The 72,089-nt window shown below is 31.8% G+C and overlaps 2 protein-coding genes and 2 long non-coding RNA genes across 9 annotated transcripts; 2 read left to right on the top strand and 2 right to left on the bottom strand.

Annotated features, from left to right (window-relative positions):
- Positions 1-8,188: 8,188 nt before the first annotated feature.
- On the bottom strand, positions 8,189-14,093 carry LOC105628916 (putative splicing factor 3A subunit 1). 4 transcript variants are annotated; one of them, XR_016321654.1, is made up of 6 exons: positions 13,789-14,093; positions 9,749-11,984; positions 9,332-9,628; positions 8,898-9,131; positions 8,701-8,768; positions 8,189-8,599 (listed from the first exon to the last, which is right to left on the bottom strand). XR_016321654.1 is itself a non-coding variant. In XM_089723749.1 (4 exons), the coding sequence occupies exons 2-3, from the start codon at positions 11,903-11,905 to the stop codon at positions 9,359-9,361; spliced, it is 2,427 nt and encodes an 808-aa protein (XP_089579875.1). In that variant the 5' UTR covers positions 11,906-11,984; positions 12,330-12,457; the 3' UTR covers positions 8,876-9,131; positions 9,332-9,358. The 4 variants fall into 4 exon arrangements, 1 of the variants encoding a protein (XP_089579875.1); XR_016321652.1 differs by lacking the exon at positions 13,789-14,093 and adding an exon at positions 12,330-12,457; XR_016321653.1 differs by lacking the exons at positions 8,898-9,131; positions 13,789-14,093 and adding an exon at positions 12,330-12,457.
- Positions 14,094-24,347: 10,254 nt separating this feature from the next.
- Positions 24,348-25,298, top strand: LOC119370909 (uncharacterized). Its single transcript, XR_005178460.2, has 3 exons — positions 24,348-24,529; positions 24,739-24,997; positions 25,092-25,298. It is a non-coding gene; the product is annotated as an uncharacterized LOC119370909 (long non-coding RNA).
- An 827-nt stretch (positions 25,299-26,125) lies between these two features.
- Positions 26,126-29,282, top strand: LOC105628917 (uncharacterized). Its single transcript, XR_001046580.4, has 3 exons — positions 26,126-27,001; positions 28,219-28,288; positions 29,031-29,282. It is a non-coding gene; the product is annotated as an uncharacterized LOC105628917 (long non-coding RNA).
- A 9,812-nt stretch (positions 29,283-39,094) lies between these two features.
- On the bottom strand, positions 39,095-46,167 carry LOC105628918 (DHHC-type zinc finger family protein). Of its 3 annotated transcripts, none has more exons than XM_012210404.4 (4): positions 46,008-46,167; positions 42,992-43,220; positions 41,685-41,983; positions 39,095-40,153 (listed from the first exon to the last, which is right to left on the bottom strand). In XM_012210404.4, exons 1-4 carry the CDS (start codon positions 46,023-46,025, stop codon positions 39,674-39,676), a joined length of 1,026 nt encoding a protein of 341 aa, XP_012065794.1. In that variant the 5' UTR covers positions 46,026-46,167; the 3' UTR covers positions 39,095-39,673. The 3 variants fall into 3 exon arrangements, with proteins under 3 accessions (XP_012065794.1, XP_012065795.1, XP_020532935.1); XM_012210405.4 differs by having other exon boundaries at positions 42,992-43,217; positions 46,008-46,160; XM_020677276.3 differs by lacking the exon at positions 46,008-46,167 and having other exon boundaries at positions 42,992-45,847.
- Between the last annotated feature and the right edge of the window lie 25,922 nt (positions 46,168-72,089).

Raw genomic sequence — 72,089 nt, 5'->3', positions numbered from 1 at the left:
TCGTCAAATCTTTAGCAATTATTCTTCAACAGAACTCAACTCAAAATTATGCTCCTTAGACCGTAAATGTTGCTAAAAATATCATATTTGAAGGACCTCATTATTAAATTGTCGGACTTGGAAATGAAATTATTTATATATACTAGTTTTTTCTCCGCATGTTATTTGTATCCGTAAATTTTTATTGGTTGCAAGTAGTCATGGCCATGGTTCCGGAACCGGCGGTTCCGGTTCCGGTTCCGATTCCGATCCGGTTACAAAACCGACGGTTCCGATCGATTTTCCGGCGAATCGCATAATTTTAAATTTTAAATTTTGAAGACCGGTTTAAAAAATATATATTTGAACATAAAAAATTAAAAAATACACCTAAAAAATTAAAAAATGCTTCAATTAAATTTATTTTTTTAAAGACTTGAACATAATTATTTTAAAAAAAAAAAATTCAACTGAATTTATTTTTTGTTTAAAAAAGTTTGAACATAATTTTAAAAAAAAAAAAGGGCTTGAACATTTTTTTTTTTTTTGTTTAAAAAAAATTTAAGTTGCCTATGTATCCTCTTGGGGTTTAGAGGAATCAAAGCCTACGTAGTTCTTACTTACCTTATACCAATTTCACCCATTTTACCTTAATCGCTATTTGCACCACCGGTTGATGTTCCCGTTGAGGACCCATCGTATAAATCTTCATTTTCTTTTGGATTTTCTTGGGCTCTTAGTTCGGCCTTGCTCCAATCATCCACGCATGATTGTGCTTCTAATGAATCGAGTGTCATACAAGATCGTGTTTCATCAAGTATGTTTCCTCCTTGACTAAAAGCTTGTTCAACCGCAACAGTGGAGACCGGAGCTGCTAAAATTTGTTTTGCAAGTAAAGAAAGAATTGGAAAAGTATTTGCGTGAAGACTCCACCGATCTAAAATTGGAAAATCAATATCTGTATAATCATCACCAAACTCAAAAGAAGTGGTTAGATAATTATCAAATTCAGAAAAAGAACTAGATTCCCTTGTTCTTTTTTGTCTTTGTAGTAAAACTTGTTGAGCAACACCAACACTACTTACCCTTTGTGTTGGAAATTGTTGAATATTAGATTGAGAAGAAATAGAAGTAGAAGTAGATGAACTAGAAACTTGAACAAATTCATTATATAATTGCATAATATTTTGTTTAACTTCATGCATTACTACATTTATATTAATATTATCTTCTACATCAAGATTTAATACTTCATAATAAATAGTCAAATAATCACATAAAACATCTATTTTACATCTAGGATCAAATACAATAGCAACAAGATAAAGGGGTGGTATATTTTTAAAATAAGATAACCATTTTTTTTATTGAAAAAATACAATCTTTTAATAAATCATCATTTTGAAATTCTTGGAGTGCAGTAACAATATTAATACACATAGGTAAAAATAAATGAGATGTGGGATAATAAATCCCACTAAATTTATGGGTAGCATCATTAAAAATTTTTAAAATATCTAAAATTTTTGCACAAATCTCCCAATTTTGTTTATATAAATTAATATCCTCAATATTATTAGTAACAAAAAAGCATAATAATTCTTTATAAGAAAAGACTCGTTTAGTAATTCATATGTTGAATTCCAACGAGTTGGGACATCCCTTGGAAAACGTTTTGGTCTTTTATTATTTTCTTTACAAAATTTAGCCCAACTTTTCATCACTTGGAGATGTCCCTATAAATATGAAATAGCTTTTTTAATTGAAGAAATAAAAGATTCAAGAATTTTTAAACCATCTTGTACACATAAATTTAAAACATGGCATGCACATCTTATATGAAAAAATTTTCCACCAATATTTGGTTCACAAATTTTTTTTAGGTTCAATAATTGATTTAGTATTTGCAGAAGCATTATCAAATGAAATTGAAAAAAAATTTTTTGTCAACTTATATTCATCTAAAATTAAAACAATTACTCTATAAATATTATTTGCAGTATGTTTATCATCAAAAACACGAAAAGCAATAATTCTTTTTTGAATTTTCCAATCATCACCAATCCAATGACATGTAATACCCATATAAGAATGCATTTGCCAATGATCACTCCAAATATCACAACAAATTGAAACACGAATTTTCATTTGAGAAAATAAAAGTTCTAACTCTTTTTTTCCGTTATTATATAAAGAAATAATAGTTCGTTTTACAGTATTTCTTGACACTCCTTTAGCAGAAGGATTTAAAGCTTTTTGACAATAATTATTAAAACCTACTTTTTCACCAAAACTAAAAGATAAATGTTCCATAGAAATCATTTTTGCTAATTCTTCTTTTTGTATTTTTTCAGAATATTTAAATAAAGAAAGGTTAGAAGCGTATCCGGAAATTTGTGTTTGAGACTGATCAACTCCTATTTTTGTTGGATGTTTTGTCTCCAAATACTTCCAAAATGATCCATAGCCGCCTGCTTGTTTAAATTTATAAGATTTTCCACAATAATTGCAAATTACATCGTACATTTTCTCACCTTTGAATTTTTTCGTGAAATGAATGGCGAATATGTCGGAACTTTGTCTTGCTCTTGTAACAATTTGTGCTCGTTGCTCTTGCTCTTGCTCTTCATCTTCTTGTAATTGCTCATTAAATTCAAATTCTTAAGTTGGAATTTCCAAATTTTCATTTGGATAACCCTCAAAATTAAATTGGTTGGGAATGATATCATAGACGTCGTTTGTAGGGATAGATGAATATTGTGTTTCTCCAATCTTTCCCTTGCCCTTACCCGAATTTGAGTTTCCTCCACTTGCCATTATATGATAATAAGATATAATTTGGAAAATTGAATAAAAAAAATTAGAGAGAATAATAACTTAATAAGAGAGATTGTAGAGTAGAGAAGAATAAATGAATAATATAGAGTAGAGTGTAGTATATTGTAAAGAGAGTAAGTAGAGAGTGTAGTATATTATAGAGAGAGTAAGTAGAGAGAGTTGAGATTTTTTTGTAATGAATTTGTAAATAAAATGAGGTATTTATAATAAATCCAAAAATTCATTTTTCCAAAAATACCCTTGAAACTAGCTGTTATATAGCCGTTTATGGCTATTGAGAGGGGTAATTAAGAGATTTCACAATAAAATTTTTTTAAAAAAAAAAAATAGGTCTGACCGTTTACAACGGGTAGAACCGCCGGTTCGAACCGCCGGTTCTAACCGGCCGGGGAACCGACGGTTCCAATCCGGTTCCGACCGGTTCTCTGGAACCGCCGGTTCCGATTCCAGAAAATTTGGAGCCGAAATTCTCCGGTTTCAGTTTCGGTTCGGCCCGGTTCCGATTCTCACCGGTTCCGGTTACGATTTCAGACCGGTTCGAACCGAAGGTTCCGGTTTCCAGAACCGTAATATGGCCATGTCTAGTTGCAAGTAAATATAATTTAAATTATATATGATTTTTTATTATTTTTTTATAAATTATAATGTTATGAACAATTTGTAGTACTAAAAATCCAGAGCATTACAAAGAAGAAAAAAATATTTTATGAAATAATAAAATAAAAAAAATAACAAACTTTCTCAAAGTAAAGATTACTTTGACTTAATTTATTACCTTTTAAATTTATATCATAGATATTATATATAACAGATAGATAGTAATCATAATAATTAATATATTAGTCATTGTTTTTTTAGCATAGTTTATAACTTTGATATTTTTCTATTTTTTTTTTAAGTCTGTAAGGGTATAATTAATTTTATGGTTATGTTTTTTGAGAAAAAATTCTTTCAACATGGTATATGATTTGTTAATATAGCATGTTATATTATAATTTATTTTACATATATTTATAAAGAGAGTTTTATTTTTTATTTTATATCAAACAATAAGTACATATATTTGGTAATTAATTGCACCTTATAACCGAAACCCATTAGAGAAAAAAATATAAAATTACATTAGTTACCCCATAAACGGAAATGAAATACTCGTAAATTCGATAATTCCTAATTAAGTCAAACACTTGAACATATCATAATTTAACTTGAATTTACAATGCTAAAAACAATGCAATTCAGCATTATATGTGTCAATTTAATATATGATAAACAAATCAATTTATGTAATGGAATTATACTTATCGAAAGAAAAAGACATGATTGAAAATTTAAATTTGATATAATAATTCTTAATAGTCAAAATTAATTAAAACTATGCAGGACAACTTCCTAATTTAAATGGAACAAAAGACAATTTTTTTACTTAGAATTACATTAAATTTTCTAATAAAATTTAGATTCAAAGAGGAAATTAATAATAATTAATAAATATATTAATTAATAAAAATTAAAGTAGATATATTAATATGGGAGATTAATTGTTCATAATAATGATTGCTTATATTCAAAAATAATATGGTAGATAACAAAGTAATTATATAATTATTATAAAGTGTAGAATCTATGTCGAGGACAATTAATTGTAAAATCATACATTACATCAAATCTTTTGTTGTAATATAATATCTTAATTGTTATTCTATATATTATTTATTTCAATATTATATGCATATATATTGTGGTAATTTCCTATTTAAAATTAGATTAAAAATTTTTAATAGAATTTAAATTAAAATAGGAGATAAATATAATTTAATCAAAAATTAAGAAAATAAGATTAACAATTAAAAGAAATAAGGCTGAGAACTTTGAATTTGAGTTAGTATGATTATCTATAATAAACATACACTTATAATATATATTAGACTTTAATATATATTATATTAAAGTATAATATTAGTTTTTCAGTATAAATTTATTATTATATTAATTAATATAAGCATATTATGTCAAAGAGAAAATTAATATAATCAATTAAAATTAAACAACTTCCTAATAGAATTTAGATTCAAATAGGAACTTAACCAATCAAAATTAAACTATCTTTATTTTTCAACAATTAAAAATAAAATCATCAATAATATTTGTATCAATTCATAAACTTAGTAGGAGCGTTTTAGAAATCCAACGTTCTCCACCCATTCATACTAATTGCAAACAAGGAGGCTAAAGAGATTACTAAATTATAAGTAATACAAATAAAAACTATTCTATTAATTTATAAATAGAGAGAGTTAAGATTATACTTACAGCAAGAAGAAGAAATGATTGGAAACTCAATAATTCTAAATTAACAAAAGCTTAATATAATGATTCTTAGTAGTCAAAAGCGACAAATTCTTGATAGTCAAAAGCAATAACTTCTTGATAGTAAAAAACAACAAAATCTTGATAGTCAAAAGTAATTAAAAATAAAAATCTTAATAGTCAAAAGCAATTAAAAATAAACATATATATAGTGGTATGATAGGACGAAATCATAATTAGAATAGGATTAAATTTATAATATTAATATAATAAAAATAATAAATTGATATCATAATTAGAATAGGATTAAAATCTTAATTATATTAATTTTTATTATATTAAACTAACAATTAAAATTTGGGAAAAATGTAAACAGGTCCCTGAATTATGGCTCAATTAACACATGAAGTGACTCATCCATTCCTAAATTATTAGTCCATTTATAAAATGGTCCTCCGTCCAATTTTGAGGACTTTGACCTTTAATTCATAAGTAACAGACAAAATTGACCTTTAAAATAATCCTCTCGAACTTCATGTCTCCTTCTACGCCCATCTTGCTCTCTCCATCTCTCAATCCCTTCTCATTTTCTCGATTGTAGTGAGTACCTATCTCGTGAATTTGATCGAAAGTACACTTGTGACTGTAAGGCATAGATTTCTATCAATGAAATTCCAATAAAGAGCGCCATGGCTAGACATCGAAACGACGATGGCGAATCCATTGTCGATCGAAAAGACCTTTTTATAGTGAAGGTAGGTGAAAATGGAATACTCACTTTTCTGCCAGTGAACGATGGTTTTGTTTGCAAAGGAAAAAACAAACACTTACTTGTCTCTCTCTTGAATACATTAGATCTGAGAAACATGAGTCTGAATTTCTCCTTAAAATTAATTGATTTTCATTAGAGATTGTAGAATGTTTGTATGGGGGTGGTGGCGACCTGCCGTGGTTGAACTGATGGATCACTGAATTTCTTTATTTCTGGGACAACACATCCAAGACAACACTATGGCTTCAAATCGATCCAGAAATCTCAATTGGCTCACTCTTTTTGCAATTAATTTTTTATTTGAGTTTAGCTTGTTTAAATCTAATTTATACTATTTTATTTCTTCTTTTGACTTTTATTTCTTTTGTTTTTGAATTTACTTCGTTTCCTTTTTTAATGCTTTTGTTGTGCTATTCTGTTGTTTTCGGATTTATTTTATTTTATTTTTAATACTTTGTTGTTCTATTTGCTTCTGTTCCATAAGAACGTTTATAGTAAAAGTCAGTAAAGAATATTCAATGTCTTTTTAATTTTTTCTCTCCAAAGACTATGTATCTTGAGATTGACTAACAGCAAAACTACATAAATTTGAATGAAAAGATGTCTTTATGAGACGGATTGATAACTTAGGGATGGACGAGTCACTTAATAACAATAGAGGGATTTATGTTTTAATTAGCCTATAATCCAGGGATATATTTATATTTTTCCCTTAATATTTCTTATACCAACATAACTAATTAAACGTGTACCTAAAGTATCTCATTCGTGTCCCATTGTTTTTATTATATTAAACCAAACAATTAAAATTTTAAATAACATTTTCCCATTTAAAGTTAGATTAATTTATATGCAAATAAGAAATTAAAATAATCAATCAAAATTAAACCAATCAAAATAAAATTTTCAACCAATAAAATTAAATTCATCAATTATATTTTTATCAATTCATAAATTTAAAAGGAGTATTTTAGAAACTCAATATTTTTCATTCGTACTTTTATATATATTATAGATATATATAGTGTTAAACTAGGCTCCAATCTGAAGTGTTAAGATTTTATTAAAATCATATGTTATTAACTAATATTTACTGCTAATAAATTAAGTCGAATATGGGGAAAGATACTGCTTGGCATAATTGTAGTCTGTTTTAATAAAATAATTTCATAAAATTTATTTACAAATCCAATATTTCTTGTTTAATATAAATGTAAATTTATTTGAAATTTTATACTTTGAGTTCTATTAAATTAATTATTCTTTTACCAAAATTAGTAAAACTTAGTAAAATTTGCAAATGAACTATAAATTTAAAAAGAATATCAAAACTGATAAATTCTAACTATAAACTAATAAAATATGAAAATTCATTTTCAAACCATTTTTTTAATTAAATTTATTTGCTAATAAAATAAACTGATAGAACTTTTGCTGAACAGTTAAACAAATACTAAACTTTGAACTTGTTAACAGTTTGGGCCAATTCCTTTAATTTCTTAATCAAAACCACTAACTTATAGATGATGAGCTAGTGGAATTGAAATTCTTATTCAGATGATAAGTTGTCTTGAAGGACAAAATTGTTAAAAAATTAATCAACAAAATATCTATTGAAAAAAATTAAAAGAATTTACCATAATCATTTAAAAAAAAAAAATCCAAAGTAGAGAATTTATCTAACCATTTAGGCCAAACTTTACTCCAAATACCATGTTAAAACAACATACTTCAACAGCCCAGCCAGCAAAGAGGCAATCAAAAACTTGCCGCGGTTACTGTTTGCCTATTGTGACACCAGCCAACTGATATGTTCCAAGTTGAAATAACATTTAATTTTGAATGGTTGGCTTTGGGATATGACGGCCATATTCGGTATCAGTTTTCGACGGTTTTTTAAATAGCTGATCAAAATATTAAATATTATTTTTTATTTTTTATAATATTCAGTAACACTTACTTTTAAAAGTTAAAATAGAATTCAATAAAAAGTTAAATATTAATTGTACTCAACAACAGTTTTTTTAAACAATCAATCAAAATATTGAAAGCTACTTAAAAAATTATTTGATAACATAGCTTTCAGACTAGCTTTTAAAAATTATGATAACATTTTATTCATGTAATGTTTAGCTTTTAACATTTTAAAAAAATATGTAATATCCAACTCTTAGGTTTCATATAAAAATATGTAATGTTCAGCTTTTAGGTTTCGTAAAAAAAGTTTCATAAAAACCAAATAGCTAACGACGCTACTCAAATAGCTAACAATTACCAAAACAGTTAATATTGACAAATAAACTCTATATAGTATTTAACTTTTAACATTTTATAAAAAACTACTCAAATATCCTTAACGCTACTAGATATCAAAACAATTAATTTTATCAAACAGCCCTTCAGGTGATGAGTGAGACTTACTGTGCCTCAGGCTTAATTTAAGATATGTCGAATATATATATATATATATATATATATATATATATACACAAAGGGGACATTAGGTAATTCAGAATCTATCATCACACGATCATGAACATGGTGTTTTTCAGTTTAGAAAGTGGTACCCAGCCAATCTCCTAAGCCAATAAAACAAATAAAATAACCAACTCAAGGAAAAGACACGTAAAGCTCAATCCATCAGCTCCATCTTGCAACATCAATCAAGTCCAGTGCTTAATGATCCACCCTCAATTGATGCTGCAAAAAATTAAAATAAATGGCAGGTTCAGGTCACTGCCACCGGAATTCTGCAAATAAAGAACACACCAATGGATAAATAAAACAAACAAATGATCAACCTGCCACGGCCATTCTAAGTATAAGCATCTACTAGGTCGCAGACACCATCCATCAAAACTTAGCTTTTCTGTATAACAAAAGAAAAGCATTAGGAAAGATTAAACCCCCTGCTGTTCAAAGAAGACCATTTGGGGCATAACCCAAAACCAAGACAAAATAAATGAATTGGTAGGCTAGGCAAATCTCGAGTCATTACATTGATGAAGAAACTGTCTTGCAGCCAGAAAAGTAAATATAATCAGAAAAAATATATTCGTAACATGTGTAAGCCCTCAAACACCAAGGAAAAAACCAAACCAAAAATATGACCATGAAGCACATATTTTCCAGAGAAGCAACTACATATAAGCAGATGGTTTCCACTGCATAAAGAAAAGGACTTCTCTTCCTTTCCCTTCTCTGTAAAGAAAAATTCGCCAAGATGCCAGATCTGTTTGAGATATCAATCAACTATCAGTGCAGATATAACAGTTTGAAAATAAAAATAATGCCACATAGATAACCTAATAATACATATATAATCTCCAGCATAACATCAAAGACAATAAAATAAAGTTGTTCTGAAGGATGTGGGAAAACCTTCGATAACACGATAGTTCCATAAAAAATTAAAAGAACAAAAAAGAAAACCTTAAATGACCATGTCAAGGAATTCCTTCATCTCTTTCTTCCACCACGCTCTCTCAAAGAAAGAGACAGTGCCTCTCCTGCTCCAATATTGTAGTAGGCGAGCGTCAGATTGTCCTTCAGAAAACCAGGTTTTCCACTCAGTTTCTGCTTGTTTGCAGGAAGTTGGATCTCTCCTGCAATTTTCTCCTTTAGGCTGCCAACAGTTTCGGACAGCGACTGCACTGTAATCTCCAGAACTTGCCCTCTGAGATTTCCTTCGTCAACATTTGGCACAGAAACAGTAATACGCACAGGTCCCTGCAAAAAAAATACAAATCAAGTCATCAGAAAGAACATAGATATAAAATCACAACTGCGCTATAACTGGACCAAAGATAATTAAAACTTTGTACAAGCATAATTCAGAACTTTCCATACCGGATGTTGTACCAAAAACTGGTCTTCTGGAATAAGCATAGAATCAAGCCTTTGCCTCTTTGGCTCTGGTTCCTCTGGGAGTGGCGGAGGAGCATCATCAGGTGGAGGTGGTGGAGGCACTCCCTGAGGCAAAGGTGGCGGTGGATTCAGCACCATAGAAATAGAAGGATGAGCAATAAGAGGTTGACCAAAAGGCCGATGAATAGGCATAGGAGTAAACTGAGATCCAGGCGGAGGTGGGACAATCATATTTGGTGGATTCCCAGATATTGATGGAGGCATTGGGGATGGTCGATTCATCATAATGGGTTGCTGTCCAGATGTTAATGGCATTGGAGCCTGGGCCGGACGACTTGATGGCATCATAGGCATGCCTGGCGGCCTTGGTCCAGGTACAGGATATGCCATACCAGTTGGAGCAGAATATTGCGGAGGCATGCGAGGTAGATTTATGGCTCCTCCTGGTGGTAGAGGTAGAGGTCGAACTGAAGCCATAGCTGGTCGAGGAGGAGGAGGAGGAGCTGCTGGACCAGGAAGGATCCGTGCATCATTATTAGCAGCTTCACTTTGATCCTCCCCATTAACATTCTGAGACATGGCTTGATTTGCCGTACGTCCAATGCTTCCAGTGTGACCATCCCATATAACCTGCTTTGGTTGCTCATCTTTCTTCTTCTCAATCTCTGCCTTAACTGCATTAGAAACTTCTTCCTCAGTTGTGCCGAAGATATCAGGACGGGTTCGTGCAAGTCCCACAATGTTTCTAGAGATCTCATCATCCTGAGCAAGTGTTGTTTCCCGAATTTTGGCAAACATTCTTTCCTTTTGCTCCTTGTACTTGGGGTCAATTAGAGAAATCCTCATGTGCTCAGACATCTCATTAATTGGAATTAGCTCACCAGTGATAGGGGAAACAACAACCTTTGTTGGGTCTCTTTCAGTTGGAATCCTTTCCTCAGGTCTCTTCCAGTTCTTCACAATTCTCATTGGTTCTTCCGGTTCCTGGTTTATCTTCATGTGTTCTTTCTCACCATCATTCTCTTCAAGATTGGCTGCCCTCATTCCTTCTTCAACAAGTTGCATCTCTTCTTCATCCATTTCCATTTCCACTTCCTTTCCAGGCTCAATGATTTCGTCTTCAACCATAGCCGAAATCTTGCTCCTCCTTATAACCTCCTCAAGAGTCATAGGAGGGGGCAGGTCCTCATCCTCATCATCAGCAAAGTCTATGGTCTCAACCACAACGAAATCATGCCAATCGATCATGGCCATCTGAATTCTCTCCTGCTCAATTTCATCCTCAGCTTTCTGTCTTGCCTGCTCTTGAGAATGTTCCCACTCCAAGCGATGCAAGCACCGCTCAAGCACAGTCGTCATGTCAACAACACTTTTTTTCAGTTTTTCAGTCAACCCCTTTGGAGGCATCAAAACTTTTGAATAAGCATCGGCCAGACCAGTAAAAAATGTGAACATACTGTGAGTTGGCTTCAAAAAATGGAACTGGGGATTGTTTATCTCCCTATTAGTCAATCCAGTCAAAAATGCTTGGCCATTTCGAGCCACAAACTGCGCTGTGAGCTTAATAATATCAAGTTCCTCTCCTGTGATCCCCTCAGGAAGTTGAATGGTATACTGTTCACCTTCTGGGGGTTCAAGAACCTTACGAGGAGGTGGTCTAAACTGCGCGGCAGGGTCAGGTTTTACAACAGTTTCACCACCATCAGTAGTAAGAGCAGATTGAGCAGACTCAGTAACAGCAGCAGAATCTGCCGTCTGAGCAGGAGGTTGTTGAGCAGAAGATTGATTCTGGGCACGAAATTCAGATAATCGATGTTGATAATATGCATGATAAGGATCCGAAGAATTCAAAAAATTAAACTTGGCATTGTTAGCATTATTGGCAATAATCCTCTTTTCAAACTCAGGTCCATTTTTGGCAACAAACTGTGCAGTTTTATCCACAATATTCCTAATATCAGGAGGGGGATGAATGATTCCAATAGTTCTTGTGTGGGTTGCAACTGGAGCTTTGCTCTGCTCCTCATTTGCAGTTTTATCATCTTCGTTGGGCAGCTTCTGTTCTGTCACTTGAGAAGGAGGAATATCAGAGATATCTCCATCAGGAGCTGGTAGAAGCAAAATTGGCGTGCCCGGCATTGAGTAACAACTCAATGACAAAAGAAACACAAATTCTACAGATTCCCTAACAGTTCAGTTGTCTGATATAAAACAAACCCTGCAGATAACAACTTCCAGCAGATTAGTTCAAGCTAAACAAAAGCATAAAATACAAACCCTAAAGAGGAGATTGAATCTAAAATGGAAAGCAGAAATTCACGAAATCTTTGCCTAAAATTAAACCTCAACGATAACGAATGAAGTACAATGCTTCTTACTTGCTAATGGAAGACACTGTTACGTTATCTAATCAAATTATCATAAGAACAGAAATTATCAATGACAACGAACCAAGCACAAAGCAGACAAAAATAAATAAATAAATCAACCAATTGATAAGAAGAACAACGAAATTTCGTCGATGGATCGAATAATTGAATACTGGCAATAATTGAATACTCACGAGCCCTCAGTCGAATTAGGGTTTTGGCTCCTCTCTACCAAAGACGGATCCCCTCGTTTTGACGATGAGAGAGAAAACTTAACCGACTATCCTAATATTTGTTCTTTCCCGATATACCTCATAGCAGTATTAATATTCATTTAAATTAAACAATTTACATTAAATTATTTTTGAAATTAATCAAATTATAATTAAATATTTAGTTGAATATAATTTCATTAGAAAATTAAAGGTTAATAATTTATTTATTCCGATAACAGTTTTTTTTTTTATTTATTTAAATCACACTTTTAAAAATTAAAATAGCATTCATTATTTTATTTCAATTTTATTCTTATCTAGATATTGCCTTAAACTTTGTCTCAATTAAATGAATGATTAAAGATAATTTAATCAATAATCTTTATTTTTTATATAATTATGATGATTAAAAAATGTTCAAATTTACCGAACGGATGGAGTATTTTAATTTTGCCTTTTATCAAGATTTAATTAATGTTAATTTTTTATATAATTATGATGATTCAAAAATGCTCAAATTTACCGAACGGATATAGTATTTTAATTTTCCCTCTATCAAGATTTAATTAATGATAATATAATAGTTTGATTATTATATTTGTGAAAAAATATATATATTAAATGAGGGTATAGTAAACTTTAGATATTATTTTCACTTTTAAAAATAGAAAGGAGTATTAGTCGAGCAATGTTGAGTTGCCACCTAATTCCAAAAGTAATAATGCTCAAAAATTAATTTTTTTTATACATATCATTCTAACTTTGCACCAAATAATTGCAAAAGTAAATTTTTTATTAAAAATAATGTTTTCACATTATGTCAAAATATATAAAAATTACCTATATATATTTTTATAAAGAATTTTAGGTATTTTAAATTTTACAGGAGATTTATCGTAAAGTTATGAATTTTGATAATCCTACACATTTTTTATGGCATAACCTATAAAAAGACTCTGACTTATGCGACTTGCTGCAAAAATACCATAGCATCCCAAATTAAAAAGCTTTGTATTATTAGCACCCTAAATTCAAATTCAACTAGGATTTTGAATAAAAAACTAATAAATTAAGTCCCACAGAATCATGTTGGGTTAACTTAACCCAACCTATCAAAACGGTGCGTTTTGACACCAAAACTCATCATTCTTCTCCTTCTTTCTTCCATTCCAGGAACAAAATGTTTTTGTACACAGTGATGCAATTTAATTACAACAGAAAAGATAGAATTCTAAACTATAAATTATAAAAGCCACAAATGATTTTCCCAACTGAATAAAACATCTGCATGCAAATCAGAAAGCACAGCGATCTCGCAGTAAAGAGAGAAAATAAAAAAATTACGATAAGGAGAAAGAAAATAAAAACATTAAAATTCCTGAAACGAGAAAGCACATGAATTGAAGATGAAGAAAGAGAGATAGAGGCGCTTAATTACCTCGAAGAAGTTAGATTGGTGGTGGATGAGAAGATTGAGCTCAGAAAGACATTAACAATTGAGATTTTGAAGAGCTATAAATGATTCAAACAGTCAACTGATAAAAGATGAACAGAGGGGAAGGATTAATGTTCGATTGCAAAAGTTGCGACTCACCATCCCTAATCTCTCGAAGAAGTTAACTTGAAATCATATTAGGTTAGGTATTTGGGCTATTGCGATTCACCATTATCACAAAGGAAGAAGAAGGAGAAGAAGGAAGAGGGGAGGTAGAGAGAAGAGAGTCATTTTAAGGATTAGGAATTTTGGGAAAAAAATACAACTTAGTGAAACGGTGCATATTGGTATCAAAAGCGTTTTGATACCTTGGGTTAAGTTAACTCAACATTTCTGTGGGATCCATTATATCAGTTTTTTATTTAAAACCCTAGCTGAAATTGAATTTAGGGTGCTAATAATACAAAATTTTTAATTTGGAGTGTCAGGGGGACGGAGATCAGTTTAGGGTGTTTTTGTAACAAGTTGCATAAGTCAGAGTTTTTTTATAGATTAACCCATTTTTTACGCTAGTAGCAATACTTTTTAGAGGTTTTAATTTTTACATACAAACTAGTTTTTTTATAGTGCGTGCTGCATGTTGATTATACTCGTTATTCGTACTCGTTTAATTTTTTTTTGTCATTGCTCACTTTTACTTGTTATTTATACTTATTTTTATTTTTTAATATTAAATATTGATTATAACTTTTGTCTATTGTCCTGTCAAAACCATGGGCAAGACAGGCACTAGAGCTCAGGTAAGTTGAAGGCCCCCGAGGCTCGTAGTAAGCCTAACTCATGTGAATTCATTTCCTTAAACCGACTCTGGGAACAATAAGCCCTATTACAACGTTATTAAGTCATACCATAAATTTATATTTCTAGCCCAACTTCAATATTTCAAATAATTCATAGCTCGAGCCTGTATTTTTTTATATGCAATGCATGTCATTCATGATATGGACAAATTGGTCCATTCGTACTCTTGGATAGATAAATAGAAAATCAACAGGTTATCGAATAATGCACTAATAAATTTTACATAATAAAAGGTAACACAAAACACCATAATTGTGGAGCTCAGTAAATGTATGCGAATACATTTTTATACACAATACTGTATATTTAAATATTATCAAAAAGCTAGAAATTATTGTTATAATTGTGCGAAAAAGGATGCAGAGCTTATCTGGATCAGCAAAATGTCTACCTCCTGCGAAAAAAAATTAAAGGAAACGAGTGAGTTTTATAACTCAATGAATAATAATAAATAATACATAGCTCAAACAATCACGCAAAATGCTTTTAAATTTTCACATAATGAACACACAATTAGTCAAGTATGTGTCACGACATCAGCATCTACAAACAATATTACCTTCACATAATTATATCAAGTGAAGATTACTCCGTGACATCACCGAAACTCCCAACAATTCGTGCTCCCACATGTGTGCACCAGAGAGCCAATCGCCCATACATGGCCAACCGGTCTAATCCTCACTTGACCAGTCCTCTCATTATTTTTTTATTCTCTCTTTTCTTTTCATTACAAACAGGAGGCCATCTTGTGGTTTTTCATATCATTTATACATGGATGCACACGGCGGCGATGATATCCCATAATGGCTGACGGTGTCTGAGATTGCCCTCATAATCCCATAGTGACCCACATCATCCCCATTTCACACGGAAACAAAGCACAATATTATCACATCACAAGTAATTCAAACAATTCATTCAATATAATAGATCACATCGATAATCAATATGTAACATATAAATATCATTATGGTGTATTAATAAGTAATACTCATGAATAATGTATATAATTATTTAATAGTCGTATAAATATAATATTAAAATTATAAGGTGGATAATAATGTGAGTAGTTATATTTCAATAAGATGATATTAGTACAAAGACTAAAGTTGAGTATTATGTATATATTTATATAGTACAACATGATTGGTGCATGTATGCAGATGGTGATATACATTATTTATTATTACAATGATAGAAGAAAGATCAAACTTTAATTTAGATTTTGACAAGCAGGAGCGAACGAATTTGGACGATCTAGATAAAACACAAATATAAAGAAAATCCTACATTAGACAAATAACTTTCTTTAAATAAGAAATTAAAGAATTAATCTAATGCACATTCGCTTAGACATTTAATTGCTATAACTAATCTAAATTCTATCAAAATTTCTGGCAGCATTTCCTTTAAAATGAAACTTTCCACTTGTTTAAATATTAATAATTTAATATACTTATCAATTATTTCTAATACAGTCCATCCATCGGGCAATCAACAATTCAAATATCCAACCACCATAAATAGTAATTTTATATTCAACTCTTAGCTTATAAATTTAAATTTCAATATGATTTCAGTGCACCCTCATATATCATTCTACATTAGCCACTAAAATTAATACTTCAATTAAATTACTAATAAATAAACATATCTTTTATATAACATAATTCACCATCATTTTAATTCATATAATATAATTCTAATTCCAAAGTAATTGATACATATCCAGCAACAACTATCCTTTTACTTAAAAATTACTTTCTGTCTCCAAAATAAATTGTATAGTAGCAAGTATTTAATTTACTTCCTCTTTTATTTCATAGTCCTTAATAGCCATTAGCTCAAACTAAATTAAGGAACTAATTTCTCCTTAAAGAACGCATATATATATATATATATATATATATATATATATATATATATATATATATATATATATATATATATAATTAAGGTCCAACTTTCTAAAATAATTTAATTATACTGCTACTCTTTTTCTTTAATTATATATTCCTCAAGATTAAGCATCTATATGATATGTTTTATTTAATTTATCTAAAACTCATACTATAACTCCATGTTTATCAAAATTCTTAATTAATTTATATGGCAGTAACTAAAATTTTTTTATTAAAACCTTCTAATCATAATCAATATTTATGAAATATATTGGAAAATATTCAAAATCACATTAGCTAGCCACTAAATGCTGGAAATTAGCTAATTTTTTGGAAAATTAACCAGAAACAGTTCTAATACCCCAAAATACAGCATTGCCAGTAATAACTTGGCCGGAATTTATGGATACGGTGGCCGGCTAAGCTCTCAACGGTGAGGAAAGGACCTAGTCGACTGGCCTTTTGCTAGTTTCGCCGGAAAATGGACAAGGACCACGCTGGCGATAGAGGAAATCGCAGCATTTCTGTGTTGTGTCCGTCGGAAGAGGAGAGAGAGAGAGAGAGAGAGAGTTTTCAAGCCGTGTCCTCGACGGAGAGGAACTGCATTCGATCGATTATGCGAAGCTCGCCGAAAAAACTAGAAGGAGAGAGAACAGTGAGCTGTCAGTCGAAATTGCAGCTCCTTTTGCTTGCGGCGCTGAAATAGAGAAGAAGGGAAGAGAGAGAGAGAGAGAGAGAGAGAGAGAGAGAGAGAGAGAGAGAGAGAAAGGAACCAGTGGCACGGTGGTGAGGAGAAGGCAGCAAAGGGAAAGAGGCAACTAGTTCGACGCCGGTTGGCTGAGGTAGTGGCTGGAAAATCGGAGGGAAAGAGAGGAGGCAGACTGTCGCTGAAACGAGAAAGAAGAAAGAAAGAAAAAAAAAAAAAAAAAGCTTCTTTACAAAATTTAGGTTTTTCTATGGTAATCCGATCTAATTTGGGTCCGGTTTGGTCCAAATCGAAGGGTTCGATCTGGTTTCCATCTGGTTTGCAGGGTTTTCATTTGGTTTAAAAATTCTAAATTGATTTACGGGTTCACTTTAGTAATAACAAAATATTTTCTTCAAAATTTTATTGTATAATCTCATTTGTTGAAATGAAAAATTAGTTTTTAAATGAAAATTTTATAAAATTGATTTTTTGAGTTATTTCAATTCCCCTCCTAAAAATTTGTTCTCGAATTTTGGAATAAGAAGGGTAAATAGGATAGATTTAATTACCACAAAAATAAGAGGCTTTACGCAGAAGAGAAAAGATAAGGATATTTCTCTTACATTTGTTAGCGACTTCCCATGTGCACTGTTCCACAAAATGTCCTTGCATCCATATGACTTTGACCATAGGAATCTCTTAATATCGAAGTTTATGAATCTAAAAATTCAGAATCCTAACTGGTACCTCTTCATAAGTCAATTCTTTGCTTACTTAGATTTCTTGAGGTTCTAATACATGAGATGAATTAGGAATGTACTTCCACAGTATAGACACGTGGCAGACTGGATGAATATGAGAAAACTCATTGGGTAAATCCAACTGATAAGCTACTTCACCAATTCTCATAATTATCGGGTAAGGTCCAATATATCTAGGAGCTAACTTCCATTTCTTGCCAAATCGAAGTATTCCTTTCATAGGAGATACCTTGAGGAAAAGTAAATCACCATCTTGGAACATCACATCTTTATGTTTAGGGTAAGAATAACTTTTCTGTCTATCAAAAGCAGTTTTGATTTGATCTTGAATAATATATATCCTTTCGGATGTGACTTGAATTAATTCAGATCCCACTAATTCCTTGTCTCCTACTTTTTCCCGACAAATAGGTGACTTGCACTTCTTATTGTAAAGAGCCTCATAAGGTACCATGCCTATGCTCGCTTGATAGTTGTTATTATAAGCAAATTCTATTAATGGTAGGTGTAAGTCCCAATGTCCTCCAAAATCCAGTACACATATTCGAAGCATATCTTCCAAAGTCAGTATAGTCCTTTCAGACTATCCATCAGTCTATGGATGGAAAGTTATGCTAAAATCAAGCATTGTCCCTAAAGCTTTCTGCAACAATTGCTAAAATCTAGAGGTGAACTATGTTCCTCTATCAAAAATATTTTTAACTAGAATCCCATGCAGTCATACTATTTCCTTGATAAATATTTTTACCAACCTATCTGCATTATAGGAGGATCTTACTAGAATAAAATGAGCTTGTTTGGTAAGTCGATCAACAATTACCCAGATTGAATCATAACTTCCTGGTATTTTTGATAATCCTACCTCAAAATCCATAGTGATTCTTTCCCATTTTCACTCCTGTATCGGTAGTTGTTGTAGCAACCCAACAAGTCTTTGACGTCCTGCTTTTACTCGTTGGCAAGTAAGGCATCTAGAAATAAATTTTGCTACATCATTCTTCATTCCTGCCCACCAATAATTATCTTTCAAATCCTGATACATTTTAGTAATACTAGGATGCACATTATAAGCGACATAATGAGCCTTATCTAATATCTCCTTTGTAAGATTATCGACATCGGGTACACATAATCATATATCATTTTTAAGTACCCCTTCATCATCTGTCACAAAATTTCTAGATCCATCGGTAGTTACTTCTTGTATAATTCTCTATAATTGTGGGTATCTATTTTGTGCAGACTTGATCTTGTCAAACAACATTGGCCTTACTCTGAGATGAGCCAACAGAGCACCCAAAGTAGGAATTTCCAGTTCAAGACCTCTATCAAGTATTCTATAAATTTCCCAGATCAACGGTCTTCTTTTTATTGAAATATGGGATAAATTTTCCAAGGATATCTGGCTTAAAACATCAGCTACTACATTAACTTTCCCTTCATGATATTGAATGATACAATCATAATCTTTAAGGAATTCTATCCAATGTCTTTGCCTCAGGTTTAAATCTCTTTAATCAAAAATATATTTTAAGCTTTTATGATTAGTAAAGATCTCACATGATACACCATATAAATAATGTCTCTAAATCTTTAATGCAAAAAAAAAAAAAAAAAAATGGCAGCCATTTCCAAATATGAGTGGGATAGTTTTGTTTATGCTTCTTCAACTGCCTAGAAGCATATGCAATAATCCGACCATGTTGCATCAAGACACAACCTAACCCCACCTTGGATGCATCACAAAACAGAATGCATCCTTCATTACCTGATGGTAAGGCTAACACAGGTGCAGTGGTTAAACATTCTTTGAGCTTCTGAAAGCTTGCTTCACATGTATCAGACCATACAAACTTTGCATTTTCTAGGTTAGCTTTGTTAATGGAGTTGCTATTCTCGAAAAGTCTTGCACAAAACGGCGGTAATAGCCTACTAAACCCAGAAAACTACGAATTTTTGTGACAGTAGTCAGTCTAAGCATTTAATAACTGCTTCAACTTTCTTAGGGTCAACCATGATACCATCTTTAGATATCACATGACCTAAGAAATTCACACTTTCTAACCAAAATTCATACTTAGAAAACTTAGCATATACTCGATGCTTTCTCAGAGTCTGTAGCACAATTCTCAGATGATGTATATGTTTCGCTTCGGTTCTGGAATAAACTAGAATATCATCAATAAACATGATCACAAATTAATCTAAAAATGCTTGAACACACGGTTCATCAAATCCATAAAAGTTGCTGGAGCATTAGTGAGTCCGAAAGACATGATTAAGAATTCCTAACGACCATATCTGGTTTTGAAGGTTGTTTTAGGAATATCTTGCTCCCTGATCTTTAGTTGATGATAGCTAGACCTTAAGTCAAATTTTGAAAGAACAAATAGCTCTTTGTAGCTGATCGAATAGATCATCTATTCTAGGAAGTGGATATTTATTCTTTATTGTCACCTTTTTCAACAACCTATAATCGATACAAAGACGAAAAGAACCATCTTTCTTTTTCATAAAAAGGACCAGAGGACCCCAAGGTGAAGTGCTTGGTCTAATGAAACCTTTGTCTAGCAACTCTTGCAATTGCTCTTTAAGCTCTTTCAACTCTGCAGGTGCCATCCTATAAGGTGGCATACATATAGGTTCTGTGCCGAGAACTAGATCAATACAAAATTAAATTTCTCGGTTTGGAGGAAGACCAGGTAGTTTTTTTGGAAATACTTCCAAAAACTCATTCACTATTGGCACATCTTCTATCTTGCGAGTTTCTGCAGCAGTATCTTTTACCAGTGCTAGGTACCCTTGGCACCCTTTATGTAATAGTCTGATTTTCTTTTTGTGTCGATAATAGTGATTTACCGGTCTGTGAATAATACCATCGGTCCGGGACTTGGTATTATTTTAGTCCGAAAAAATTACTATGCATATATAATATTTTATATACTATTTTTGAAGCATATTTGCATGATTTAGGCGGGTAGAAAATATTTCATGAATATTATTGGAGAGTATATGTATTAAATGAATAGTATTTCTAGGACCAATTATACGATGGAGCAATACGCGGAACTCTACATTGATGAGATTGTGATGGGGGTGGCGCTTTCATAGGCCACGATTGTGTGATGGGGGTGGCGCTAACATAAGCCACGATCAAATCTGCTTATATTCATTCTGTATTAGTACGAGCCTTAACTAAAGAATGGAATATTATATAAAAAAATGAAGACATATTTGTATTTATAATCGTCTTATTGCTTTCAAAGTGTTTTAATTACATTAATGCGATTTCGGTATTTATATAATTGAGTAATTTAAAGCACTTGCGAGACTTGCCTTGGCTATTCTTATTATTTTACTTGTTGGTTATTTAGCACCACTGAGTCTTCCACTCAGCGCGTTGATTTTTATCACGCACAGGTTAGGAGCGGAGGCTGTTTTTCAAGACCAGAGGAGTAGCATCAGAGTAGATATACCATTTTGGGTAGGATATTTTGTGAATGGTGATTTTTGGCATGTATATAAAATATTGTGTGATGGAGGTTGTATATTATAAGTTTATAATTTATTAAGAGTTATTATTAGTTAAGGAAAGAACATCTTATTATATTTTTGGTGTATGATGATTATAAATTCCTTGAAAAGAATGTGCTTAGAATATTGTGATGGAACCTAAGTATATTGATGGATATTTAGAAGTGCTTGTGGCATGTTGTGTTGAATTGAAGTTTTGGGGTTTGGAGAAAATTGGAAGTGTGTATATTTTCTTTGTGTGGCAAGTTAATTTTTAGGGGAAACTCTTGCAAAATTTTCGTAGGAATTTCCTTACATATTATTTTTTTTTTTTTACAAAATGTTAATTACTTGCCTCCGTATGAAAATCTAACCACTTCTAATTTGTGATCTAGCTTTAATAAGTGACATAAGACGGTGCTCCGGTACAGATTGTGACATCCGCCGTCTGACTCTCCGGGATTGGCAGGTGGGTGTTACACTTTATTTAACATTTTCCTAGCACTCATGGGAGAAATTAAATTATAAGGAGCCATATTTTTGTCTACATTGTAAATGAGCTTCACACCATTAGGTAAATTAAAAGTGACTTCTTTACTCTTATAATGAACTACTACATTATGCCTCGCTAACCAATCCATGCCCAAAGTAACATCAAAGTCTATTACTTCTAAACCAACTAAATTCGTAGGCAAGTCTTTACCCTCAATAACAATGGGGCAATATGAAATAACGGCATTGATATAAACAGGTTCGCTTAGAGGTATGGATATTAACAAAGGAAAATCCAATCGTTCAAGCATTCTTTCTATCTTAGCAGCAAAACTAGGATATATAAATGAATGGGTATCACTAGGATCAAACAAAACTCGTGCTTCAAGTGAATAAATAATAGCAATACCTACTACCACGGCTTTGGATGCCTGAGCATCCCCTTGTGTTATATGAAAAACTCGTGGTTGCCCCACTACAGATTATTGAAGCTTGTCTTGAACTCTAACCTCTGCCTTTGCCAAAAGAACCACGACCTTGCTAGCCTGAATATCTAGAACCCGAATCAAAAGGTGCAATAGTAGGGGGTCTAAACACACTGCCCATAGAAGACTGAGATGGCATCGGTCGTGACAGGAAAATCAGACAATCTCTAGAAAAATGTCCTACTTGGTGACATTTAAAACAATTATTAACATCAAAATCGCAACCCCCTTAATGAAACTTTCCACATCTGTGACAGGATGCTCCACTGGATTTACTGTCACCAAGACCAGATTGATACCCACTACTAGAACTGATGGTAAAAGTGCCCCTTCTCTGCCCGAATTTCTTTTTGTCTCTCTTTTTACTGAAGTTACCTTTACTTCGAAATTGAGAACCTGAAAATTGTGTACCCACAGCAAAAGATCCAGTCACTCATGGTACACTAAAACTCCTATATGGTATTGTAGTACTAGTACCTATTTTACCTAAAATCACTTCGTCAGAAATATATTTAGTCTCCATCTGTCTAGCAGAGTCAATTACATCACTAAAATTTTGATCTCTCTACTGAAACAAAGTAACATAGACATGATTCATTCTATTGATGAAACTATACATCTTAGTACCCTCATCTAGAATGGATCCTGGAGCATATTTGCTGCTCAACTCTACAAATTTAGTGGCATATTCATCACCCAACATATTTCCCTAAACCAAAGATTCGAATTCCCTCATTTTTGCTTTTTAGTCCCCTCAGGTACAAATCGATTCAGAAAAAGTGTAGAAAAATGTTCCCAAGTCATTCCGATAAGAGAAGGCTGAACATAATCCTTAAACCAAATTTCAGCTATACTTCCATTTTACAGCCTGCAAACATGATAGACCTCTCATCACCACAACCCAACTCAACACAAAACTCTCTAATTCTAGCCAAAAATGAGTGAGCATCCTTGACCCCTATAAACTTTAGTGGTTATCTAATGAATCTATCATAAAAAGTATCATCGGCTGCTCTTGGACCAACTGGCAGTTGTGGGGGAGGTGGAGGCGGAGGTGGAGCCAGCTGGTGTAGCGGTGCTATTGGACTAGGCATAGGAGGAGGTATTTATTACTGTTGTTGTGCCTAAGGTGCATGTGCCTAAAAGAATTGCTGCTGTTGTATTAACATGTTATTCATAGCTATTATTGCCTGCTGAAGTCCAGTAACCAGTGTGTTTACTTCTTGAGGGTTTACATTCACATTCTCATCATTCTAGTTTTCTTACACCCTTTCCTCTTGATTAAACACCCTTTCCTCTTGATTAACTGCATTTCTAACAGGTCTACCTCTACGATGTCTAACTAGGGTTGGATACCCGAAGGAAGCCTCTTCTAGAGCATCTTGCTTCGGATTATCAGATGCTCTTCTCCTAGTATTCATCACACTGAAATTCAAGCATAGATAAAAATCAACAAAAACATAACAAATCATATTCTACACAATATAATGTTCTATCTCTCAATTTAATTTCAATAATATTAATCTAAGGGATAATGTTAATTTTAGTGCAAGTACTTGTCATTTTTTTCCATTTTGGTGTCTGAACGGAAAATTGTGACAATTGAGTGTCTGAACTTGCAATTTTTTTTTTATTTTGGTGTCTCATGATGACATGAACCACTAGAAAATCTAATGAGCCTTATTGGGACCCACAAATGCCTATGTGTTTATTGACTTGGACTAACTAATTTGACACGTAGAATGCCAGCGTGGCAAAAAGGATAAAATGTCCCTTTTGCCCCCTCTTTAATATTTCCCCAAACACGATTTTTCCCCAAAATCTAACATAAATCGGGATTGAATGAAAGAAAGAGCAACCCTCCCCCCTTTCATAGACTTCATTCTCTTCTCAAATTCTTTTCAAATCTTTAGCATAATCTGAGAAAAAACTCAATCAAATTGCTGAGAAAGGGAAAACAATATCGCATCGTTGGATTTAACACTGAGATTGCGTGAGATTAGAGTGCTTCTCATCAGGATTCCTGACAATGGGGACAAGGTATTTCCCTAAATCTTTAACTTGCAGCTTCTATGTGTGTTTTAAACTTATAATCGATCACATTCTCTTGCATTGTTTGCGTTATTTGAAAAGGAAAACATCCTTTACATGCTTTTTATGTCATAAGAACAATTGATAAATTTAATTTGAAATTTCTATGAATAAATGATGTATTGTCTTTTCTTTTCTTTTGTTTTCAATATGTGTAGTGAATACAGTTATGAGCTTGAGGTAAATTATGGTGGGATTTTCCTTAATGATGTGGCTAGGAGTGGTAAGGTATATGTGGGTGGTGATGTAATGGACATTGGGGTAGATATAGATAACTTTTCAATGGAAGGCTTTAGAGATTGGTTACAAGAGGATAAAAGAAGAGAAGGGAATGAGCCTGAAACCTCATTCATGACAAAAAAGTGACCAGTTTTTCACAAGATGGGAAATCATTACATTACAAGAGGATATTTACAGGTATATATTTTTATAACCCATACTTAATGTTCATCCTAATAGTTGAAATGTTATGTGAGTTTGAGGATGAGTTGTGCATATTTGACATGTATAGGCTGCATGAAATGAGAAGGAAAAAAATGCAAAGTAGTGCTGCCAAGAGGAATCCAAGGAAGTCAGTGAGAAGTGCAGGCTCATTGAGAGCAGCACTACTAGTAGAGAGGAGCCCAATGATGTAATGCAGACCCAAGAATCAGTAAACAAAAAGAATTAGACTGTAATAGGATGTTTTGTTTCTATTTGTATTGGCTTGAACAATATTACTAGCCACAAGTCTGCATTTTAATAATTTTGTCATTTAATTTTTTAAACCTTACATTTGATGTTAATAGTCATTCAATTTGAGAATGATGTTTGTTCAATTGAAATTCAAATTTTTACTGTTAGTTAGAATGCTTTTAAAGGTTTGGGGGCTCATATTTGACATGTCTAAGTGCTTTTACTGTTAGTTTCAAAATAAGAAATCCTGGAAGAACCTGAGGTGTTGTGTATTTAGTGAATATTTCAGGTCCATTTTTTGTGTACATTATGTATATTTTGCAGAATTTACTATATTTTTTAGGTCCACATTTTCCATGATTTTTTGGAAGGGTTTGCTTCTTTGGTTTATGTCCATTTCATGTCCATTCTCCATGATTTTACCAATATCCAAACTGTATACCGGTAATACTAATTCACAAATTTAAACAATCAAATCAGAGGAAACATTTTATACAATATAAAATTGATTTCATTTAGCAAAAGATTTATCATTACAAACAGGTATAGTTCCATTCAATCTCATACTAGGATATTACATTTTAGCTTCATCCTAACTAAACTAAAATTCATCCTAACACTAACTAGTCTAAGTTTGAAACAAAAATAAACTACACAGCATGTTACTTCAATCACCATTTCAACACAATTATAATGATGGACAAAACAACCCAAACCCATAAAAGTTCTCTCGTTTCTAGCTTCTCTACAACTCAACTTCCATCTCATTTTTGTTCTTCAACAATCCAGGAATAATCCTCTTTGCTGTATTGCACATAACAAGATCAAGCATTTCAAAGAAATCACAACCATTGTTCCGCTCAACCTTCAAATTACAAAAGGTAATTTCAAGAAACAATGAAAGAAGTGAAAACCCTAAAATCAAATTGAAACGACCCGAAAAATCATTTTCAAAAGTTTTACATTTAAAAATCTAAATATTCTAACCAAATATATTATAGGATATTTTTACAATTAAAAATAGTTTTGTGAATTATTTAAATAAATTCTAATAATAAGTACCTTAATTGCTAGATCAAACCCATGAATTAGATTAAAACATTTGAGAAAGAATTGAAAACCACACAAAAATCATGATTTGGACGGAACCCAACCCGAATCAAACCAAACCAAAAATCAAAAACCTAAACAATTCTAGAAACCCTCCCACTATCCCATTTTCAGCGCCGACCTCACTCTCCCCCTCTCCTCCTTTCGTTTTTCCGACCACCAGACCAGCGCCGCGCCTCCTCGCCGTCGCCCTCTCGCCGCAGCAGCTCCGGCCTCTCCTTTCCTTTCGCCCGTTTCCAGCGGCAGTCCCGCTTTCTCTCTCAATTCCAATCGCCGCCCTAGCCGACCAACGCCGACGTCACCTTGTGCCCGCTGCAGCTTCATCGCCGCTTCTCTTCCTCTTCGTCTTCGTTTCTGGTTAGCGCAATGACCACAGGCGAGCTGTGGTTCCTTCTCTTTCGAGCAACGCAGCTGCATCTTCTTCCATCGTCGGCAACCTTGCTCCGGTCCCTCTCTTGTCTTGTCTCGGCCTCGTTAAGCGCAGCAAGAGAAACGTTTGGGCTGTGTTACTCCGGTCGGCACAGCCTTCTCTCTGTTTCTCATTTTTCAGTCAGCGGTAGCCTCTAGTTAGAGGGAGAACTCTTAACTTGTCAAACATTGATTTGAAATTGTCTTTCCGTGGTGGTTTGCAACTGAGTAAGTAATTTCCTGCTCCATTCTTCGTGTTTTATGAATTATTCGACTAAATTGAAGGATTTGAGCCTGTATTATGTTTTCTGTGAAGAGTTTAGATTTTAAAAGTACTGTTTATGTGAATTATTATGGGAGAATTTGATATTATCCTTTAATTGAAAACATGAACTGAAATTACATATAAGGAATAAAGGGTTTATTTAGTTATTGCAAATTTTAGTAAGGAAATCAAGGATTTCTCGATAGGGCAGCATCTAACCTGGCTATTTGTACGAGTTATATTATAATATGAAGAAAATGGTAATGTACAAAATATCTATAATGAGGAATCAATTGATTAATATGTGGAACGTGAGTTTTTGTGAGGATTTGAGAATTCCTACAAACTGGCAGAAATGTGATTGTGATTGGGAGAGAAGTAATTGAAATTCTCCCATCCATCTTCATTCTTACATGTATCATCTTATATTGATAGTAACTTCTTAGATTTAAAAATATTTAGAATTCTAAAGCTGCACCTTACTAGTTATTGAATGGATTGTTATGCTATTGCAAGGCTTGATGAAGTTTCATGTTTATTTTGTAATGGCGGCAAGCTTATGATAAGTCTAATAGGAATTATGAAAACTTCTTAATCATGCAAAGAGTAGTTGATTTAGTATAAGTTTCAAAGAATTTACTTGGGATTTGATAATTATGCTTTTATATAAAGTAAATATGATGATTGTTGGATATTGATGTTGATGTTGATGTTAACGGAGTTTTATAGTTAAAGCTAACCAATTTAATGATATAACGTTTACTTATATTAGTACATATAAAATGTTTTATTTATTTTGATAATTAGCTAAAGAAGCTAATTATATTGAGAAGAAGCAAGAATGCTTGATAATATGCTTAGAGCAAATTGAGGGTTATTTTAATTTGTAAGTTATGGTTGAATGGTGATATTGCTAATGGAGGATGAGGCGTTTGATTTGATTGATTGCCTGACGGATGAGCTGTGTGAATTGAATAAATATATAGTGAATATTTGACATTAGTTTTAACAGGCAAATAGTCCAATTTTTAGGGGAGATGTTGCCGAAATTTCGGTAGAATCTAGTCTAGTTTTAGCAGTTAGATACGTAGATAGTTTATTACGTTAATTCCCTAATTCTTTATTTAAAATTAGTCATTTGTCTGATGCAATTCTTTCCTTGTATTCTTAAATTCTTTAGATCGTCCGGACCGGTCTCCTGCTTCTCCAAGTCAAAATCCGAGATAGAGCACATTCTTTTCTCTATCACTGTGAGTAATAATAAATAGTGCATACTGCCATTTGTGTGCTTATATATATATATATATATTTACCTTATAAAGATAATTTAGCATTTATTTTTACTATATTACTATGTTATTATTAATATATATGATTATGTTTGTATACATTTCCTTACATCTTATTTATATTCTTGTATGTTGCATAATTATTATTGATTTGGTGCATTATACTGGGTGAATTGTTTGATTACTTGTGCTGTGAAATTGTTGTGGTTTGTTTGTGTGGAATTGGGATGAAGTGGGTCACCAAGGGTTTGTGAGGGCGGTCTTCGATACCGTCGGCCATGTATGGAGAGATCGGCGCCCCCGTGTGCATCTGATGATATATGATATGGAAAACCACAGGGTGGCCGCCTATTGGTATGGAAAAGAAAAGAGAGTATAAAAGAAAGGAGAGGGTTGGTTAAGTGAGGATTAGACTGGTTGGCCATGTATGGAGATCGGCTCCCTAGTGCACACGTTTGAAAGGGCAGGCCATGTGGGAGGATGGCTCGTCGGGGGTTTCAGTGGCGCCACTGACTAATTTCCACTTGTTTGATTATTTGAAGGTGAAAGTACTTGTGAGTGCTGATGTTGTGCCATATACTTGACTGGTTGTGTGTTCACTTTAGTATTTCAGGATGCATTTCGTGTGAATGCTTGTGGTATGTATTATTTATTATTATTCACTGAGTTGCAAAACTCACTCTTCTTTTATTGAACTTGTCAGGAAGTAGAATCCCTATCGATCCGGTTAAAGCTCTGCAGTCTTCTTCGCAGGGCTATAAAAGTAGATTTCTAATTTCTGTAACCGTTTAATTTATGTACTGTTATATTTAAGAACTTCACTACTTCTAGTTATTATTGAACTCCGCAGTTGTAGGATCTATGTATCTCCAATCTTGAATTATTAATAGGTATGCTAATCTATGGATGTTCTTATTATTTATTTAAAATACAAATGAATCAGTAGCCCATACTATGAACGAGGAATATTACTAATAGACCCGAACTATGTTCTATTTGTGATGTTTGAGATTGTGCCAGGATAATGAGATCACTTGATATATATATATATATATATATATATATATATATATATATATATATATGAATTAATATGGGCTTTGTAATTTAGACTTACTACAGGCCTCGGGGGCCTTAAGCTTACCTAGGCCTTAGTGTCAGTCCGGCTTATGAATTCGGGTCGTGACACAAATAAAATGGAAAAGCAGAAATACACTCACCAATCAAATCTCGCAAGGAACAAATCTCCTAGGATTCAACTCCGTCTATGATGTTAGAACTGGGCATGCGATTTCACATTTACAAAATCGAAAATCCATCTTTGAGAAGGACAGAAGAAGAGCGTGGGAGAAAGGAAGAAAGGGAGGCGCTGAGAGATGGAATCTTAATTAAGGTTAGTCAAAAAGAGGGGTGTTAGATTGTTGTTTGGAGCAATATTAAAGAAGGGCAAAAGGGACATCTTATCCCTTTTTCCACGTTGGCGTCCTACTTATCAAATTAGTCAGTCGGTCCACGGACATGTAGGCATTTGTGGATCCCAATCAGTCCCATTAGATTTTCTAGTAATCCATGTCATCAGGAGACAACAAAATGAAAAAAATTGCAAGTTCGGACACTCAATTTTCACAATTTTCGATTAAGACACCAAAATAGAAAAAATGACAAGTACATGCATTAAAATTAACATTATCCCTTAATCTAAAGATGGCTACGCCAAATATAAGAGATAAGGAAAATTACTTCAAGATGTGACAGGAATAACTCCGCAGTTACATCTAGAATAGTAAACTTATGCTCTGATACCAACTTTGTTACGATCCAAAATCATGGGCCGCATAGGCACTAGGGCACAAGTAAGCTTACGGCCCCAAGACCTGTAGTAAGGCTAATTCATGTGAATTCATTTCTTTAAACCGACTCTAAGAACAATAAGCCCATATTATGACATTATTAAGTTATACCATCAATTTATATCTTTAGCCTAGCTTTAATATTTTAAATAATTCATAGCTCGGGCCCGAATTTTTTGATATGCAATTCATGTCATTCATGATATAGGCAAATTGGTCCGTTCGTACTCTTGGATAGATAATTAGAAAATCCACAGACCTATCGAACAACACACTAATAAATTTTACATAATAAAATGTAACACAAAACAACCTAATTGCGGAGCTCAGTAAATGTATGTGAATACATTTTTATACACAATACTATATATTTGAATATGATCAAAAAGCTAGAAATTACTGTTATAACTCTGCGGAGAAGGATGCAGAGCTTATCTGAATTAACTAAATGTCTACCTCCTGGGAAAAAAAAATTAAAGGAAAGGAGTGAGTTTTACAAATTAGTAAATAATAATAAATAATGTATAGCCCAAACAATCACGCAAAATGTTTTCGAATTTCACATAATGAACACACAATTAGTCAAGTACGTGTCACAACATCAGCATCTACAAACAATATCACCTTCACATAATCATATCAAGTGGAGATTAGTCAGTAGCGTCACCGAAACCCCCAATAAGCCGTCCTCACACATGACCTGTCCTCTCATACGTGTGCACCAAGGAGTCAATCCCCAATACATGGCCAACTGGTCTAATCCTCACTTGAGCAGTCCTCTCATTATTTTTTTCATTCTCTATTTTCTTTCCATTACCAACAGGAGGCCACCCTATGGTTTTTCACATCATCTATACATGGATGCACACGGGGTCACAATCTCCAATACATGGTCGATGGTATCTGAGACTGCCCTCACAATCCCATGGTGACCCACGTCATTTCCATTTCATATGGAAACAAGGCACATTATTATCACATCACAAGTAATCCAAAGAATTCATTCAATATAATAGATCACATCGATAATCAATACATAACATATGAATATCATTATGGAGTATTAATATATACCATTCATGAATAATGATATTACTATAATATATGTAATCATTTAATAGTTGTATAAATATAATATTAAAATTATAAGGTGGATAATAATGCGAGTGGTTATATTTCAATAAGATGATATTAGTACAAAAAATAAAAGCAAAATATTATGGATATATTTATATAGTATAGCATGATTGGTGCATGTATGCAGATGATAGTATGTACTATTTGTTATTACTCACAGTGATAGAAGAAAGAACAAGCTTTAATTTAGATTTTAACTAGTAGGAGTAATAGAGGAACTTGGACGGTCTAGATAAAACACAAATATAAAGGAAAAACTACATTAGACAGATGACTTTCCTTTAATAAGAAATTAAAGAATTAATCTAATATATAATCGCTTCGACATTTAACTGGTATAACTAATTTAAAATATATTGAAATTTCTGGCAACATTTCTCCTAAAATGAGACTTTCCACTAGTTCAAATATTTACAATTTAATATACTTATCTATTATTACTCACACACCCATCCATCGGGCAATCAACAATTTAAATATCCAACCACTATAAATAGCAATTTTATATTCATCTCTTAGCTAATAAATTCAAATAAATCTTCAATTTGATCTCAGTACACCCTCATATATCATTCTAGATTAGCCAATAAGATTAATACTTCTATTAAATGACTAATAAATAAACATATCTTTTATATAACCTAATACACCATCATCTTAGTTCATATTTTATAATTCTAATTCCAAATTAATTAATACCTATCTAGCAACAAGTTTCCTTTTACTTAAATTACTTTCTATCTCCAAAATAAATCGTACAGTACTGAGTATTTAATTTTCTTTCTCTTTTGGTTCATAGTACTTAATAGCCATTAGCTCAAACTAAATTAAGGAACTAATTTCTCCTTAAAGAACGCGCATATATATATATATATATATATATATATATATATATTGAGATCCAACTTTCTAAAATAATTTAATTATGCTTCTAACTCTTTTTCCTTTCGTTATATATTCCTCAAGATCAAGCATCTATATTACATGTTTTACTTAATTTATCTAAAACTCATACTAAAACTCTATGTTTATCAAAATTCTTAATTAATTTATATGATAGTAACTAAAATTTGCTTTAATTTATTAAAGCCTTCTAATCATAATCAATATTTATGAAATATATTGGAAAATATTCAAAATCAGATTAGCTAGCCACTAAATACCGAAAATTAGCTAATTTTTTGGAAAATTAACCAAAAACAGCCCCAATACCCCAAAATACAGCACTGCTAGTAATAACTTGGCCGAAATCCATGGATATGGTGGTCGACGAAGCTGTCAGCGGCAGGGAAAGGACAAAGTTGACTGGCCTTCGGCTAGTTTCACCGATAAATGGACAAGGACTGATAGGTGTTATTTTTATAGTATTTTTAATATAGTTTTTATTAGGATTTTTAGTATTTTTAATTACTTTAATTAGTTTTTATTTAGTTTTATTTATGTTTTTGTTTAAAGCTTCCTTGAATCATATTTCACATGATCTTGGAAAATTTTGTTGCATTTTTATAGAAAACCAGCTAAAAATATAGAAAAGAGTGTACCAAAAAGGCTGGCATGCCCTGGGCGTGTTATCTAGCACCCCGTACTATGTTCAAGATAAATTCAATAGAGGTTCAGAGTCTAGCACGCCCAAGCCGTGCAAGAGAGCACACCCATGCTACAAGAGGCTATCGATCTCTGAACGTGCTCATCTAAGCACGACCCATGCTGCAACCACCTTAAGGACTTAGAGCCTAGCACACCCAAGCCGTGCCAGATAGCACGCTTGTTCTGAATGCCTGACTTCATATTGGGCCGAAAACAACAACTCTAGCCCGTGCCGCTTGCATGGATTCGCATGAGATGCTTTTCTGATGTGCCAATCAAGTTTAAATCCTATTTAGATGCTAGGAGAGTCCTAATTGGGAAGAAATATAAAGCCTAAACAGTTTCCTATCCCCAAAAGATTTCTTACTCAATAGAGATTCACTTTCTTAAATGAACACGAAGATATTCCAGAAAGTTTATATAAAGAGAGAGACTAGCCATGATCGGGGGTCTGATCCATTCATTGTATATTCCATCTCTTGTTTTGTTTTTTTCTACATAATTTTCTCTCTCTTTAAGACTTCAAGTATTCAAGTTGGTGTCAAGATTCAAGGAAGCCGCTCAAGCCAATCGCTGAGTAGTTTTTATTTCTAAACTCTCTTCTTGTTTTATTTATTCATTTTGATATGAGAATATTTTCAAGTTTAATTGAGTTTTATTTAATTACAATATCGAACTAAATTCATATACTAGGGATTTGATGTAGCTTAATTTCAATTCCAATTTATAATCTTAGATTTGTTTTTCCTTGTCAATGATATAATTTATTATTAAACTTAATGCTTCCAGGCAGAGTTTCTCCCCTGGATTGATTTATTTCATTAATCACTATCGGGAGAAGGGTTTTTGATATGAAAAAGGTAATAAATGACATGAGAATAATAACTTGATGCGGAAGCTATATAGTTTGACTCATGGGGTTTTTCATAAATTAACGACCTTAAGTTATGAATTCACAAACAAACCATAAAACTTAATAATTTAATTCATGTTTGATTGCACTATTGGAAGATAGGTAATTAGACCGGGTTAAAATAGCCATCGGGAGAGCTTGTTTGTGATTTTAGGGTTGTTTCTCCTACTTGAACAATTAAAGTTGATTATCAAACTAATAGAATAAATCGGACAGAATTAAGTGAAGTCAAAATTCCTAGTAGTTTTTAATCCTTGATTTCTTTTCATCAAATTGTCTTGCTTGATTTATTTTTATTCTCTTTTATTTTAATTTAATTTCTTAAGATAATTCTCCTTATTGTCGTTTAAATAATAGTAGGTTAACACCATTTTGGTACTTGGTATACAATCTTCATGGGACGATGCTCTACTCATTCTTTAGTGCTTGTTGTGATTTCGTGCACTTGTGAAAAAGCTTATTAAGGACCATGCTAACGATAGAGGAAATCGCAGCGTTTCTTTGCTGTGTCAGCCGGAAGAGGGAGAGAGAGAGTTTTCAAGTCGTGTCGTCAACGAAGAGTGCAGTGGACTAATCATGCGAAGCTTGCCTGAAAAACCAGAAGGAGAGAGAGGAGTGAGCTGTCGATCGAAATCGCAGCTCCTTTTGCATGCAATGCTGAAACAAAAAAGAAGAGAAAGAGAGAGAGAGAGAGAAAGGAACTAGTGGCGCGATGGTGAGGAGAAGGCGGCGAAGGGACGACGACAACTAGTTCAAGCCAGACGGCTGAGGTAGTGGCTGAAAAATCGGAGAGAAAGTGAGGAGGCAGACTACCTATGAAGCGAGGAAAAAGAAAGAAAGGGAAAAAAAGCTTCTTTACATCATTCTAGGTTTTTCTAGGGTAATTTGGTCCAATTTGAATCTAGTTTGTCCAAATCGAAGGGTTCGATCTGGTTTCCACTTGATTTACAGGTTTTTCATTTGGCTTAAAAATTCTAAATTGAATTACGAGTTTGGTTTAGTAATAACAAAATATTTTCTTTTAAATTTTGTTATATAATCCATTGGTTGGAATTAAAAATTAGTTTTTAAATGAAAAATTTATGAAATTGAATTTTTGAGCTATTTCACTTATATTAATTAGATTTTTATAATATTAAAATAAAATTTCATATGAGATTAATGTGAGTATAATGGTTAATTAATAAAACTGCAGTGTGTATATGCACACTTTAATTCAATTTATATCATTGTTTAAAATTTAAACTGTATGTATATAATTTTACGATATCACTTAATAAATATGTTTCAATACATATAGATAAATAGATATAATAATAAAATATTATATATATTTTTAAGATTAAAATTATCAATTGTTGATCATCTCACACACATATATTCATTTTATTTAAAAATAATTTTAAAAAGTAAAAATTTAAAATCTTTGAAGGATTAATTATATATTTTCATTTGAAAATTTATTTTCAAAAATATTTATACAATCAAATTATACAAACATAATGAAAAGAGAATATTATAAAAAAATATTTTTTTTCTTTTTTTATCTCTCTTCTAAATAAAATATTTTAAATTATAATAAAATCAAATCAAATATTTAAAAAGTAAAATTCAAAAATAAAATATAAAAATTTTGAAATGTTTTTTTTTTTTTTTGAAAATGTAATTCATTAATAGTAATATCAAGAATTACAAATAAACATATAGATCAGACATAGAATTTTACTAGCTAATAGAGTTCGCTAATCTTCTAACGAAATAAAGGAATTCATATCCTTTTAAATAATGAAATTAAAACTAAACAACATAATATTAAATCTTTCCGCTTGGAGTTGACAAAAGATATAAATCTTCATAGCAGCAACTAGTCTGTTGATGATTTGGACGTCAAAATAATGACTATTCTGGATCTTCTATAACTGGATTGTTTTTCCAATAATTTGCAACATATAACGAATACAGATGAGTTTCCGCCGCAATGCGTCGATAGCATCAATGCAGGAACAGGCCGCATTACCAGGCTCCATCGATCGAAGATCCATATCTGTAAATTAAAATCTAAAGTCTCCAACCAAATAAAATCAAATATCATAATTTTGTTTAATAATAAACCCTCACAAGAAGGGACTACCCTCACAAAGAAGGGACAAGAAAAACTCCAAATATGGAGACAACCAACTACAACAAAACAAAAAGACAGATGTGTTATAGGGAAAACAAATCTAAGTTTATTGAAGGAAAAGAAAATTAAAAGCGAAAAAAAGATGAAGGGGAAGAGATAATAGAAAGTAGGAGGTAGGGGCCACTGCTGATAAATAGCGGCAGCTCTAAACTAAAATTAGGATTAAAATTTTGAAATGTCTTATTATCATATATATTTATTAAAAAAATAAATTTAAAAAAATCAAAACTTAAAATTTTGAAATGCTTCATTATATATTTGTATTTATTTAAAAAATAATTTTAATAAATTATATATAATCAACTAATAAAGTATAATTTTCTAACTAATCATGACTAAAGTTATTTTAGGATATGAAAATTCCATCATGGGCGCTATCGAAAATCTCATTATTTCCCCTATTCCCACATTTATATATAATATAGATTATTGATTTGATGCGTAGTTACAACTTTTAAAATTATAATTTTTGTAGGTTGAGATATTTTATAAGTTAAAACATTAACATATTAAAGTAAAAGTTGAAGGTACCACAAACTTATTCACGAATAATGGGATGAATTCATGCATTTCATCATAAGAGCAATAGTGAACACAATAATATTTAGCGCGAGCGGTTGTTGATAGTTGGTAGTTGGTGACTGATAACGGTTAGGCGTGACCACCGTTCGGTTCCAAACTAGAATCGAACCGGTCAAAATCGAAACTGAACCATGGTTAACTGTTCAATGTTCCAAATGGTAATCGAAACCGGCGGTTTAAGGTTCAGTTACGGTTCCTTGTATTTGAAAATTAAAACCGGCGATTCCGGTTTGAAACCATTAAAAAAAAAAAAAGAAAATATCACACTTCACACATGATTTTTAATTGTTAAATTAATTTTATTTTTCATTATTAAATGCAATAACTTTACCATCATCTTAAAATTTATTAATATAAATATAACTTATAAATTATAAGTTGAAAAAGAGAAAAAAAAATTGCTCCTCATTTAAATATTTTTAATTTAAATCTTTTACCCTTTATAATATACTACCTCTGTCCCATTTTATTTGATTGTTATTTTTTTTTTTGAATGTCTCAAAATATTTGCAAAGTTTCTAAATTTAGACATGTAAATAATTATTTTTTCCATAATAACTTTTATAAATTGTTCATTGAATGAAGGGCTTTATGTATTTTAATGAGTTATTAAGGGTAAAGAAGGGCAAAATAATTTTTGTTGAATAAATTCTTAATATACGTATTTTGTCAAATCATGCAAATAAAATGGGATGGAGGGAGTATATTTTTTACATATAAATTAAACAGTATTTATTTAAAATTTATTTTTGACTCTTAAATAAAATAAAGACATTTTTCTCCCTTATAACAGTAAAAAAAGGGCAATTTGAAGGGTATTGTTTGGAACAAAAAATTTATATTGTAATTTTTTTAACTCTTAATTTAGATAGAAAGACGTTTTGCCCCTTTATAACGGTAAAAAAACAGCTATTTGAATGATATATTTTGGAATAAAAAATTCATATTATGATAATTTTTGTTAATTTTTAAATAAAATTAAAGGTCATTTTTATCCTTTATAACGGTAAAAAAAGGAAAATTTGAAGGGTATTTTTATGAATAAAAATTTATATGTTAACTATAAATACCTTAATAATCTTCCTTTCTTTTCACAATATCAATTCTTTTTCTCTAAACTCCATTAAATTTCTCCTATCATTTCTTTTTTCCTAATATAAGTTAAGTATAAGTTCATTTTTTGACATGTCTTTCAATTTAAATTTATAGAAATTAAATACTAGTAAATAATTTTAAATTATGTTTTGTGTAGTTATAATTTTTTAATAAATTTTAAAACTATTAATTTACTCTTGTAGTCTTTTTTTTTTAATTTAATACTATTATTTGTTATTAATTTTCTTATTTAGCTAAAAAATTAAAAAGGTTAAAAAAAGTTATCTAAATTCAGTTCCAAATTGAAACTAGCGGTTTTAAAACCGTCTAAAAGCGATTCTGTTTCGGTTCCACATTTTTTGAAATCGAAACTGGCGGTTTTAGAACCCAAACTGGTAGTTCTGAAACTGTGGTCATACCTAATAGCGGTTACCTGATGTATATTAATGTTTTGTAAAATTTTTAGAATAGTTGTTAAAAATATGAAATGACAATTAAGGGTATAACTACTTTCATATATTATGTACAATCTATGTTTCTTTTAATCTTCAAGGTGAATATATTATTTAATTTTAATTTGTTATATAAATAGAAAATACTAATTAAGCTATTAAGATTACTTTTAGTAGAAATTTATTATTTTTAAATAACAATAAATAAAATGATCAAAACAAATAGTAAGTTTAAAAGTATAATTTTATTAGTATCTATTTTTATAAGGTTAAGAAAGTCCAAGTATAAATAAATATAATTCAGCTATTAACTGATATGCAACTGATTGAAACTTTTATTAGCCGTTAATTGAATTCCTTACCAAACACCTATAAACCTAGTTGTTGGATATGATAACTATTAACTGCATGAATCAATTGAACCAAATGTCATATTAGTTCAGATATTCAAATTAGTTAATGATAGTATCTAATAGTGGTTAATGATAGCGGTTAGCCGATAAATATTGATGTTTGGTAAGATCTCGATAATAGCCTATTAACCATTAAGGATATAATTATTTTATATGTTATGATAAATAATGTTTACTTTTGTAATTTTTAAAGTTAATATTTTTTTTAATTTAGTGTACTATATAAATAAAAATTATTGATTAATTTTAAAAAAAAACAATATCCAGAAGAAAATTATGATGAAATTCAAATATAATATAAATACAAATTCAGTTATCTATTGATAGAAAAAAAAAAACTTCAAAATATAGCATATGAAATTAATTAATTGAAACTTCTATTAGATATCGACTCTTCAAATTTTTACCAAATATGATTGTCAATTTAATTATGCTCAATTTAACTCTAATGGTTTGCAAAGTTACCCTATCCTCTCTAATTCATTCAACATCTGCAGTTTCTGTTGGAATGATCCGATTCCTAATTCCTGGTTATCATCCCTATTAACAAGTCAGATCACCACCAAAAATAATACATTGTATTCTATTTATTCAACAACCACTACAACAAAATCAAGACTATTGTACAAATTTATGAAATATAATTTTAAACAATTGTCTTCTATTCCTTTCTCTTCTACAATATCAGAAGTAATACAGTTCCCAGCTTGCATCTCAATTTACAGCTCCTACATATTCTATCCTAAGCATTTCCTCCCTATCAAAATCATGTACTCTTCTGTGAAATAAAATAATGGAAAGAGAATCAATCAAATAAAGGTACAATTAACCCAGATGTCAAAGTACAAATTGTATAAAACACCTCCACCAACATGGGAATGAAGCACAAAAATTTTGAACCACCATTATCAGGAAACCGATGAACGACCTGACAGAACACAAGCGTTTCAATCTTTTCTGTCTTTTTTTTATCTGAACTTGCAGCCAAATTTGTGAAGACCTCTAAATAATCGGATGAGGGTCTGAGATTCACAAAATGGGAGAGAAACATTGAAAGTCTTCAACTGGAAAGGCCTGAATGAGAAGTGAGTGAATTTATAGGAAACGCAAAGGTGATATTCTTTAACCATTTTTTTCACTTGTTGTGTCTCTTAGGAGAATTCCAAACATCAGGCAAGTATCTTGAAATAAAATATGGACAACCAAAGAAACGAAACAGATTCTTGCAATCTTTTTCTCCAACCTCGTCTCCATGGGAACTTAAGTGGCTTAAGTAAGTTTTTCCCAGATATATGTAACAAAGCTGCTGCCAAAGAAGTACACTTAACCCTATCTCCACAGAAACACTAGAAAAAAACAAATAAACAAGAACAAGCCCTCTTGTGGATAGAAGCAGTGCAGAGCTTAGGAATGCAAAAATAACTTCCTTAAATGTTCTCCAAACGATTTGATTATTCGTCCCGCTTAAATGACCCAAAGCTCTCAATGATAATGGTGGCCATACATGCATAACTGCATATGTTGACATGATTGAAACATATATCATGCTGATGATAGCTGACACTAGGAAGGCAATAAAGTATTGATGATTTGCTGCTCCAACGCAATTTCCAATCTGCACATTGATTTCAAAGCATAGTTGTTATGTTGTTAGAATGTAAGAATGAGTTCAAAAGGCTAGCTAGGGGTGTAAATGAGCCAAACTAGCTCGTGAGCTGTTTGAGCTTAGCTCGAAAAAAGTTCCAAAAAGTTTGGCTCAAATCAATCTTGAGCCCGGCTCGCTTAACAAATGAACTGAGACCGAGCCTAATGATGTTCAACTTGAAAGCTCGTCAAGCCTTATCGAGCTTTTCTATATACACACACACATTTATGTAAATACATATAATATTTATTTTAGGCTTACTCGAACCTCGAGCCTAAAATTTTCAGACTCGTCGAGTTTCGAACCGAGTAGGTTCAACCTTGACTTAGCTTATTGACACCCCTAACACTAGCTATACAAAAAAGTTTAAGGCTCAACAATAATGGAACCATACACAAGAACAAGCCTTTCAACTCTAGCCTAGCAAGGCAATGAAATGGAATATATGACGGAACAAGGGATTCACAACACAAGTCCCCAAGAAGTGAATATGATGCAAAATTTTCACATTACATGATATTGTCAGTGCATGTTAAAAATATAGATGCAACTACTCTCTAGTCAGATTTAACAGTTCTTCTTCAACCTTGATTTTGAATAACGTTTTTAATCCACAACCAGCTTGTGTCAGTCATCTGATCTGACCGAAATGAAATCACAGTTTTGCATTCTCTCATGCTGTACCAAACAGAATCTGTAGAAGATATGAAAATGGAATCCTAATGTACATATAACTAATTTTGAGGTGATAGTGAATGACCCAGGAGTAACCTAGTTGATACCCTCACCTCTTCTCTTAGGAGGATGGTCAAGTTTGGATGTTCCATCCCCAATTATCAATATATATATTTTCAGTGGTGATCATTTGATGATGCAATCTTAGTGTATAAATCCATATGGAATAAATACTAGGCATTTCATCATTACTTTGTGATTAGTTTGATTTAGAAATACTCCCTAAGTTTCTCAAGATTGGGGATCAAGATTAAAGGATTCTAGTTAAGTCCAATTTTGAACTACAAGAATACTGACAGTAAAGGCCCTCACAGAGTTGGGAGTGTCATTCATGTGAACTTGATTATAAGGTGTGTCTACATTTTGTATGCCTGAATGCACACTCCCAAAACGAAAAACAAAAGGCTCAAGAGCATTAAGTAAAGCACAATCATTGAAGGGTCTAAAATGGCCACACAAGGAAATGCTCAAAAATTCTCCATAAACATATCCAGAAGAAGAGAGAGTGAGCGGAAAAAATTTTAATTGCATATTTAACATATATCTGTGCATGAAGTAAAAATTTTGTAAAATTTGAAACACTACTAGGAATCTTCTTTCTTACCATTAAATGCAGCTTTCACAAATTAATCAAGTAAACCTAGATCGGATGTCCAATTGCACACAAACAAGATCCACAAATTTCAAGCAAACCAAAAAAAACGAAGAGTCTACAGCCTACAGTCATCCAATTATTTCAAAATTTATAAGGATAATAAACACTCACAAATGGGCAGTGATGATCCATGTCCAGTATGCACATCCTACATGAGCGGCAGTGATGGGTTCTAGGTGATTTTGGCTTTGAACAATAGTGGCAGAAGGTGTAATTCTCAAGGTAACCTTTTCCTACAACGGGGTAGCTACCCCACTGTATGATAGGTGGTGTTCCAGCACATCTAAAAGCCGCCAGACTAAACATTGAAACAGTAGTTATGGACAAGATAACTGTTATGCATGAGTGGAGAATCCCGCAGAAATTGCTGACAGAGAAAATTACAGGGTACACTGCCCAGACACCGCCACCTGCACTTTCAGAAAATTGGAAAGATAAGATAAGTAAAAACTTTAAGAAAAGTTCAAATGATGCTGAAATAAGTAAGAAGATCTAGTGCAGTTTGCAAACTTTGGTAAAGGTATCTGATTATGAACAAAATTATAACAGCCGCAGCGGTATGAATTTCTTAAAAAGAAGAAGACTTGGATTCTTTGTTAACTAGAAATTTAACATACACACACATAAAACATTTACATGGCTTTAGCCATTGTCATCACAAAAAATTAACAACTTTAAGTTATGTTGCAAAATCGCTTCTTTTACTCTTAGAATTTGAAGAGTGATGAAAACTTTTGTTATAATTGGAGTTCAAAGTTGAAATTTAAGATTGTGAATCCAGGAAACTGCAAATGGAGGGTTTTGGAGGTGAATTTTCACCTGTTTCTGCCAATAAAAGCTGTCAAAAAGGACTGAGAAAAAACCACATCAACCGGATATAATATGGCTCCAAATTGGAGCCGTTGGCTGTAAAAGATGATACACTGACACACAGGTGAAATAGCAAATGCTGATGCATCAAGCAATATCTAAAACCATGAACCAATGCATGCTTCAGAAGCAAAATTGGAATACCATGACTGGAAATCAAAAGAGAACTAAGCTCATTTATGAAACTGAAACTTATAATACCAACCAAAATAATGAAACCTGGGGAGTACAGGAATCACAATCAAACATATCAATATGTTTGCAAAAGCAAAAAATTTATCTCCTGGGTCAGGGAGATAGATTGAGTAACAAATTAAAGATTTGGATTTCTGTTATAGTGGATATAACTTACTGCATGTAGAGGAACTCATAAATTTTCCGTAGTTGATGTTACATAAACAAGATGTCTTTGGTAAATGGTAATTGCCACAGCCTCATTATTAATATAATGACGTTTTGTCTCTTTATTCATCAAAGAGAAACAGAGAAAGAGAGAGATGATGATGATGATGATGCATTGGTAAGTACAAAGGGAAATAATAACATACATATCACAAAAAGCATGAAGCCGACAATGACACATACGAAGCAACGGTCACGCACACGTCTCCACCAAAAGCCGTGATTCTCACATTCTCGTTCATTTTGACTTGTTATTGCTCCACACCAGCCACATTTGAAAACGGGTGAATAAGAAGGTAGAAGAAGGCGAAGTCCACATCCCCAGCATGCTGCCTCATGATCGTCTTCAATGGCTGTTGCCACAAAATGCTCCTGCTGCATATGAATAAGAAAAAACAAATGATGACACATGAAAAACAGCATAAGCTTACTCCTGTCACATATTAGGAAAACAACATTGCATTTCATGGTCTTCAATGGATTGTGCTGTTTCCATCTGTGAAAATTCCATTAGATATTCTCAATTTCTTATGTTTCTTGAATTTTGAGATCCTTATACAAGATATTCTCTAAATATTGGTACAAAATAAACAAATGAAAGACAAAGAAAATACAGGTATATGTATGCACAGATGTCATTTGCATGCCCATCTACCCACCCCCTCTTTCCCTGTTCCCACAACACATGCATACATATGCACACACAGAACACAAGCTTCTTTACTAATGCTAATTATCTAGATGGATAGGTTTACAGAGTATATATAATTGTCATCTATATGACAACATTGCAACACAACTTCTGTTTAATTGAACAAAGAGAATCTGCCTTGCAAAAGGACTAGAAAGAGAGAGAGATAGAGAGAGATTTAAGTGACAGGGGAGGCCTTTTAAGTTATCATAGGGAAAAGAGTGACAGATTTTTGAAGAGCAGAGAAAAGAGAGATAAAAAGCAAAGCAAAGGAAATGAGAGGGATAAATAGAACAATGGTTTTACCAAACTTTGTTGACTGCATTAGACCTGCAGCATATATGGAAGACGATACAGATAACAGGTCCCACGGGTATAAAAGAAGATCATTTCAAACATGATATCAAAAAATTAACCTATAAATGAAACAACTAATTAATTAATCATGTTAGCACCAAGTGAATGTATACAACCAAGATTAGCATCCTTTCCTTTGATGAGACATTCTACGAGGCACCATAGATTACAGTAAAGCAATATGAGTTTTAGCTTCCTTTGAACTACCAGCATTGTTAATTAACAGGTGTTCAATTAAAGTTGCAAGTCCATATGATCCTCTTTCTCTCAATATGCTGTGCTAGCTAGTTCAAGTGGAATAATAAGTGCAAAGATAAAACTCAACCAACAACATAACACTTGTTTCATAAAGAAACTGAGAAGGCGACAATAGGTCATATGTTAGAAGCAATATGAACCAATATACCATAGAGGCATAGTAAAACAGCTCATATTTGAGGATTGAGGATTCCTTCTTTATGTTTGAAATAAGAAACTCCTTGAAGCAGACTGGAATTTACAGCATATTAAAATAAGATCGTGAAGGATCTTATTCTTATTCTACGAGCATAAGCAATTCTTTTCCTGCTAATTTTCAATGAAAGAAACCAAACCATATCCCCCAGTTTGAAAAGAAAATAACAAAGACAAGATATCATTTATGACAGAAAAGGAGCACCCCCAAACTCTTGGAATTCTGGAATGCCTTTGTCTACTATGCCCACATCAAAATAAGAGCATCCAAACTGAAAATTATTTCTTTCTTTATCAACAGTCACTAAACATATAAATGCAACAAACTTGTTTTTTTCAATGAAAAAAGGTTTTTTTACCTCTAAGTAGAATAGATAAACAAAAGAAGAAAATTTTATGCACCCATAAGCCAAGCTACAATGTACTTTAAATGTAAAAACAAAATATTGCACTAACACCATCATAATTCTTTCCAACACTGTGGTTCCACAACTGGATGGAAATTTTTCATGATTTTCTAGTACACCAACAAATCCACAAATGTACTAGTAACTATCAGCAAAAGACAAACAGAAAATCAAGGCTGCAAATATCTAAACAAAGAATTTGACAACTGGCAAGAGCTCAATGTGAGTGTTTCAATATAAGCTGATACATTTTTTCTCACTCAAATCACGTGATAGGTATTCTAAATCATATAAAAACTTAAAAGCTACGAGACCAAACTCTCTCATCAATCATCAAAATTTTATTCAAGTTAGTCAAAATTTTATAAAGATTGTTAATAGAAGTCATAATGAACACCCTTACAGTCTGAATTTGGTTGGTTCTTACATCCCAAGACATATCTACGCTTACCCCTTCAAAATCCACTTTTGAAAGAGAAAATAAAATTATGCTACTGTAATATATCTGTATCTCCATAGGACAGGACCATAATATATCAGACAACAAGTCCTCAAGCTTCAAAATTAAAAAATTGGACTAAAATCAAGGATCCGGAACCCACCTATCCAATTTCAGATTGGATTTTGAAAAAAAGAAGAAGAAAAAAAAAAAAGAAAAACTATAGATTTATGTCATTGCTACTGAACAAATTTTGTGTGCAGAAAATTGTACTTATAAATTTACTCTCTTGATCTTGTTGTTCACTCACAAGTAAGTGTTGGTACGGTATACATTTAATTTAAAAACCATTTCAGTATGCAAGAAATTATTCAGAGAATACAATAATCTCCATATTAACAATTCCTCAAATATCATCCAAAAATTATTGTCATGACACAATTTCAATCAAAAGCAACCAACAAAAATGATTTCACACATATCACCTACCGCTTATCAATAAAAAGAAATTGCTAGCAGTTTCTTTTATTTCTCTCTCTTTTTGGATTCAGTAAAAAAATAAAGAAACCTTTTTTTTTTTTAATTTTATTTGAAAAATTAGTTCATCAACAACAAAACCAAGAAGTAAAAGAAGAAAAACCAAAAAAAAAAAACGATGGATTACTCATGCATGTAAAAATAATTCAAAGAAGAACAAGTAACAATTATATAAAAAAATGAATAAAACTAAAAAGAAAAGAATAAAATAGCAAAATCAGAAATAGTCGATAGCAAGAAGAAGAAGAAAAAAACAATCAGAAAGGACTTGAACTGACCTTGGGCAAGTCAGCCATGTATGCCTTCGTTTTCAGAGACAGACAGCTACAGTAATGGACGGTAGGACACAGAAAAATCGTCTTTCTTTCTATTTATTCTTTCGTTATTGACTCTGTTCTTTTTTTAGCAGTTGTTTCTTCCGTTTGGGCCTGTTGGGTCAGTTCATTTTCCAATAGGGTGAAACGCACCCAGCAATTAACAATTGGAAAGAAGAGGGAATTGGTTACATTTTTTGTATTTTACAATTATTCAAAATAAATAACATCAAACGTACTTTTTAAATTTGATTTAAATATCCATTAATTTTTTAAATATATATTTATATATGTTAATTTGTTACTTTATTTTTTTAACTAGTATTATTCGGATTCGTGATTTTAAAAATGATATTATATTTTTTAATCTATTTAATTATATTAATTTTTGCCCATGTGCGTTGTATAATATTTATATATTTATACTCATTTCAAATAAATGTAATTTAATTTATACATAAGTTTTTATTAATTTTTGTTATAAATTAATTATTTGAACAGTTTATATTATTAAAAAATAAGAATAAAAACAGAACATTTTATGAAATAATAAAATAAAAAATTCAATAATTAAATAGCTTGTTGAGGAAAGAACATATTAATTGTTATTATAATTTGATAACCAGATTTTCATAAAAAAATAAAATTATTTGTCAAGCAATTTAAATTTTCAGATAATTTAATTTAATTAACTTAATCTTTTCATGTATAATATAATATCATAAATTATCTATATTACTAAAAAATAAGAAACCAATATTAACTTCTATATTTTGCAAATTGAAATAATAAACTTTTTATTGTTGCATTAGTTTGAAAGAAAATCTAAAATAATATGTAATTTTATACCAGTGATTTTTCTATTTACAAAATATGAATAACATACTTATTACTAATTTATTATGCATATTGGGAAATCCATTTTCGTGCAATTGAGGTTCAAACTTATTAAGGAAATAACAATACAAATCAATCAAAAAATAATTAAGTAATAAAGTAAATAAACATTTGAAAATAAAAATACAGTAAATAAATAAATGAATAAAGTAAAATTAAGATACCACGTGAGAAAATTTTCTCAAAATGAGGATTCTCTAGACTTGGCTTGTTATATTTTGTTTTTTTTTTAAAAAAAAAAAAAACTTAACAATTCTTAATATTTTTGTAGGAATAAAAAAATAAAAATATAGAAAATTGAAATCTTCTATTTGGAGATGTACTTAATCTTAGCAACTGGATACAAACTGGTCCATTTTTAAATAGGACAACAAAAGAAAACCTTCCATAATATTATCTCGAACGTTATTTTTACGGAAACTTGTTACAACTAACATCCGCAAAAGAGTTTAATGTACTAAATTTTAATGGAGTCATACTATCAGGCTTTATTAGTAAAAGAAATTTACTCAAACTTAAAGATATGAAGTTTTCAATCACAAGCAACCAACAATCCTTCTTGTATTTCGAACAGTTAGAGAAATAAAATATCCACATAAAAGTTTCTCAATAGCAAAGAATAACCAAAGGAAAGAAATTAATAACCACACTAAGAGGATATAAAAAATACACAAGATCTATCAACTATTACAAATCTAAGAGATTAATTTTGTTCTAAACGATCATAAGTTTAAAAATTATTAGAAAGAAAACTAAATAAAACAAACAAAAAAAAAAACAATAGAAAGAGAAGAAAAGAAACTACCGGCTACCATACCACTGCCGATCAAAAAATACGGTCTGCGGTGGTTTAAAAACAAAATCTAGAAGAATACAAAAGAGAGAGTATTACATTATATTATAGAAAAATATATATCATAGATAGATAGCAAATATCATTATAATTTTGATATTTTTTTTTTCTAAAGTCTATGAACATATAATTAGTTTTATGGCTTTTTTTTTGAGAAAAAAAATTCTTTTAAATATTATATGATTTGATAATATAACGTGTTACACTATAATTTTATATTTTTTACATATTTCTAGTAAATTTTATTCTCTATTTTATATCAAACAATAAATCTTATAGTATATTACTCGATAAAATAAATTACATTTATTTTTTATGGAACAAGTTACTTGTAAGAAATTATTATAATCAATCAAATTAATAATTATTAAAATTAATAATTAAATATATTATATTCTTACTATATTTAATATGTGCCTTATATAGTATAATATAGCCAATTAAAATTAAATTATCTTTATTTTTCAACTAATAAAATTAAAATTCTTAAAATATTATAGCTTTTCCAAATTTGACAAATACCTTATTTAATATATAATATAATTTCTTATTTATCCAATAAAATTTAGATGTTAATAAAAAATTAATCTAACCAATCAAAATTAAGTTACATTTATTTTTTCAATCAATAAAGATATTATATATTTATCATATTTAATATGTATCTTATACAGTATAAAACATTATTTTTTATTTTATCCAATAAAATTTAGATTTAAATATAAAGTTAATATTACGATTCAAAATTAAATTAATTTATTTTTCAACAAATAAAATTAAAGTCTTTAATGATATTTTTGTCAATTCATAAATTTAATAGAAACATTTTTGACAATCTCAATATTCTCTTACTCATTCCCACTTATATATGTTTCCAACGTGCGTTACACGTATGTTTGTACTTACTCTTCTCACCTGTAGATTGACATAGAGTGATACATGGCATAAGTTTCAATGTTAGAATTCTTTATAGTCGGTTGTGCTTGGCAAATCGTATTTTAGTCTCTCATAAATTATACTTTGATTTCTAAAAATTACTCTATTTGTTCTACTTTAACAGCAATAAATAGAAATTTTACTTTATTCCACTTTAAGTGCTCACTTAGAATTTTGAGACTATATTAATTTTTTTTTTCAATTTTACCATATTTATTAGGTGTCACTTATTTCTATATTTACTTTTAAGGACAATTTAGATATTCTATCATGTTTTTTTAGAAAATCAATAAATTTTAATCATTTTCTTAATATTTATAAAAAGAGCAAATATTGCCATTAAAATGCAACAGAAAGATTCAATTTAGTCTAGTAAATTACATTTTGATCCCTAACAATTACACTTTGGTCCTTATAATTTTTAGAAATTTTCAATTAAGTCCCAAAAACTTCAATAGATCCTAAAATTCAATTTTTCAAAGACTGTCTTCCTAATCTTCTGATATGATTTTTGAGGCTTCGTTCTTACCCATTTTAAGCTAGATTTTAGTGTGCAAAATATTATTTTGATAAGTCTAGTTTGTAATGTCACTTGAATCATAAAAAATTATTTATCTGGAGCTCAAGTTATGATTAAAAGTCTAGGCATAATTCACGTTTGACTTTTAGGGTTTAGCTCTAATTCTCAATCGATTGAATACCGATTCGAACCGCATCTTTTGTGATTACTTTATAATAATATAACGATGCAAAAAGCATGTGTTAACATCATCATGAGGAGAATTTCTAAGTAATTTAATTCAAAATCTACAATATATGATTCGTCTCATCAATTGCTTCCCTTTAAATTAGGAGCATTCTAGTTTCTATTATGAAGGCTTCAATTACTATAATTGATCCACCAGATAAAATGATTCTTATTTTTAATCTCTCGAATTCTCTCCTCAGAGTTTATTAGCATAAGAGATAATTTTATTTAACAATCCATACCAAGGGCCCATCGGGCTCAATCCAATAAATTAATAAATAGTTTGCAAATCAATACAATGATATAATTAATTCATAATTATAACCCATATAAAATATAATTGCAAAACTATAATAAACTACATTCTCTATTTTCTACATGTATTGTTAAATAATTAATGACTCTACAACTAACTATTATATTCCTTCATCTGAAGCTCAATCTAGATGCCCCTATAGAGTTTTCCTTGTCTCCTTATATCCTTAAAAAATTTGAAGGTAAGGGTGAGTGTCTAAACTCAATGAGTAGGGTTAGATAATCCTATCACCCCATACAATCATACAAATGTTATCATAATAAACCATCTATAGCCTTCCGGCTATTCTTGAATGAGCAGGCAAGAATCAATGCACACAAGATAAACCAATCACAATAATTCAAATAGTTATAATAGTGGACTGCCAAAGCGTCACCTTTATAAACAAGGACCATGTTCACTCCAAAGCATGTTGTATAATATAGTCTAAATTAATACACCATGGTCCTCATGGCAAATGCACTCAAAGAGCCGACTCTGGGTCCATCTATTCTCATTCCTTTCTTTTTCCTTTTCATATTCTTTTCTTTTTTTTCCATTCTTTTTTCACCAATGATGTTGCATCAAACAACATAGTGCATAAGGGGTGCCACTCCCACCACTTACAGCCAATCTCTAACGCTATTCTTACCCATGCTCGTGTCATGAAAACCAAAGGTGAGCCACATCATCCCAACTCTATGGCACAATGTAACATTCACACTAGCTGAGGTGCTAGTTTGAGATTTTAGTTTACCCTTAGGCGAATCCCACATAAGATAAGTGTAAGAGAAGAGGTGGATATATAAGTATTAATAAATTTAAACTTGTAAAGGTGATGGATCATCACGCTTAGCAATAAAACCGTGCAGGTCCTTGTCCAAATATAAGATGGGGTGGAATTGGACTTAATTATCCAAAGTGGAAATATATCTTATAGGATTGTGGTTTTACATATTCGATACTTAAGGCAGCTCTTGCTCCTCTACTCGGTGGTGGGGCAAACCTCAACAAGGACATTGAGTCTTGTAAGGGGGTGTATTGTAACATGCACATCATGTGAGTGTTAGCTTACCCTTAGGCGAATCCCACATCGGAGAACTACAAGAGAAGAGGTGAATATATAAGTGTTAGCACACCTTAGACTTGTAAGAGATCTTTTAAGCATGGTGGATCATGACTCTTAAACATATAACTGTATTGATCCTGTCCAAATCTAGGATGGAGTAGAATTGGGCTTGATTAAAGCGAATAATAATTTGCAAGATTAGGGTGTTATACACAACACAGACAATTCACATTCATCCATAGCAAGTCGATATAATATATATATGGCATATCTAGGGGTGGCCATTCAGTGTGACCAATTCGGCCAATTCGATTCAGCGAATAAATATTTAGTTAAAAGTCCGATCGAAGAAAATTAGATTTTCGGTGATTGGATAAAAGTTTGATTAAAAGTTAATTTAACTGAACTAATCAAATTAATTGACTCTCAAAACCACGTTGTTTTTATTAAGTAGATAATAAAATTGAAAATAAAAAATATTTTAGTTTTTATTTTGATTAAGTAATGATTCATAATTTCATTTAATTTTTATTGTGGTTTTAGTCAGTCTGTGTTGCACAGAAACTTCCTTTAACTGTCGTTTTCGCGTGTCGAAAATGTTTCCTGCATGGAAACGTTTGGAAACTCCTCGAAAACATTTGTGGCCATTTTCGTAAATTGAGTAATTTGGAAACGCGTTTCCCCTCTCTAAATACGTTTCGTATGATGAAAACTCTTAAAAACTCATTTCTCTAATTAAAATAAATGCATAAATAAATACAAATTCATAAAACATGTAATTTTTATGAGTATGAAACTTGTAATTTTTTTGGATATGATTGAATATTGATTGGACTTTAACTTGTTGTTGAATATATTTAATGGTTTATAATAATTTATATTTTTATATTTATAAATATAACCCTATATTTTTTATATTTATGCGTTTACCCACGTTTCCGTTTCTTATATTTTAAAAATAAAAATATCATTTTCTCGTGTTCATTTTTGTGTTTTCGCGCTTCCATGTTTCCGTTTCGTGCAACATAACAGTCAGTTAATCATAAATTTCAGCTAATTTGGTGAGTTAATTAAGTTTTTATTTCCAATAACTTCAGACGGTTAATGATCAAAATTAATCATCGAAAACAATATGATTAAAAAGTTAATTTGGTTAAGTCAAAAAAATTTCGGTTAATTTATTTCAGTTAAAAATGTTACTCAAATTGGAATGCTCTCCCTTAGGCATATTTTATGTCTGCATGTATTGTGTAAATAAATATATTCCATCATGTATCCATGGAAGCAAAATGCATGAGCAATGTAGATTATCTAGCACTATTCTTAGTTCCATGATTTAATGGGTGGATTTACTCATTTTTCCGGCTTCTTGTTATCTGACATATGATTCCTCGAAATCTGCAAAATATCTAAAGAAAAGAACTTAGATAAGAATTATAGTTGTAGGATTTAATCTGACTATTTTAAATTCACTATGCTTGTTATAAACTAAGTTTAATTCATTTATCATTTATCGAAATCCTTAAAGTCTTTCATCTTTCTTTTCTACTTTGGTTTACATATATTATTCATTTTATCTTTCATAATTCATCTAATCGTTATGTTAACTTTTGTAATTATATTCTTAGCTTATTCTAACTATCTGAAATTTCAACAACATTTTTCCTAAACTTGAACTTTCCACTAGTCGAGTTATCACAATCTCAATACATTTTCACATAGACCATCTATCAGGCAAAACCACTTCATTCATGTCTCATCCACCTTTACACATCACATTCTTAAACACAATTCAATATACATTATCTGATTACCATCATAATATCTAAACAACAACTCCATCATTCATGATGAGCTACCCTTAGTAGGTTACCGACTTGATATCTAGTTGCATAGTCTTTATTTAATAAGTTATAACATTTCAACATAATCAAAAATTGACTAAAGATATTGGTCATCAATAGACTACTTTTAAGCATTACTTAATCGATTGTTGAGTATACTTAAATTTACAATATTGAATTCACAAATTTGCTGCTTATAGTTCTTTACTTAATAAACTTATAATCCACGTACTTAAATAATAATTTCCATCAATTATTAAAATATCTAGCTTTAACATTTTCAAATTTTCCTAAATTAAATTAACAATACTAATTGAAAGTTACACGAAATTATTGAACTCAAGCTTAATGCTCACCGATTAAGAGTTCGTCTACATAGTCATAATCAACTAAAGGAGAGCAAAATTTTGTCTTTTGTGTCTTGTCAGAGTCTCGCCTTCTGTCGCTGCATACGATGGCCAAAAAATCAAGCTTCACCCAAAATGTTCAAAATTTCACAGAGGATTCAAATATACTATCAATTTCCAAAAATCACAACCCGATCAATCAAAACATCAAAATTTCCTAATTTCAAACCTCGAATTTGAATATCATGATTTTCCTAATATTCGTACAAATTAATCAAAGAGGAGCTAGTCTATAAGTTATATAAGTTACTCCAAGCCTACCTAGTCGATGGAGGTCGCCGAAAACGGTGTAGAGGTGACCAGAATTCAACTGTCAATCTCTCTCTCTCCCTCTCTTATAAAAACATGACTTTAGAATGAAGAGCATATGCTATGGTGTGTTAAGCAGTCCAAAACTGAAAACTTGTTAGCGTGGAAAGGTGATTTTAGCCATAGATTAGTCGAAAGTGAGTAGAGAGTAGGGGCTAAGATGGTGAAGTGCAATCTTAGATCGTGATAGACGTGGTTTGGTCTAATACAAGCTTTACCTTCTCCTAGGTAAGTGACTTTGGTGTGATGCATAGAAGCTTTTAGTTTAAAGCTGGTTTTCTTTGTTTTAGGTCAGCTTGATTTGATTTCTAGCAGTTTTTAGTGGATCAAACTGTGGTTTTCTCCAATTCTTCTTGGCCTAACTCAAATCAAATTTTTTCTATAAATAATTAATGGCCAAATACATAAATTTGCACCCGAACTTTTAGAAATTAACCCAATGGCAAACCCAACTTTATGGGTAACTAGTTATGCACCTCAAGTCTTTTTTTTTTTTTTGCACCATTATTGCACCTTTCCATGCTTGCAGAAGTGCGTGAATTCCACTTACGCAGACTTGGATTGGTTAGTGAAGAATGGGGCCCACCTAACTCGCCACATCAGATAATTTGAATAAAAGTTTTTTTTCCGTTTGATGAAGAAACGACTCTTGGGGAGGTAAACCCATGTCTGAGCGTAGAAAGATACAAACAGAAGCTTGAAGAAAAATTCTCTCATATAAATGAAACCAAACACATTTTATCATTGAGATAAGAGAGAAAGTTAGGGTTTTTGAGTGTGAGAGTGCAAATCTGGTAATGAGCAGTCGCGACGCTGGAAAGGGATTTGCTAGAGCTGGAAGCGAAGGAGAAGCTATTTCTGTTAACACGTAAGTAGTCAATTTCTTTTGTGAAAAACTCATCTGGGTTGTTCAATTTGCTTTATTTTTCATCTATTTTATAAAAATGAAGTGGCATTTGAGAGTTTTAATCTGTCTTTGGGTTTTTGTCTTGTTTAGAAAAAATATTGATTTAGTTGCATGAAGGTTCTTTCATTATTAGTATAATGAAAGAAGGGTTATTTTGAGATTGTATTTGTTTTCCTCATTATGCTATACACATGATTTATGAATCTAGGAATATAGGGTTTAGGGCTAAATGAATATTTTATTCTCCATTTGCAGAATGGTTGAGAAGATAATTCATCTTAGATGGCTTCATGGTGGACACTTTGAAATAAAGCCTCATATGAGATATTTAGGTGGCACTGTCACTATGGAAGAAAATGTGGACAGTGATAGAGTTTTACATATGGACCTTTTAGGAAGGGCAAAGGATTTGGGTTATGAGCATATTGGTCAACTGTACTACAGGGGCCTCATTGCTGGAGAAACTGAAGTGTTCTCCTTACTGAATATTGATGCTGATGTAATGTTCCATTTGGAGTTTGTGGAAAATGGGGGCACAATGGAGTTATTTATCGAGCATGTAGTTGAACTACCAGATGTTATTGAAGTTAATGATGCACTGTTAATGAATATGGCCTAGGATGAAACCATTAGGGGAAGGGGCAAATATGGAAAATGAAAATCCATTAGGGGAAGGGGTGTGACACCTTAGGCAAATCCCACATCGGCTAAGCACAAGGTGGAAGTGCTTTACATAAGGTGTGGTAGGCCTTGAGCTACTGAGACGCGTTTTGGGCTAGGAGGTGGTTCCCTAGCCCAGGAACAAAACCGTGCAAGCCTGGGGCCCAAAGCGGACAATATCTCGGTAGGCCTGGGATATTACAAACTTAGTATCAGAGCCAAGCCTTGTCCCTATGGCTGGTGGTGGGGCAAACCTCAGCGAGGACGCTGAGTCCCTAAAGGGGGTGTATATGTGACACCTTAGGCGAATCTCACATCGGCAAAGCCTGGGATGTTACAAGGGGCAAATGAGGAAAGGAAAAATGTTAGTGGGGAAGGGGCTAATGTGAAATACATAACAGTAAAGGGGTAGACTGTGAAAGGGCTAATGTGCAAGTGGGTAACACTGAAGGGCCAGATTGTGAAAGGGGTCATGTGCTGCAAATACATAACAGTAAAGGGGTAGACTGTGAAAGGGCTAATGTGCAAGTGGGTAACACTGAAGGGCCAGATTGTGAAAGGGGTCATGTGCAATTTTCTAGGGCCAGATTGTGAAAGGGGTCATGTGCAATTTTCTAGTGTTACTTCTAGATCTAAACCTAGTATAGATGAACGGGGTGAGGGGATATTGAGAGTGGCAACTCCTCCACTAAAAGTCAAGAAGAAAGCAGCTTCGATGAAGATAGTGATTATGAAGCTGAAGTTGAAGAAGATGGGGTTGATGGAGATGTTGAAGGTGATGTAAGTGATGTGGATAAAGAATTAAAGGAAGCTAGAGAGAGAGTTAAGCACTATACTAGGAGAGCTAAGGCAAGGCCAGAGGAGGAGGTTCAAGATGTTCCATTAGGTGAAGTAGGACCTGATTTTGGTTTTACTGGAGAAGATAGTCTGAATAATAGGTTCAAAGGTGTAACTGGTGGAGGAGAGCCTTACATTGATTCTTCTGATCCTAATTCTAGAGAAGTCAGTGATGATGAGCATGGTATTGGGGATGATATTTCATGAATCAATAGGAGAGAAAGGAAAACCCACTATGACCCAACATCTGCTATGCCATATTGGGAGCTTGGTATGATTTTTGAGTCTGCGGATCAAGTTAGGAAAGCTTTACTTAAATATGGTGTGATAAGGGGGTAGATTTGACTATAAGACCAAATGAGCCAAAGAGGGTTAGAGCTAAGTGTAGGAAAGGCTGTCCATGGTTATTGTTTGGTAGCAAAGAAAGTAGCACAGAAAATTTTGTGATAAGAACCTACAACCCAATACATAGATATTATAAAACTAATAGAAATAAGTTATTCACATCTAGCTTCATAACTAGGCATTTCAAAGATAGAATTGTATCTCATCCTAGCATAAAAATTAGGGAAATAAAAGCTTTGTGCAAGGAGCACCTGAATGTTTACATTGGCAAAACAATTGCAAGAAGAGCTAAGATAAAAGCACTAGGGGCTATAATGGGGGATTACAAAGTTGAATTTGCTAGACTGTATGATTATACAGATGAAATCAAGGCTTCTAATCTTGGATCAACTTGCTTTGCAAAGTGCAAAAGGTTTGATGGGGATTTTAACAATTCAAAATGTTCTACATGTGTTTGCATGCTTGCAAACAAGGTTTCATAAAAGGATGCATGCCAATATTTGGCTTGAATGGCTATTTTCTTAAAGGGCCATATGGAGGTTAGTTACTTGCTGCAGTGACAAAGGATGAAAACAATCAGATGTTTCCAATAACATGGGCTATAGTGGAGGTGGAGAACATAAAAAACTAGCTTTGGTTTATCTCAACTCTGAAGCAGAACCTTGGCATAACCACAAGCTTAGGTTGGAATATTATGACAGACATACAAAAGGCAAGATCTTTCCTTAAATTTTTTTACTTGTTTGAATATAATATATGTTTTCCAAAGTTCAGTAGTGATATTTCATTTTTTCAATCATATGGACATTTTTTACATCAATTTCTTTACCAACTTTGTAGTAGGGACTTGATAAAGCTATAGAGCAAGAGTTGCCAGAGGTGGAGCACAGAATGTGCCAGACACATATGGACTAATTAGAATAAGAGAATGGTGTTAAAGGATAAATTGAAAGAGATGAGTGCACTTGGGAATGAAATTGTAGATGATTTGCTGTACTACAATCATAATACTTGGTATAGGGCTTTCTTTAGTTACACCTCTGAGTGTGATACTATTGAGAATAATATATGTGAGACTTTCAATGGTCGAATTTTGAGTGCTTAGATAAAGTCAATCATCACAATGATGGAAGAAATAAGAACACAAGTAATGAAGAGGATAAGGGTGATGAGAGATTTTGTTAGTACATGGATATGTGTGACATATCCTCCAAAGCTATGGAGAAATTAGAGGCACATAAAATGTTGTCAATGCATTCCACTCCTATATGGAATGGTGATACTAGTTTTGAGATAGTTGAGGGAGAGTACAAGCATATTGTTTGTTTGAGGAATATGAGTTGCTCTTGCAGGTCATGGGAACTCAAAGGAATCCCATGTCAACATGCAATCTGTGCTATGTTTCATAGTGAAATGAATGTTGAAGATTTTTTAGCAATTTTGTATAGGAAGGATCAATATTTGAAAGCTTATAAGTATAGCATTCAGCTTGTTAGAGGCATGAAGCTTTGGCCTGAGACCACCGATCCTGCGATTTTACCCCATGAACCTAGACAAGCTAAACCTGGCAGAAAGAAGATCAACAGAAGAAGGGATAAATATGAGCCTAGGAAAAAATTTGGGAAAATTTCAAAGAAAGGTGTTTCTGTGACCTGTGGGTTATGCAAAAAATCAAGTCATAATAAGAGAGGATGCCCATGACAAAGACCCTCTTCAAGTCAGGTAAAACTTTTATAGCTTTCTTTTGAATTACTATAATGTGTATAATGAAAGTGTTATTAATGACAATCATGTGCAATTGGAAATGTGACAACAGACTGGAAGTCAATCACAACCCTAACCTAGCTAGCAGTGGGTAGCACAAGTGTTCCACCATCTCCACTCCAATAGGCTAGTATTGAACTTTGATATTTGTTCATTCAGTTTTGTTTTTTTCCTAATGAATCTATGGTTAAACAACATTATAATGTGAATGTTTGAATCCTTGACAATAATTTTGAATTCTGTATAAATATTTATTTTTATTGTAGCTACAAGAACACTGAGATTAGGTAATAGGGGTGCTACAACACCATTTAATGCTTCTCCTGCTTCTGTTAGTCAAAGAGCAAATGCAATAGCATTTCATGCTGGTACTGCCTCTGTGAGTCAAAGATCAACTAGAACACCATTTCAAGCTTCCCCTGCTCTGTGAGTCAAAGCAACTTCAACACCATTTCAAGCTTCTCCTACTGTCAATGAATCAAGAAATCCAGCACCTGCAACTGGAGGAAGAGGAAGAGGCAGAGGAGGTCCAAATAAGGGTAATGTCACACCAGTTGTACCTCCAACTACTAGCATGACCACTAGTGTACAACCATCTTCAAGTGCTCCTCCTGTCAGAGGAACATGACAAGGAAGGGATAGGGGAAGGGGAGCTTCTGTGTACCCACCTGCTGTGCCACCAACTAAGAGGTATGCTAGAGAACTATTAACCTCTTCTTCTAAGAGACAAGCTACTCCTAGAGAGATTGGTGTTTATATTAATGAGGCTACTGGCATAACTACATATCAAGTATTACCCTTTGTGAATGTCTTTATATTTTTTACATTGAATTTTTTTTTTTTTTTGTTAAAACCAAACTCAATGATGCTTTGTGAATGTATTTAATTGTGGAAATGTTTGTTATTTGTTGAATTTCAATCATCCACCAATACTGCTTCAACGGGTTATCACCAACCCAACTCAATTGAAAAGCTCTGCTACTGTCACTGGTGATCTTGGCTTCAAACCTCTTGTTCTTAAATGGAAGGGTAAGAATGATGTGACTGTAAGGTAACTCTAGCAGCAAAGGTTTAATCTGCGGAGGCAAAGAGATTATGGGTCATAGGCTAGGTAGTAAGCACCAACAAATCCTTCAAACCAAGCTTCACATACTAGTAGTAGACCAATTCAGTGAAGTGATAATACTTGAGAATGCTAGAAATTTTTTGGAGAACTGTGAATGAAACATTTATGCTTTTTGTAATGTTCATTTTGCTATGTAATTGCAAAAACTGGATCCAATGCTTTTTTTTTTATTAATGACATTATGTTGCTGTTGTTTAGGGAGAATGAGTATTGATCTCTTTTTCCCACAAATGTTGAATAATATAGTCTTTCTCGCTAATGGAACTTGATTTCCTTTCCATTTATTTGGCATTTTTTGGATTTCAGCTTCTTTTTATGTTAATGTATTACAAACACATATTCCAATTAAGTAAGGTTATTTAAAACATAAAGCAATTGATACAGAGAAGATTGCCAGCAAAATGCAACATTTCCTTTCCATTCAATCTTAATTGATTCAACATTTACACAACAAAATCAAAACACTAGCACATCAGCAACATCAACTATCACTCTCTACAATGACAGTTACAAAAAGCCCCAAAATTTGGTGCTATAATACTACCCACAGTACAAAAAAACAAAGACAAATCCTACAACTAAGTTCCCCTAAACACTTCCCTAATAGTTAGAACAACAAAAATAACACAAACCCCGATAACCACCTTCCACCAAATCGCATTAGACTTATTATTCATGTCTTCACTTTCTTTGATTCTTCTCAACAATCCCATTATAACGTGCTTAACATGATTTGGCATTGGTGGATCATGCCATTGAAAGAAATTACATTCACCACACATCTATAACCAATAAAGCACAATAATGTTAAACCAAATTCAAAGAAAACTGAACAAATATATCAAATTTAACAAACCCTAAATTTCCTACATCCATAAAATCTTCTGCTCGGGTTTGCGTCTGTCCAAGACACCTTCAACATTGTTGCTTCACCATAATAGCAATTAGGCATAATATAGTCAGCTGGTATGTCCATTCTTCTCCAAATAGCGTATAATCCCTTCTGTGATCAATTGGAAGAGAGACTTCCAATATAGAGAAAACAAATTCCTCTTCCCCTCAATTTATTAAAAGAGACAAAGAGAAAGAAGAGTGAAATCGCATAAATAGGAAAACAAAACCCTAATAAGTGAATCTAATAAAAGAGGGAAAAGGGAAATTAGTTGCAAAATGGGAAGGAAGTTTTTTTCCATTAAGCCACACTGGATAAGATATTTACACATTGGCTTTTTTTACTCCATTTACGCTCATCTTTGCTAAGTGGAATTCACGTGCTTTTGCCAGCGTGGAAAGGTGCAATATTGGTGCAAAAAAAAAAAAGACTTAAGGTGCATAACTGGTTACCCGCAAAGTTGGGAGTGCTATTGGGTTAATTTTTAAAAGTTCGGGTGCAAATTTATGTATTTGGCCAATACTTAATTAAAAAGTCTAATTTACCTAATTTAAATAATATTTCAAAGTTTTCATTTCAAGATTGGCTTTGAGTTACCTAACTCAACTAACTAAAGTAGATAATTCAATGCTCAGTCAATGGATAGTAGTAAGATTATAGAATAATAGATTGACACTTGTATAATTATGTGGGATGAGAGAGTTATCTAACTCTATTCATTGAGTCTAAACCTTACTTTAACATTTTTTTAGGTTGTATGAAATTAAGAAATCATACAAAAGGCCACTAAATGGACAATAGGTTGATATTATACATTAGATATGTGCTTAGTCATGTATATATAGAAAAATAAAGAATGAAATTACTAGCATTTGTATTCAATGTGGGTTGCAATTGTAAACTAATAGGAAATTTACATGTACATGTATGTACGTACGTACATATGCATATATATATATATATATATATATATATATATATATATATATATATATATATATATTATTTATTTATTTACAGTGGTGTTAGATTTAACCCAAGGCTCTCTATGTATATGGACATGTTGATGATTTAGACTTACTACGAATTTTGAGGCTTTATACTAACTCAAATCCTAGTGCTAGTACAACCTATAGAAATCGATCATCGCATTAATAATATCATTAATATTATTTCAAATAATTGAAATTTTCAATTTTTTTTCTCTAATTTAATAATATGAAATGTTCTTCAATTTTTTCTAACAATTAATTAAATAATTGACAATATCATTTATATTATTTTAAATAATAAAATTTGCAATTTCTTTTTCCTAACTATTAATACAATGAATAATATTGTCATTAGTAAAAATTTCAAAATCATTTTTCTTATACTATTAGAAATGGCTTAACCTACAAAAAAAAATCCCGAGGTTTGCGAGTTGTTGCAAAAACACCCTAATCCGACTTTTGTCCCCCTGGCACCCTAATTTAAAAAATTTGTAATATTATCACCCTAATATCAAAATTAGCTAGGGTTTTGAATAAAAAACTATTAAAATGGATCTCACCAAACTAGGTTTGGTTAACTTAACCCAAGCTCCCGGACAATATCAAAACGCAACGTTTTAATTAAAGCTCACCGTTTTGATTTAGGAAGGTTTATAAAAAAATCCCTAATTCCTAATTTCATCTCTCCCCTTTTTCTTCTTCATTTTCTTCCTTCTCAATAATGCTTCAATGGAGAATGATGTCCAAGGACAGTGTACAAAAACGAGTTTTGATTGCGAGCAAGCAGAACACCCAACACCATGACAATTGTTGTGATTGCTGCAAGTGAAGTACGCCAAGAATAAACCTATGTACCGAGTCTTCAGAAGGTACACGAGCTCCATCCATAACCACAATTCACTTGTCAGAATTTAATTGCTGCATGTCAAGATGATTGTTGGCTCAAGTTCATTAATCCTAAGATTTTGATGATTAAACAAACTAAATAAATTTAATATTTTGTATGGCTAAAGTGCTTTATGCAGAATTTTAATGATAAAAGTATTGAAGAATTCAAGCTCCTACAACTCAAGGATTATTTTTGAGGACCATGAAGACAAGTGAAGAGTTTTTATTAGTTAGTATATTTAGGAGTCTAGTATATTGTAGGATAGAGAGATAATATTATTCTAAGCACAAAATATTTTTTTATCTCTTTCAAAATTATTTTTGAAATATTTTAATTAAATATTTTAGAGGGAAAAAGCCTTAATCATTGTCCTTCACGTAAATCCAAATGACAAGGTTTTTGAGAAAACATTTTGGAGGTTATTAAATGTACTTTTAGCAAAAGAAGTTCTGTTTCTGACAGAGCTAACACATTCTGATGGAAAGCAACTCTATTTTCTAAACTGTCTCTCCATCTACCTAGTTTTGCATGTATGTGTGTGCAAAAAAGTGATCTGACAACTTTTACTAATGTATCCCATGCACTGCCTTTTTAACTTACCATGTTAGAGGCACTCATTGCCTTTTGGCGTAATATCCAACGATATTTATAATGGAAATATCATTCTCTTTTTGTATAAAAACGTTTCCCTCTCTTTAAAATATTTTTGGCAAGAGTAAGAGATCCTATTTTCAGATAAGCTCTTCTCTTCAACCCCCTTATTTCTTTTTTTTTTTCTGTTCTTCCGAAAACATTTATAAGAGAAGAAATTTTGTAACAACTCTTTTGAAGAACATTTCTGATCTTACTTTCTATTTTCAAATTTATTTTCTGTTCTTTCTATGCTTATAATTGCAGTTCTCTTTGTCTATATATATTCGTGTAATTTGTTATAGTCTAGAGATTTTTAATGAAAAGCATTTGTATATAGCTTAGGTTCAAAAGCTATATTATAAAGGTTAACAAGCAATCTTCTCCTTTAGTGAGATTCTAATGTCATGATTTTGAGTTTTCTGTTCTCTACAAAACAGAAGGGTAGAGGTCGACTAGAAGCTTTAGAAATCTAGTGGGTTAAAGTTTAGATCTAGGTTTCTGATCTATTTTCTTGTAATGTTGGTTTGTCTCTCCCTTTAAAAGAGATAACATAGTGGAGGATCTCAAGATGATTCTTGGAGAGTGGATGTAGGTGGGTTAGCGTCGAACCACTATAAATCCTTTTGTTATTCTCCTTTTAATTTCTAAAGTCTTGCTTGATCTTATTCTAATTACACATTTGTTTATGTTTTCTGAAATGCAAAGTTGTTTATGATTTTCTAATTCTAAAAGTGTAAAAGCTTTATCTTTATAGATTAATAGAATTTTGGATTTTAGTACTGTGATTTCTCCAAGTTCTAATTTATCCTAATATATTATGAAGAAATCAGAATTGGAGTTATAATCAGTTTTTTAATTTTTCATAAGCTTTGTGAGAAAGTTCTAATCGTGATAACTGTCTCTAATAAAGTCTTTCTATTTTCGCTACTTTAGAATTTTGGCCTAAGTTTTAAAAGTTAAATTTTTAAAAAACCTAATTCACCCCCCTCTTGGGTTGTGCCATATAAAATAAGACCCACAATCTGGTCTCAGAGCTTGCTCTCTTGACTTACCAAGGCTTAACCGACTAAGAGAAAAGATCCCATGGCTTTTCCATTAGATCTTACAACTTTAGAAGGTCAATCAATTTCTAGACCACCTCTGTTCAATGGACCTAATTACTCTTGTTGGAAAACTAGAATGGAGAACATAATTAAATCAATTGATATTAACTATTGGAGAATCATTATTAATGGTCCTCATATTCCTATAAAAACTGTTGAAACTAGAAGAGTTCCAAAAATAGAAGAAGAGTACATAGATGTAGATTGGAACGATATCTCTCCAACTGCAAAAGCTATAAATATCGTTCACTGTGCATTAGACCCAGTAGAGTACAATAAAGTTTTTGGATGTAAGACCTCAACAAAAGTTTGGGACAAATTCAGAGTTACCTATGAGGGAACAAAATAAGTTAAAGAATCCAAAATAAATATCCTTTGGAGAGAAGATGAGATGTTTAGCATCAAAGAAGGAGAGTCTATTGCTGAATTAATTCTAAATTCACAAACGTAGTCAATTCTTTAAGAACTTGAAAATCCAGAATAAATATCGTTTGGAGAGAATATGAGATGTTTAGCATGAGAAGAGAAGAGTCTATTATTGAATTAAATTCTAGATTCACAAACATAGTCAATCCTTTGAGAACTCTCGAAAAGAAAATTTTTGAAAATGAGCTTGTTAAGGAAATCCTTAGAATTATACCCAAAAATTGCGGTTCTATTGCAACTGTCATGAGCTACAAACAGACTCCAATAACTTATGACTATTTGATGGGAGCTCTCGTTTCAGAAGAAATGAAATCTACTCTAACTATAGAAGATAAGAAAAAGAAAGGACTAGCTTTGAAAGTCGTTTCTAGTGAAGATAACTCTTCTGATCTAGATAATGATGACTTAGCTCTTATTGCTAGAAAATTCAAAAAGTTCTATAAGAAAGATGGAAAGACTCACAAAAAGTTCAACAAAAAAGAACTTTTCAATTAAGAGTAGAAACTTACCTAAGAAAGAGCCTTCAGAAGTAGTTTCTTATGAGTGCAACAAACCAGGTCATATCAAACCTAATTATCCTAAGCTAAAAAAGAAGTCAAAGAAAGAGAAAATGAAGCAAGCATTTGTAGCTGCTTAGAGCGATTTAAATGATTCTAGTTCTGAAACCTAGAATGGTCTGGAAGAAGTTGCAGACATTTGTTTAATGGCCATTACAAATTTTGAGTCCAAGGAAATCAGCACCCTAACTTCATCACACAAAACTGAAAGTAGCAAAACAGAAATAGTAGGATATAAATAAGATGAAAGTGATGTAAGTATCTCTAAACTTGAATCTGAAAATGATCTTCTAGATACTTATAATAGTCTTTGCACTAAATTTGATAAACTCACTAAAAAGCATAGGCTTCTCATGAAAGATTATAAGAAAATAAAAATTGAATGTAATCATCTAAGAGATGCTTTTTATCAAGAAGTTACCTGCGAAGATCTTATTATAGAGTTCAAAGATCTTAAAGACAACAATAAGAAGTTTTTTATAAATCTAAAACACTTTGAGGAAAAAATGCAAAAATCTAAATTCTGAAAATGAGTCTTTGAAATCTGAGATTAGAATTCTAAAATCAAATTTAGAATCTTTTACAAAAGAAAAGAAAGGCTTTGGCTATGATGGCTCTTCAAGTCAAAATCAGATTACTATTAATAAAAATGTCATTTCTAATGTTGTGACTTTAGAACATCAGAAGCACTTTGAAAAAAATCTGGCACTCTTAACGTAAAGAAAAAACATAGCAAGAAAAATGCAAAATAATCTGCATCTGTCACCACTAACCCACCAAGACCCAATCTTTGTTTGGTACCTAAATCTACTTGATAAAAATTCAGGTGTGCCTAAGGAGTGAGCTGAAAACAGAAATGTGGTATATGGACAATGCTTGCTCTAGGCATATGATTGGTGACAAAAAGAAGTTCACATTATTAGAAAAGAAAAAGGGAGGTACAGTGAGCTTTGGTGACAAAGCCAAAGGTAAAATAATTGGTATTGGTGTGGTAGGCTCTGATCCTTCAACAGAAGGTGTATATTTAGTGGAAGGATAGCTTTATAATTTGTTAAGTGTTAGTCAAATCTGTGGCAAAAATAGAAGAGTAATTTTTGAGTCTTCTCATTGTGAAGTACAAAATAAGCATGATAACAAAACTCTATTTGGACATATATAACTAGTTGATCTTTCTAATATGCGTAACCTAGATATATGCTTAGTTTCTGTTGACAATTCTAGTTGATTATGGCATAAAAGATTAAGACATGCAAGCATGCACCAGATTTCTAAACTATCAACGAAAGATCTAGTTCATGGTTTGCCAAAGTTGAAATTTGAAAAAGATCACATATGTGATGCTTGTCAGTTGGGCAAAAAATCTAGAACTTCTTTCAAGTCTAAGGGCATGATTTCTACTTCTAGAGCTTTAGAATCACTACATCTTAATTTTTTTGGACCTGTCACTCCTTCTGGTCTTGGAGGAAATTATATGCCTTTGTCATTGTTGATGATTACTCTAGATTCACTTGAACACTCTTCCTTAGAAATAAGGATGAGTCATATGATTTGTTTGTTCATCTTTGCAAGAGAATTCAAAATAAAAAGGGCTACAATATCACTACGATTAGAAGTGACCATGGAAAAGATTTTGAAAATCAGAAATTCGACGCTTTCTGCAAAGAATTGAGAATCTTCTATAACTTCTCAGCACCCAGAACACCCCAGGAGAATGGAGTAGTTGAGCGAAAAATAGAACACTTTAGGAAATGGCCAAAATCATGCTGAGTGACTCAAAGCTTCCAAAGTACTTTTGGGCAGAAGCGATAAACACTATTGTTATATTCTAAACAAGGTTTGGTAAGATCTAAACTCAAAAATACTCCATATGAGCTATATAAAGGTAGAAAGCCAAGCATTGCCTACTTTCACATTTTTTGGGTGTAAGTGCTTTATTTTAGATAGCAAGAAAAATCATCTTTCTAAATTTGATGATAAATCTCATGAAGGAATTTTTCTAGGCTATTCTAGCAATAGTAAAGCATATAGAGTGTTTAATAAAAAAACTCTAATTGTAGAAAAATATATTCATGTTGTTTTTAATGAGACTGATTATACTTCTAGAAATATAGAAAATGATGATGTTGTAGAATTTAACAAAGAGAAGCAGAATGAACAACCAGAACAGCTAGAACAGCAAGAAAATGAGCAAAATGATGAAAATCTAGCTCAACCAAATGCTAGACATGAAGAACAGAACAACGTTGAAAGTCAAATGCTAGAACCGGAAAATGAAAATTCTGACTTATCAAAAGGGTGGCTATTCTATAAGTATTATCCTCAATAGGACATCATTGATAATCTTTCTAAGAGGATTATGAAGATATTTTGGTAATGTTGTAACAGGCAAATTAGCAAGTGCACAAAATCGCAAATAAGTAATAAAGTGTGAGTAGAATATCGTCCCACGAAGATTGTATATTAAGTACCAAAATTGTGTTATCTCACTATTATTTAAATGACAATAAAAAGAATAGATTAAAAAATAAAAGAAATAAATGAAAGCAATGAATAAGAAATCAAGCAAGTAATTGTTCAAAAGAAATCAATGATTAAAAACTACTAGGGATTTTGCTTCACTTAATTCTATCTAATTTGTTTTATTAGTTTGATAATCAAACTTAATTGTTCAAGAAGGGAAAACAACCCTAAAATCACTAACAAGCTCTGTCGATATATTATTAGCTATTTTAACTCGATTTAATCACCTATCTGCCAATAGCGCAATCAAACATGAATTCAATCACTAAGTTGTATGGTCTGTTTATGAATTTACAACCTAAGTTTGTTAACTTATGAAAATCCCTCATGAGTCAAACCATATAGCTTTCACATCAAGTTATTATTCTCCGGTAATTTATTACCCTTTTCATATCAAAAACTTATCCCGATAGTAATTAATTAAATAAATCAATCCATGGGATAAACTCTACTTGAAAGCATTAAGTTCAGTAATAAATTATACCTTAAACAAGGAAAAGCAAATTTGATATTATAAATTGGAATAGAAATTAAGTTATATCAAATCCCTAGTATATGAATTTAGTTCGACATAGTAAATAAATTAAAGTCAATTAAACTTGTAATAATCCCATAATGAATAATAAACAAGAAGGGAGTTTAAAAATAAAAACTAGTCGACGACTAGCTTGGGTGGCTTTCTTGAATCTTGGCACCAACTTGGATACTTGAAGTCTTAGAGAGAGAGAAACTAAGTAGAGTGAAGAACAATATAACAAAAGATGGAATACACAATGGATGTCTCTAGATTATGACTAGTTTGTCTCTTTATATAGACTTTATAGAATATCTTCGTATTCGTTTAGGAAAGTGAATCTTTATTGAGGAAGAAATCTTTTGCAAGTAGGAAACTATTTATGTTTTATATTTCTTCCCAGTTAGGACTCCAACAGCATCTAAATAGGAACCCATCTTTAATAAGGCACATCCCACAATATCTTCTTGTCGGCAGCACGGGGTAAATCCAAAATCTTGGACCAAGTTGAACTCTACAGAGTGGCACAGGGGTGCTGGGCAGCACGGCCTAGGCATGCTTCTTCCTGGATGTCATGGCCAAATTTTTGCTTTTAATCCTCTTTTGCATTTTTGGCTGGTTTCCAATAAAATCCTATAAAATTCTTTAAGATCAAGTGAAATATGATTTAAAGAAGCTCTAAATAAAAACATAAATAAAACTAAATAAAAGCTAATTAAATTAATTAAAAATACTAAAAATCCTAATAAAACCATATTAAAAATACTATAAAAATAACACCTATTATGTTGCTTTCGTTTCTCAATTAGAACATAGGAATATAGAAGATGCTCAAAATGATGAAAGTTAGATTCTTGTTATGCAATAAGAACTAAATCAGTTTGAGATAAATCAAGTTTGAAAACTTGTTTCTAGACCTAGAAACCATTCTGTTATTAGAATAAAATGGGTGTTTAGAAATAAGCTTCATGAACATGGTAATGTTATGAGAAATAAAGGTAGAATAGTGGCTCAAGGATACAACCAAGAAGAAGGCATTGATTTTGATAAGACCTTTGCTCCGGTTGCTAATTGAGGCCATTAGAATGCTTTGTGCATTTGCTTATTTTAGAAATTTCATGTTATATCAAATGGATGTAAAGAGTGCTTTTCTAAATGGTTTTCTAAATGAAGAAGTGTATGTAGAATAGCCATCCGATTTTGAAGTTTATGAAAAATCAAATCATGTTTATAAACTTACTAAAGCTTTTTATAGTTTTAAAACAAGCTCCTAGAGCTTAGTATGAAAGATTAAGTAAGTTTCTATTAGAAAATAGTTTTTCTAGAGGAAAAGTGGATGCTACACTATTTATCGAAAACTAAGCACTTGATATTCTAGTTGTACAAATATATTTTGATGACATAATCTTTGGTTCTACTGATGATCTTCTATGTAAAGAATTTTCTAAGATTATGCAAGGAGAATTTGAAATGAGTATGACGGGAGAACATACTTCTTCCTTGGACTTCAAATCAAACAATGCAATGATGGAATCTTTATAAACCAAGGCAAGTGTACTAGAGATATGTTGAAAAGGTTCAAAATGGAAAATGCCAAGGTTTGTAGCACTCCAATGAGCCCATCCACAAAATTAGAAAAAGATAAAAATGGAAAGCATGTGGACATTAAGCTATTTAGAAGTATAATTGATTCTTTGCTATATCTAACAACAAGAAGACCTGACATTCACTTTAGTGTATGTTTATGTGCTAGATTTCATTCATGCCCCAAAGAATCTCATTTAATTGATGTGAAAAGAATTGAGATATCTTTGTGGAACTTCTAATCTGGGTCTGTGGTATTCAAGAACAAAAAAAAAATGGATAAGAAACAAGAAACAAATAAAAAAAACATTATTGCAGCTCTTCCATAAAATCAACTAAGAAATGTCTCAATGCATCAACATAGTGGTTGAGTTTATTCCTACAGAAAAGCAATTAGTAGATATATTTACCAAGCCTTTGAATAAAAGCCAATTCTGCTTAATTAGAAGAGAACTGGATATGCTAATTGTAAACTCTTGACTTTAGAACTCTGATCGTCATGTTTCTAAGTGCTTTCTTGTGCTTACAATAAAAGACCAATTCTAATTAGTATGTTTTTGCCATTCTAATTCTAAGTGTGTATATTTTTGAAAAATAATAAATTGTAGTGTCTAATAAGCTTATCATGTTCTAATTTGGAATGATAAGATTCAGTCTACATCAGATTCTACTTTTCTTAGACAAATTAAATTTGACACTTTTATTTATTTTCCTTGTAAAATTTATTTTTAAATTTGGTTTTGTTTTTGTCAAAGTGACGGTAGGTCATAAATATTGTGTCAATTATTTGTTTACTTTTTCTTTACTTGTTGTGTTTATCAAAGAACTTCGAGATCAAATCAGTTACTTTTTTACTTCCTCCCAAAAATCCAAAAAGCAACTTTCACCTTTTTCAACTTTCAAAACTGCCTCATTATTTTTTTTTCTCTCTCCCATGCTGCCTGACACCACTTCTCCTAAACAAAATCGCCCATTAAAGTAACCTCTCTCATCAAAATCTAAAACCGCATTCAATCTTCCTCTTTCTCTCTCTCTCTCAAATTGTGTCTCTTCCTCAAGCGAAACCCTAACCTTCAGAATCCTAAACCCAGAAAATCACCATGTCTAAATCTCGCTCTCCTCACCAAAAACCATGACTATAGAAGAACTAAAGCTTCTTGCTACTCTCACAAAGAAATTTAAAGGTCTGGAACCCAAGCTTAAATAAGCAATAAGCCAGTCCAGTCCAAAGAAAGGGAAATCAAAAGCCAAGGAGCAGAAATCTAAAGGGAAAGAAAAGGTGATAGAGAAGGAAACCGCTTCTAAGAAAGGTAAAGGAAAGTTTATCCTTTCTCAAAACCCTTTAATGAGATCTTATGTAGTTAGCTGGGGCTTCTTTGGAAAAGAGGGATTTCCTTTTAGAGAATGGTTTGAGGCTCAGAGTTGGATGGATTTTTTATCATTAGACAAACCTTGTTAAGAAGATTTAGTTAGAGAATTTTATGGTTTTATAAGTGTAGTAAAATTGAGATTCTATCTATGAAAATGGAAGAGGGAGGTTAGACTGATTTCTCTTAAGGATTTGAGTGACATTTATAAGATTCCAAACAAAGGATCGAAAGCCACAAAAATTAGATAAACCACCAAGATTGTAAGTTATGACAGGGATGAGTTTGTTGGAAAAATTTCTAAAAGGCCCATTGTTAACAAATAGAAAGCAGGGGTTGACTGTTGTGATTTGCATAAGAACATGAAATGGCTCTATAAAATTGTAGTTCATTATTTGTTGCCTAAGAGTGGGTCACTTATAAAATTGAGAAGTTTGAAATCAATGATGAAGAAGAAATGGAGGAAGGTAAGGAAGCAGAACCTGAAAGTAGAAAAGCTTCAAAATAATCTCTTGGCTAGAAAAGTAAAGAGTCAGAAATGGCTGATGTTGAAATGTAGTTCATTCAAGAGCATTCTAATGAGCTTGATGAAGCTATTGAGTATGGAAAGGCAATAGTTGAGAACACTCAGTTATTGATAGACTCAATGGAAAGGATGAAGAGTCTGAATGAAATGAGATTGGCAATTTTAAAAGCTAGAGTTTAGAAACCAGCTGAAGCCAGAACTCCAACTTCTTTAAGACCAAAAAGATACAAGCAAATTGCTCACAAAATGCCAAACTGGAGAGGCAAGCCTCCTCTGCATCGCTCAAGCACTTTCAAGAGAGACAAAGACAGCATAGAATCTGCTACAGCCAGAAATCTTAGAAGTTCTAAGAAAGCCAGAACTGAGCCATTGACCTAGACAACCAGTAACCCTTGTCCAAATAATTTTGACTAGGCTTTTGCAAGTTTTATGATAACTTGTTTTGTTTTTAAGAACACTTTATTTTGTTTTCTTGTTGGTTGTGTTATATTTTGTTTTAATCTATGTGTTCTTTTTGTTCCAAGTTTGTGTTTATTGAACTTGTCTATTCATTGTTTAACAAATTTTACTTTAACCCTCTTTTCTGATAATAAAAAGGGGGAGAAAACAACTGGTCTATCCTTAATTTCCTCTATGCTTACCTTGAACTAACTGTGATTTTTTTGTTCTAATATTTTTGTCCTATCGAACAGAATATTAATATTGCTCAAAATACTTACATTATTGCAATATTAATCATGCCTATCTTAGGAGTTGTTTCTAATTGTTAGATTTTAGAACTGTCTGTTCTAATTCTATGATTAATCTCTTCTCTAATCTTCGTTCTGTTCTTTTGAAAGTTCTAATTTCCATAATTCTTATAATGCACTTATTCATGGGGAGTTCTATTTGCTTGTAAAAGTTCTAAAGTTGCTAGATTAGAAAATGTTTTATATTAGAACTTCTACTTTGTTAGAATGCATAAACTTAGGGGGAGCACTTATTCTTATCTAATTTATTAGTTTTGTCATCATCAAAAGGAAAGATTGTTGGCTCAAGGTCATTAA

The sequence above is a fragment of the Jatropha curcas genome, chromosome 1 (assembly GCF_041381405.1).
Source record: "Jatropha curcas cultivar XTBG-Jc1 chromosome 1, XTBG_Jcur_1.0, whole genome shotgun sequence".
Lineage (NCBI taxonomy): Eukaryota > Viridiplantae > Streptophyta > Magnoliopsida > Malpighiales > Euphorbiaceae > Jatropha > Jatropha curcas.
The sequence above is the reverse complement of the archived record's forward strand: the minus strand, read 5'-3'. Positions and strand labels throughout refer to the sequence as shown.

Coding starts and splice junctions, on each gene's coding strand:
- LOC105628916 (XM_089723749.1), bottom strand. CDS start 11,905: ATGCCGGGCACGCCAATTTTGCTTCTACCAGCTCCTGATGGAGATATC. Junction 9,629..9,748: donor AGTTTTTGGTACAACATCCG/GTATGGAAAGTT, acceptor TTTTTTTTGCAG/GGACCTGTGCGTATTACTGT.
- LOC105628918 (XM_020677276.3), bottom strand. CDS start 43,313: ATGAAATGCAATGTTGTTTTCCTAATATGTGACAGGAGTAAGCTTATG. Junction 41,984..42,991: donor CTTCATGCTTTTTGTGATAT/GTATGTTATTAT, acceptor CTGAAAGTGCAG/GTGGCGGTGTCTGGGCAGTG. Junction 40,154..41,684: donor TGGATCATCACTGCCCATTT/GTGAGTGTTTAT, acceptor ATCAATGTGCAG/ATTGGAAATTGCGTTGGAGC.